The sequence below is a fragment of the Neolamprologus multifasciatus genome, chromosome 5 (assembly GCF_963576455.1).
Source record: "Neolamprologus multifasciatus chromosome 5, fNeoMul1.2, whole genome shotgun sequence".
Taxonomy (NCBI): Eukaryota; Metazoa; Chordata; class Actinopteri; order Cichliformes; family Cichlidae; genus Neolamprologus; species Neolamprologus multifasciatus.
Window position 1 is genome coordinate 36699346 of NC_140443.1, and position 72089 is coordinate 36771434.

Here is a 72089-nt window from a genome sequence, read left to right on the forward strand (position 1 = left end):
CACACACACACAGTCATGTTTTTATAGTTTAGTGAGGACATTTCCCGAGCCACTTCCCTTAACCATAACCATCAAACATGAATGCCTAACTCTAACCCTGAGCCCAAACCTGACCATAACCTCACCGTAACCCTGACACCAAAACCAAAATGCCTTCAAACTCCATTTTATCCCCATGAGGGCTCTTGTTCCTCACAGAGATATGTAAACATGTACACACACACAACCCCGTTCAGCTATCTTGGTGAGGACCCTCATTGACATAATGGTTTCCCTAGCCCCTTACCCTAACACTAACCATGGGTGGGGTCCCTAACACAAAAAGACAAGAAGTCACATAAAGGAAAGAAAGACAAGCACAGAACAAACAGAAAAAGAGTGAGACAAAACAAAGAGAATAACGTACACGAAACAACGGAAAGGATTTAAAGGAAGGGGGTGCCATAAACACAAATAGAGTGAACAAAGGACGGGATGTCAAAAAAGACAGGGGGTGCCATTAAAAGACAAAGACAAACAAAGAGATGAAAGAAAACAACAAGAAAAACAGTAAGAAAAACTAAGAATTTTTCAAATGAAAACACAAATGGGTGGAGCTAACACAAATATAAAAAGCCAAGGGAGGCAAACAGAAAGACAAAGACAAGTCACACTGGGTCGGCCTGAAGAAGGCAAAAACATGCCGAAACGTCGCCCAGTGATGCTAGAGTGCACTAAAATAATAATAATGGATTGGATTTATATAGCGCTTTTCAAGGCACCCAAAGCGCTTTACAATGCCACTATTCATTCACTCTCACATTCACACACTGGTGGAGGCAGCTACAGTTGTAGCCACAGGTGCCCTGGGACAGACTGACAGAAGCGAGGCTGCCATATCGCACCATCGGCCCCTCTGGCCATCACCAGTAGGCGGTAGGTGAAGTGTCTTGCCCAAGGACACAACGACCAGGACAGAGAGCCTGGGGTAAGGGCCTAGATAAGGGCAATTCTTTGAAGCAGGGCAGGGACACCACCACCCAGCCCCATCAATGGCCCGTGCACCTTAATAACAGGTATGATTCAATGCAGAGGTCTATTAACACAATGACAGTGAAGTTGAATTCTATTCTATTCTATTAGACTGCTTGGCGACATGATAAACAGGGTCTTTAGTGCAGACCTTTCAGAGATTGTAATGTTTCTGCTGCTAGATGATAACAACAGGAGACGACCTTCGGGTCATAAAGCCAGACAGGAGTGTGGGTATAGATTATATCTTGTCGGTGAAGCTTTAGATTTGCAGGTTTCGCGCTGTGCACATCTCCTTTCCGGAAGGTTTTTTTGAATAAAGTGATTGAATATATTTTGAACACACTGAGTCAGCGTCTTCTCTGTCCAGCCTGAGGACTAAAAGAATCAGGTTGATAGAAGTATTTTGATTTTTTTAAGCTGTAATGTAAAAACCCTGTAAAACAAAAAACAAAGAAAGGTGATATTGAGATAGATGATATTGATTCTGATGGTGTTGAACCTTGCGATCATCAGCAATGAGAATCAACAATTATGACAGGAATAGCTGTGGTTCTTGAGCTAGTGACAGATTTACCTTCACAGCTGTGAAGGTCAGTATGAGGACTGATAGGAAGCTGAATGTTAAACTATCCCAAATGACACAGTATTTTTATTAAAATGAGAAATTTAGTAGAATCATCTATCATAAAGTGTGACTGGCAGAAAAAGTGAATGACAAATATCTGCTTTGACATTGATTCGGCAGAGATTAGTAAGACTTCAGTGTCCTGTACACAGACTTTATAAACTTCATATCGATTTATTAAATCATTTACAGTATTCCTGCAAACTGATGTTTGATCCTTTGGTGCTACAGCTAAACCACATCCATGTATAAGAAACTATTAGAAAAGTATTTTTTCTTCTTTCAAGAGCTAGACCAAATTCATTTTATGCTCACATTACTGGGATTTTAAATTTACAGACTGGAAAAATCAAAAGTTCTTTGTCCCCATTTATTCATCAGGAATTCTTCTTTTTATAGTCATGGGAATCTAAATGCATAGTGATAAAAAAAATGCATGCAAAGATTTAAAAATCCCATGGTCACAGTGGCACCTGAACAATGTGAACATGTTTGTCTAACTTAAATAAATGATAGTTATGGTATGAAATCAACACATAAAGCAGGGACCAGAACAAACAGCACAGAGAAGTGCGAGGTCAGCGTCTCGAAGTCTTTGAAAGTCTTTCAGCAGGAACAACATTATTCCCAAAGAAATGTCTGTCCAAACTCTTCCGTCATTTGACAACTGGGCTGTGATGTGGTAACTGTGAAGAGTTTATCATTCATGTAATTCTCTTTATCAAACTGACTACACTGACACACGTTTGTACTGGAAGAGCAATAGTGTTTGCAAAATATTCGTATTTGTGGTAGGATTGGTTTGTGCACTTATTTGACTCATTATTATTATTATTATTATTATTATTATTATCTCTATTGGTCAAGCTAGTTGCAACAAATAACTCTGAAATTGAAACAGCTGGAACTGAACCACAGGATGAGAGACTAAGGTTACAGCTAATGATATTTCACAGTTTACCTGTGGGAACCGACTGGGCAATACCAGTATAGTACAGCTCTGTTTTTAACTGTGATACAGGCACATAACCAGCGGAGGATTAGGAATTGTTCATAAAAAGCCTATTCCTAAATTCCTAATGTCAAACTAACTTTACAGTGACTCTTTCCAAATGCTGAACATTGTGTAAGGACAGCACGGATCAATAACTAATAATTCCTGTCTTATGCATAATGACAAAAAAGAGAGACCAACCGAGCTAAATGTAAACTGTTTATATGTTAAAGGTTCTAATGATGGAATACTGCAGTATCCTCAAGTTCATCAAACAAACACGGATCATTGTTTATTGAATCTGATAGTGTGAAAAAATAGATCAGCGCCCTTCAATGCTTGTATATTTAATGTGTCGGTGTTTCTGTGCACTCAAAGTGCTCCATATAGATGCTGCAGCACTGATCCCAGCAAAACGACACACCTTCAAAAAGTGTAGGCACAAACAGGCAGACGTCTGCTCACAGTACATCTGAATCTATGTTTGTTGATAAAAATATTATGATGAAGTCCAAAGAGTCACAGGAAACACAAGGTGAGAGTTATCAGCTCCAGGGCTTAACATAAGGAATGTCCTCAAGGACAAAAATCACAGTGCAGAGACGACATCTTATGTGATGTCCTTCTGTCTCGGAGGCCGGTGAATGTTTCTGACCACACACTTCACCATCCACTCAATGCCTTCGTTCACGCCGTCCCTGTATGGAACAAGCAGATTGTTTCATATTTATTTTAACATCTACAGAGTGTGAAATTATTTAAGACATAAACACATGAAAGGTTAAAACTAAGGCATTTCCTAATATATGCTCATTTTGAATTTAATACTGCTGTAGCTGCTGCCCGGACCAACAGCTTAGCAATGATCTAATAACACGACTGGCTAGAAAAAGGTGAGTCTTTGAAAAATGCAGATGGGCCAGTTCACCAGTCTGCAAGCAGACAACAGTAAACAACGAGGACTGAATTCAAAACGGTGCAAAATATTTCTTCACAGAAAGGACCAGGCTGAAAGCTAAACAGCTGGGATTTTACTTTGAAAACAGACAAAGTGGAAATCACTGCATTTGCTGAGAATTACTTGTGAAATGCACTGCATCCACTAATGTGACTTCAGACTCTACAACTAAAAAAACAAATGCTAATGTCTTCTCTGAGGCTCGAGCTCATTTAAGTTGGGTTGAGGAAAATGAGGGCTGTGCAATCACATTGTGAAACATCCACCCTTGTTAAAAAAGGATGACCATCCATCTCACAGGTCAGAAGAATCTGTGATGGTGCAGTTTTCTGCTATCGATCGTGGCATGGGGAACTTTGACCCCATTAATGCTGCTGGAAGTGCAAACCTGTCAACCAATAAAAACCTTTGGCACACTTTGAAAATGAAATGAAAACATTACAAAAAGGTCTTTTGACTGTTTCCAATTAAATTTAGGATTTGAATATTTGGAAATCACCACATTGTGGTTGTTTTTGCATTTTAAGTGAAGGGACTGTAATTTTGATGCAATGTTATTATTTGAATTGTTGAAGGCAGTCCTTGTCTATTAACAGATGTGATCATAAACTTAAATTGATGCAAATTTGCATTCACTGTAATTGAATCAAATAAAAACACAATTACTTTCATAGCTTAGCTTCTGTTGAACACATGCTGCATCATGTGTGAGAGCAAGCTGTTGCAAACAAAGTCATCAACTGTTGTAGTCTTACCCTGTGAGAGCAGTGCATGGCTGGACTAAACAGTCTCTCTTGCCAATCTTTGGAGCACAGTCACTGAAGGTTGTTTTAATGTCGGGCACCGACAAACAGTTCTGAGAAAAAGAACATACACAAGACTGAAGGCAGTGACCAAGTTCAAGATTTAAGATTCTGGGTCTTTATTGTCAACACACACACAGTGTACAGCGTCCCGAAATGCTGTTTCACCCCAACCACCTCAATGGTGTATTTATGAGAATATAAAAAATACATCTCCAAGAGATATAAAACTGGAAATTACAAATAAATAATAACTCGCTAAATTTGGGTAAAATTAAGAGATAAGAAGGTTCTATACTAACTATATCTATGTCCAATACACAAAGATAGGACAGACAATACGAAGTGGATTGTGCAGTAGGCATTGAATACCAGTGCACGTGCACATTAAAGTGCACGTGTAATGAATGAATGAATGAATGAAAAGTCCAGGTACCGGTACATCTTGCTTATTAGCCAGCACGAGGAGCGGAACGCCTTCCAGTGCCTCGCTGCTGATCATTTTCTCTGGAAGAGAAGAGAGATCAATCACTGACTCAATAATACAGCACTCGGAGAAAGTACCTGCACCTTTTCTGATTCCTTCATTTCTCATATTCGTCACACATTTCAGATCTTCAAACTGATCGTAATATCAGACATATTGTCCCTGCGTCTGTGTGGCTTCCTCCCACAGTCCAGAGACATTCACTTAGTGGGGTTAGGTTAACTGGTGAGTCTAAATGGTCCATAGGTGTAAATACGAGTGTGAACGGTTGTTTGTCTCTGCTGCTGGCACTCTGTCCACGGTGTTTCGCCCTATAGTAGCTTGGACAGGCTTGAAGTTCAGACTGCCCTTCTCTGTGCCAAGCTGGTCTGGACGAATCGAAGGCTCCGTAACATGTTTTGTCTCCAAATAATTAAACAGTTTATCCTTTGCACAGAATGCTCTGGTGGTATTTTGTGACAATGGTGGGGAAATAACCTAAAATGATTTTATGCTTGTTATTCTTCTTTGCCAAAACACATGCAGACTACTGTTGCACTCTGCTTTGTTGTTTACGCCCCTGCAAAGTACAATTAAGGCCTAACAAAGACAACCTGAGTGTGTGTGTGTGTGTGTAATAGTTACGTGAACTATTAAAATCGTTGACGGCTGATTTAATAGTCGACGCATCGTTTGAAGCTTTGTAAGATCACAAAAGACGCAGGAATAAGTAGCAGGATTTAAGAGTGTAATAACGGACTGAGACAGAAGATGGCAGCACTGCATGTACAAGGATGCCAGCTGCTGTTAAACCCCGAAGAAGAAGAAGCTGTGTCCCAGAATTCATAGCGCAGCCCAGCTCAGTTTCCAACAATGGCAGCAGCTAGTTAGTTTTAATATTACTCTTATTATTCTTTCTGGGTCACAAAATAAACGTTTAACATATTTTCAGGCGAGAATGTAGCTGTGTAAACCTCAAATATCTGCTCAGTTTATCAAGACACCACATATTTTCAAAAGCGCTCCGACGTTTTCGGAGACGTCTGTTAGCCACTAGCTCGATAGCTAGCCGGGGGCTAGGCTAACTAGAGCCGTGAGAACACCGGACTCCCGCAAATTGTTTTCAAACCCACCGCCGTCTTTCGCTACTCAGGTTAAACATGATATATAAGTCACTTAGATAACTTAAAAATGTTATTGTTTGGCTTTTTTCAGTATTTTATTTGTTCCTGAGTAAATCGGTTTGGCTGAGATTAAAGTTATAGTTTTTACACAGCTGAATAAACGTCAAGCAGACAGCTGATTATCAGAATTTACTCCGGTGTCCTGTTATATTTTAGATAGCAAGGAGTTTATTAAACTTCACCGAAACAATCTGCAAATTTCATTAAAATTTAACAAACTATCATCTTGTCTTTATTTTTAGTTAGCACATACCTTAAACACTTAAAGCTGTAAGCTAATGATAGTTATATAAGAGCAGATGCTGCTGGTGCAATAAGCTGTATGTTTTATGTCCAATGCATGATGATCTGATTAGTCGACTATCAAAATAATCGTTTGTGGCAGCCCTGGTGTGTAAGGCCATATATTACAGACTTCCATAATAGGGCTTATATATACTGCGATGTTCATAGTAACCGTTATGACTGCTTTTCTAGTTATAAGGTTGAGGTGGAAATGATCTCTTCACACAGGGACAGGTCGATCTGAATACCTTTTTAACCTTAATAAACAAAATCTTTGTTTATGAAGAAGAGTTCTGAGATCCAAAAACCTCAAATATAATAACCTATATGTGGCAATACAAACATCTGTAGCAAGCAGCATAGTTTTGTTTTTGACTTTCAGATTAATCTACTGTTCTTGAAGGCGAGGTCAGAGATCAATATTTTAAATATTTATGCAGGACTTTCTATGTGTTATATTTTCTACTTGTGAGAATCACAGTTTATATGTTCTAAGGCTTTTTGTCACTTTTTGAACAATAAATCATGAAGTTTACCTTAAAAGTTATCGGTGCATGTAAGCCAAACTTTTATGGATCGTTAACATGACCCCACAGTTTTTATCAGAATTCATACAAACATTTTCAAACTATCATGAAGACAGACAGAAGGTCGAAGGCGCGCACAAACACTAGCAAAAACACAACCTCCTTGGCGGAGGGATTAAGGAAGTGGGCAAGTGCTTTGTCACAGCACTACGAATGTCAGAACAAATATCAATGTTTCCATTTGTTCAGTAAATAACACAGAGACAAGAAGGTTACTCACCAAAGGCCTCCTTTGATTCTGACAGACGCTCTTCATCCGTTGAATCTATCACATAGATGACTCCATGGGATTCAGCGTAGTACTAGATACAACCATGAAGAGGAAAACATGTCACAACACACATATATATATATATATATATATATATATATATATATATATTAGGGGTGCAACGATACACAAAATTCACGGTTCGGTTCAATACTTTGGTGTCACGGTTCGATATTCTTTCGATACAAAAAAATGTTCATGCCTTTTTAATTTGTCATTTATTAAAATTATAAATATATATTTTAACTCAAAAGTACAGTTTTTAAATTTAATGTTGCTGAAACAACAAAGGGATAAAATAATAAATCTATCTGATGGAGAAATCACTCATCTTTGTAAAAGAGAGTTTATTACAGAGAAATGTCTCTTTCCAAAATAAAAGCTATACTATACGCTTCTTCTGGGTTATATTCTCAGCAGCATATTAAACATATCAGGTCCCCATAAGGAGAATCATGTGCTAACGGCTGTCTAAATGACTCGGGTAAAGTTTGTAGCATGCGTGCTTGTTGTTTTTGTCTGCTTCCACTTGTCTTTGCACGAGGATGATGTCGGAGTAAATGTGCAGTCATATTCGTTGTGTTCCCACTAGTGCTGTCAGCGTTAATCTGAAATGACGTTAACGCCACAACATGGCAAAGTTAACGAGCTACCGCGGATCGCCCTGTGCGTGGGGCTGGACGGCGTCAACACGTTAACGAGCTAACTGCGCTAACGCAGTAGTTCCCACCCATGTAATTGAGCATTGCTGGCACATCCAACATACTGTTTTACTTTAGTCCATGACACGCTTACCTTCAGGGTCATACTTCACATGAAAACCAAAATAGTTCCAAACGCCAGATCTGAATGAGGGTGGGGGAGGTTCAATTTGCCATGTTGCAACGAGCTTAACTTCTGTCTGCTAGCTTGCCCTGCGCTCAGTGAATCTGCGCTCGACAGTGCAGCCTAGGCGGAGTAGTCGAACGCAGATCCACTGAGCGCTCAACACAGACAGCATCGTCAGAAGGAAAGTTCATAAAATAAATTAAAAATTTTGTATTGTTCGATACATATGCATACCGAACCGAAAGCACTGTATCGAACGGTTCAACATCGATACGAGTATCGCTGCACCCCTAATATATGTTTATTTGGGTTGGTGGTTGTATTCCTGAAAGTACTGCTGTACTGCGGTTAGCAAAACCCCATTTCAGAAGAGCAATTCACTGCAGTAACTGGCAAGTAATTTAAAGACCCACATTTATTTTACACAACAGGACAAAAACAACATGTCAAATTCTGAAATTAAGAATTTCATCAAAATGTAACAAGTTTGTACACTTCCAGCTCTGTGTTGGGGACCTGTGGAGACTCACTGCTATACCTTTGAAAGAAAAGGATTTCCCCTGCTCAACAGAGTGGGCCTTCACATCTGTATATATCCATCAGCATTAATAGGCCTTCACTGATGTGTAGGTTATCCATCCCATGTTCAAGATGCAACACAGTTTACTATGATAACAATGGTTCCTCTCTAGTCTGCAGATCACAACATCCACGACCAAAACAATTTTAAATTCTGACCGTTTCCACTACACCTCAAAGTTTGAAGATGGAGCTGACAATTTAGCTGTTGACCAATATCACCACTCTTCTGTGCTGTGGGTGAAAGATTAAGATCACAGACACAAAGGGAGGAGAACTGCATCCAGAGGACCAGCGTTTACTTTGGTTTTCTGGAAGTAGTTCTTCAATGTATGTTTCGGCTAATTGTCGTGTTGGAAGATAAATCAACAACCAAATGTTGCTGCCGACTGCTTTAACCTCCTAGGACCTGCGTCCACATACGAGTATCCTCATATGTAGCTCTGATTTTTCTTAAAGACAAAAATGAGGTAAAAAAAAAAAGATCTGGTAATTCTTTGTATTTACGTTCATCGGGCCCCAATATACACGACTATCAAAGAGAAATTAAAAATGCATGCCGTGGAAGAGTTTGGGTCTTAGGAGGTTAAGTTGACCCCTTTCACCTTGATGAGATTTCCAGTTCTGGACACTCTGAAGCATCCCCACACCTTAATACTCCCACCACTGTGTTTAAATGTGGTGTTCTGTGGATTGTATACCTCTACCTTCTTCCTCCAAACATAAGCAGCATCTCTAGGGCCAAAGAGCAGTAGTTTCGTCTCACCTGACCACAGGTGATACTTTCAGTATGCATAATGTTTCTCCAAGTTATCCTCAGCAGACTGTCTGGCTTCAAGGTGTCTCTTCTGCAGAAGTGGACTTTTTCTTGGTGTGCAACTTCACACTCAGGGTCTCAGTGATTGTCTTATTTGAGACTGCAATTCGTGACTTTGCTAAGTCATTTAGTGTCTTGACAGTTGTTCAAGGCTCTTTGGCACATCTCTCATTAGTTTTCTAAGTTTGAAATCTTTTGCTTCCTACTTCTGCAAGGCTTGTTCTGCACTGTTAAGCTCTCTTTGAATTTTTCTGTGATACTTCTGGCTCCAGTTCTTGAAACGTGGATATGCTATGGTCATTGTGTATACCATCTCCTGCTTTGTGAGCACAACCTTTTTTCTCAAGTCTAAACTGATTTCTTTTGTTTCTGGCATGATGCTTTCTCAAGTGACAGCTCCATCCCTTGCCTGATATTTTAATACTCAGAATAAATTAGAACATAACCCTCTGTTTTAGCTGGATTTTACAAGCTTTAAGGATAACAAAGTTAAAACACAACATTGGACACTAGTGATTTGTGTTTTGGCTCAATCAAAAAGTCAGATTTTAGGGTGCTAATAATATCGAGCCTGGTAATATTTTTCTAAGAAATCTGTTATTCTGTCATTGTGTGTAAACAGAAAAACAATATGCTTTCAAAAGTATTAGCATGTGTAAAAAGGCTGTGTTGAAAATCCCTTGGACAACTTGGAAAATGTTGACAAAAACGTCTGCCCTCTGCAGGTGGTAAAAGGTGTTGCCAAATATATCTGTGTGGCCTGTCCAGGTGCAGTCTATGTATGCTAAACACAGTGAAAATATTACATCTTCAAAATAGAAATACTATCTATGTTAGTGTAGAGGATGTGAAAAATTCCTCTTTTTTAACTCACTTTGTCCCACAGAGACTGCAGCTCCTCCTGACCTCCCAAATCCCAGAACATTAGACGAGCCTTGCCAACATCAATTGTGCCAACTGTAAAGGAAAGCAAGAGATTCAGCAGTGTTATAGATCAGCAGTTTAAATCAAGAACGTTCTGTGAGCCAGAAAGAAGGAAGCATTAGAACATGAAAGATTACATAATTGCATTGACTTGTCCTTTTCTATACCATAACGGTTAAAATATAAAATTACAATTAATTCCCGCAGTTACTCATCAAAAAAGAACGAATAATCATTTTTCGTTGTTAAGCAGTAATTACACACTCAAAAAGCAAGCGATTCCTGCTACTTTGACAAGGCAGGAGAATACTGTGAGGAGGTCATGCTGATGCAAGCGTAGCACGACACTAACGCTGTTACATTCACTTACTGTTCAGGCCAACTGTAGTGGTGATCTTGGATAAAGCCATCCCCTTGTAATTCTTACTAAACTTTGTTTTGGTCTGTTCCAGGAAAGTCTGCAGACACAGAAAATAAGAGTAACCATTAGACGGGTGAATTACTCAGGTGATGAGCACTGTGTAAGTATCTGTGTAAAACAAAATAAACTTCAGGCAGCTCATTTGCAGGTGGTGGCCACAGACCATCACGCTCTCTCTTTCTCCTGCCTGACTTTTTCACTCTTGCTAGTATCCTTGTCTTTGACAGGATCAAGTGGGAATGCAGTTCATTCAGGCAGTCTAACCCCTTTAGAGAGGCACATTCATAAGTGATTTCTTATTGTTTATGCTCCATTAATGGCCAGATTGATATCCGTCATTTACTTTAATTTTTCACCCACTTATTTAGCTCAATCATCCAGGTAAGTTGATCCGTTCTGTAACTTGGGTTTTGTCCTATTTACTGTTCATGATTTCTTGAGACAAAGAGAGTGATAGACCACAAAGCTAACGTAAACAAGAGAACATAACACCGCTTTCAATGCTATGTGCATAACCCAGTTAACCAATTATATAACACAACATCACTTTGATACCGTTTTTCCGGCGTTATCCAGTCCCAGGATCAAAACGCAGTACTCATCCTTCTGGAACATGTACTTATATAATCCCGATAATAAAGTGTACATCGTGAAAAAAGTAAACATAAACAAAAACGCGTCCGTGTTCGCTAGTCCTAATGTTGGCTAGCTAGCTTAGCTTAGCTATGAGGCTAAACAAGCAACACGCGCCACTGTGGCTTCATTACACTCCCACTAAACATGCCTGTGTGCGAATGGGGGTAAAATGACATGTATGCACTCATAAAACAAGTCAGGAAAGCCGTCGTTTAAAAGCACACTTCTGCTATGACAGTCTGAACACAATCCTGTTTCTACGTGTCTCGTATCCAGGAAGTGCCACTGTATGAATTATGGGAAATGAAGTACATATGGATTCTACCGCATTACGTTAGGTGACAGTGTTTCAGATATAAAACTTCGTTTCCCAGGAGGAAGTTCGAAAGCGTGTTACGTCATTTTAAAGGAAAACGCAACAAAAATAGACTGAATTGATTTGTTCCAGTAGCTGTGGAAAGTTCAGAACCAGTGAGTGCTGACAGTCTCAACAACTGTTTGTTTTTAATGACGTTTCATCTCTCAGCCATTCAGAACGGAGAACCTGCAAAGACAGGTGAGTAATGTTTGTGTTCGATGGAATTCACATTCTCTATTACAGCGTCAATTAACTTATATTAAACCCCTTCATTCCTTCACCAAGCACCAAGTCATGTTTTACTTAGGGCTTAAATACTTATTCATTTAATCTAATGCAAATCATGGACTTCTTTTGTCTTTCGGGGGGTGGGGAATATTCCATCTCTCTGTGTAAGAATAAAATGACCATGTTACCATAAAAATTAGAGACTTGTTTTTTGGGGTTTTTTTTGTAAATAAGCAGGCTTAAAATTCAGCAGTGGAACAAATAATTATATCCCCTACTGTTTATGGATGCTGCTGAGTTGAAAGTGGAATAGGCTGAATGACGATTTGAACATTCCCTTTATTAAAATACATTGTAAATATTTTACAACTTAAAGTTTACAGTGGGTGATACCACATATTCAAATAATACGATATATATATTTAATATAATATCAAGTTAAATATTTTATCCATCTTTCCACTTTCTTCTGCTAATCTGGACCCAGGTCACGAGGGCACCAGGCTAAGCAGAGAAGCCTACATCTCCCTCTCCCTAGCCACCTCCTCCTGCTCCAAGGCGTTCCCAGGCCAGCCAAGAGATATGGGCTGTTTTCCAATTCAGGGGCTGCATCACTCGGAGGACCCGGCCTTTGTGGTCTATGTGGGCCGGGTCTTTGGAAGACCAAGAAGGCCTGAAGTGCGAGGCTTGTGAAATGGGACAGTCTAGCCTCCATCGCACTGCTCAGTTTGCCAGGCAGCCTGAGCAGCTGTTTGACAGAAATGAAGGAGAAATTTATTTTCTTCATTTGTTTGTTTTACATGTGCTTTGTTTGATTAGTTGAGTATCTGAGGCTGAGACCACAGGACTGTAAAACATGATTGTTGGGTTTCATTTCTGTACTGAACAGTCATTTAAGATTAGTTAGTAAATAACAATTAGCTAATGTTGTTCATGAGACTAAAATCATCTCACTGTGGTAATGTAAATATAATATGGTCAACAGTAAAGTTATTATTATATTAATCATTATTAGTTATTACAGCAGTGAATGAACTCTGTGTCAAATACTGAGCTTCAGTAAAGATTCAAGTTGCAGTTATTTATATGTCCTATCACCTTAAATCTTCACTCAAAGACACTCAAGTATCTGTGACAGTGTATATACAGATTTATATATAAGAGACAAACATTGTTCTTTTAATATGTTGTCATTACTAAATTTGGCTCAATGCTTACATATATGTGTAAAAAGGAAAATGTACGAGCTGTGATAACTGTGTCTGATAGAATGAAGAGTAGACTGATATATGAAATATTCCTTTATTGGGTGAGAAAATCAGACCATGTCATAACTGCTTTAAGTCACACAGAATAGATATCAGAGCCTTAAACAGGCTGACTTCTGCTAAATGGGTCAAACTGGGCAGAAAGTCTACAAACACATAACATCCTTATAGAATATGATGTAACACTATAGATCAACTTAGCTCAGAATATATGAAGCATATAAACAATTACAGCAATATGATGCAACAAACACAGCAGTGCTACTAATCCAAAATACTCAAAGCTTCATAGAACTGAAACAAACATTTATTTTTAGGTCCATTCAGCTGCTGATACATACTTTAGGTTTCTGAACATTAAACTTGTTGCTGCCTTTCATAGTGTGTAACTTGAAGGCCCTGAGTACTTTCTCCCACACTGAAAACACTGGATGATAACATTATTTGAACATTACCTAATAAGACTGATTCAGGACAGACAGTTAGTGATTTCTGCCTTTTGCAGAAAGGCTTAATGCAGTTTTTTGATTTTTCACAAAGTGTATTGTAACAAAAATCAGCTGATTTAAAAAGCTTGATCAGTGACATGATTAACTGTCAATATCCACACGAAGAGTTAAAATATGAATAAAATTAAAGTGTTGAAAAAGCAGCTTGTTAAACAATTGTGGTGGGGTGCTGAGCCTGCACCTGTTCAACTAGCCTGTTTTATGGACATGGTCATGCTGTCCCCATCATCATTACAGATTTCCTTGCTAATGTGCTAAAGGAGTTATTAACATCTTTTGTCAGTACAGAATGTTTGTTGCATCTAACAGACTTACCTCAGTTTATGTTAGATTGTGACAGAACAGATAACTCAGTGGAAAGCCAGGGGAATAAAACAAAACCTGTTTAAGTAAATCACAACTCAAGAATGAGTTTTATAAAAACCAAGGAAATACTATCTACCTTTACTGTTTGTCTTTAGCAGTATTTGGCTCTCAAAGGTTGGCCAGCTGCACTCATCTGATGGATAAAAAATAACATGTATTCTTTTCCTCCTTATATCATCTCACTCACTAGATTCATAATAGAAATGAGGAAAAGCGAAGCCCAAATTTAAGCAAAGTTGTGCGAATAGTGTAGTAGTGCTGCATGCTGGTGAGCCAACCAGCGTGTAGCCTGTTACAGCTGCTCCTGCTTTTTCTCTCTTACTCTTTTTTCTTGTACTTTCATTTGTTTTCTTATCTTTCATTCAATCACGTGGCTTGAGAGAGCTTTTGCTCTGCTGCTGGCCGCGGCACAACTCCTACATACTACATGGGCTGTTTACTTCAGAGATCGGCTGATTGCCCTGTTGCCGGCCGGCTCATCGGTCAGACCCACAGATGTACCAGGTGAAATCTGGAGGAAAACACATGCAGGGGTGGAGGTCAGAAGAGGAGAAGGAAGGAGATGGTGAGACAGCGGAGGCTGAAAATGAGGAGGAGGTACAGACCGTGTCTGCCACCTATCGTAACAGGAAATGTTCGGTCATTATCAAAATCGACGAGCTGACAGCGCTGGTATGGAGTCAGAGGGAATACCGGGAGTGTAGCCTGATGTGTTTCACCGAATCATGGATGCACCAGGACATTCCCTACGACAACACATCCGTGGAAGGCTTCCACACTGTTCAGCGGACAGGGACAGCATCGCTAGCAGTAAGCGCAAAGGAGGTGGGCTTGCTGTTCTTGTTAAAAACCGGTGGTGTAACCCTGCCAACATGACAATCAAAGAAAGGATTTGTTGCCCGGACATTGAACTGTGTGCTGTTGGACTCAGGACGTATTATTTACCCATGTAATCTTACGTTCCTCCTTCTGCTAACCCCACAGCTGCATGTGACACTATCCACTCTGCCGTAGCCCGGTTACAGACTCAGCACCCGAGTGCCTTCATTGTGATCTCGGGTGACTTCAACCATGTCACCTTGGACAATACACTACCAACAGTCACATAGTATGTGGCCTGTCCCATCAGGGGGAGAGAATCTTAGATGTACTGCATGCTAATGTCGAGGACGAGGTGGTCAGAGGAGGCCATAGTGGAACTACAGGGCTGTTTCGAGGTGACTGACGGGGAGACACTCTCTGAGCCTCACGCTGAGGACATCAATGGGCTTACTGAGTGTATCACAGACTACATAACTTTCTGCACTGACTCCATTGTTCCAGCTCAGACTGTTCATTGTTACCCAAATAACAAGTGGGTGACTAAGGACATCGAGGCCCTCCTCATAGACAAGAAGAGGCTTTCAGAGGGGCAATAAAAAGGAGATCGATGAGAAGGGTCCAGGTGTTAATAAAGGACAAGATCAGAGAGGCTAAGGACAATTACAGGAGGAAGCTGGAGTGGAAACTCCAGCAGAACAGCGTGAGAGAGGTGTGGAGGGGCATGAAGTCCATCACTCGATTCAGGCCAACCAACAGCAGGGGAGCTGAGGGAGGTGAGAACAGAGCTAACGAGTTGAATCTGTTTTTATTTTTATTTTTTTTCCTGTCCTATTTGGTTTGTTAGCCATCAGAATTGTTGTCTGAAGACAAACAAAGATACCCAATGGATTTATTTTGCCAAATGGATCATCACGGCCTTGCTGTATTGGTCCATTTGATCGACCTTTGTTGTTATTATTTATTTTATTTTATTTTCAGTTGTTACAGACGGACAGACATGACTGAGGGATAGGAAAGGGAGACAGAGAGATGAAGGAAAAGAAAAACAGAGGGGAAGAGGGACAGTGAGAAAGGAAACTTAAAAAGAGAAAGATTCGACACCACAGTGTCTGCTCACCCCCCCACAACCTCACCTGTGGTCAGCCTGAAATCCAGAGCCACACCACTGTGCCAGCCTCTCTCTGCACATGGCGCTGTTGCCTCGCCCATCCAACACTTTCACTCACGACCAGGTTCAGAGGCAAATGAGGAGACTCCACTCAGGCAAATCTGCCGGACCAGACAGAGTGAGTCCCCTCGTCCTCAAGTCCTGTGCCCCCCAGCTGTGTGGAGTCTTCCATAAACTGTTCATGCTGAGTCCGAGTCTGCAGGGCGTCCCTGTACCAAAGACGCCACGCCTCAGTGGCCCCCAGGATTACAGGCCTGTGGCACTGACCTCCCACATCATGAAGACCCTGGAAAGGTTCATCCTAGTTCAGACCCATTGTCAGACCACATCAGGATCCCCTTCAGTTTCCTTACCAGCCCTGTCTTGGAGCTGAGGACGTCATCATCTATCTGCTCTATCTATCTACACCCACCTGGACCAGCCAGCGAGCACTGTGAGGGTCATGTTTTTTGAATTTTCCTGTGCTTTCAGCACCATCAGGCCGACCCTCCTGGGTGATAAGTTGACAGCGATGCAGGTGGATGCTTCTCTGGTAAATGGTAAATGGACTGATTCTTATATAGTGCTTTTCTACTCTCCCGGAGTACTCAAAGCGCTCTATACAACATGCCACATTCACCCAGTCACACCCATTCTCACAAGCCCTTTATCTATACTTAGTGCTTTTTCTAACTACATTCACACACATTCATACTCCGATGGACGCATCGGAGAGCAACTTGGGGTTAGTATCTTGCCCAAGGATACTTGGCATGCAGACTGGAGGAGCCTGGGATCGAACCACCAACCTTCCGATCAGTAGGTGACCTGCTCTACCTCCTGAGCTACAGCCACCCCTGGTGTCCTGGATTGTGGATTACCTGACAGGAAGACCACAATATGTGCGTCTCCCACATTGTGTGCCTGACAAGGTGATCAGCAACACAGGGGCACCACAGGGGACTGTCCTCCCCCCTTCCTCTTCACCCTCTACACCACAGACTTCAACCACTGCACGGAGACCTGTGTGAGTACAAGAATATAATTATTATTAGAATATAATGTGTTCAATTTGCTTAGATAAGAGGGTCCAGCAATAGATCAGAGTTATAGGGAAGGATTTGTTTGTGTGTTTCAGTGTGGCTTATCTGTAGCCCGAGAGTGTGTAATTGTTTAGAGGGAAAGGAAGTTATGGACACTGGGGGTCTGCTGTCCTAAAAGGAGACAGGAAGCTACAGTGGGGGTTTCTGATGCATGTACCTTTAATAAAAACTCAGAATTGTTATAAACTTAGAAGCAGGTTTGCAGGAGACTCTCCACATGCTTATCTGTAAATATAAGGCAACAAGAGGCCACTGGCCCAGTGGATGCAGAGTCGGGGTCTCAGTAATATGTTATCTGTGTTTTGTATGTTGTCTAAAGGAATTTGGTGCAGCTTGGGTGAGGAGATTACTTTTATGACCGGCAGGAAGTTACATACACAGAGACACACACACAGTGCTTTGACTGTTACGACGCACCCACACCTACGTGCACACTCACGTGCACTCACATAGAGGTACGCGCACACACAGGCACTCACGTGCTCGTGCATACACACACAGACACAGAGTTTCCAGCACACCGTGGGGGTTTTATGATGGGGTCACTTCTACAAAAATGTGTTTCACAGACAAAGCAGTGAAGATCTGCAGAGGGACACCGGCCTTGCACATCTCCCCTTCTAGAAGATGAAGATGAATAAAGGTTCTGTGAAAATGACAACTGAGTCCCGTGCCGTCTCTGGACGCCTCGAGGAATAAAAAAGAACCGGGGTGAAGCTGATTTCGTAACACCTGCCGCCTCCAGAAGTTCTCTGATGACTCTTCAGTGGTTGGATGCATCAGCGGGGTGATCAAACAGAGTACCAGACTGTGGTCGACTCCTTTGTCATGTGGTGCAAGCAGAATCATCTGCAGCTCAACGTGGCGAAGACCAGAGAACTGATTGTGGACTTTAGGAAGACCAGGAAAGACTTGGCCCCTGTTTCAATCAAGGACAGTCAACATGGACATTGTGGATGACTATAACTTGGTGTTCGCTCGCTCTGTGGTAGAGTATCACTTCCTGTTCCTGCTCAATCACAGTGGTGTTTCTGAGTAGCTTATTTGCTTAGCAGTTTAATTAACAACTTTTAAATACATTCTTTTTTCACAGTATAATCTTCACGTGCTTCATCCGAAGCACACTTTCTGTGTACTCACTACCTAATTTATAGCCAAAGTATTCACTCACTGTCTCTGTACTGTTTCGCTAGCTTAGCTCGTAGCCGACTCGTTAGCACCATGGCTACTTCACCTGTCCCTTCTGCACTTTCTTGCTCATTGTGTCAGATGTTTAGTTACTCCTCGGCCTCCTTTAGCAGTAATGATATCTGTAACAAATGTAGCATATTTGCAGCTCTGGAGGCCAGGATTACTGAATTGGAGCTGTAGCTCCAATTCAGTAATTCAGTCCTGTAGCTGGTGCAGCCGAAGATAGCGTAGGCCCCGCTAGCTGTTCCCCGGCAGATTCCAAGCAGCTGGGGAAAGAGGGCGGCTGGGTGACGGTGAGGAGGAAGCATAGTCCTAAACAGAAGCCCCAGGTACACCACCAACCCGTTCATGTGTCTAACCGTTTTTCCCCACTCGGTGACACACCCGCCGGGGGTCAAACTCTGGTAATTGGTGATTCTGTTCTCAGACATGTGAAGCTAGAGACACCGGCAACCATAGTCAATTGTCTTCCAGGGGCCAGAGCAGGCGACATTGAAGGAAATTTAAAACTGCTGGCTAAGGGTAAACGTAAATTCAGTAAAATCATAATTCACGTCGGCAGTAATGACACCCGGTTACGCCAATCGGAGGTCACTAAAATCAATATTGAATCGGTGTGTAACTTTGCCAAAACAATGTCGGACTCTGTAGTTTTCTCTGTTCCCCTCCCCAATCAGACCAGGAGTGACATGTTTAGCCACATGTTCTCCTTAAATTGCTGGCTGTCTGAGTGGTGTCCCAGAAACGATGTGGGCTTCATAGATAATTGGCAAACCTTCTGGAGGAAACCTGGTCTTGTTAGGAGAGATGGCATCCATCCCACTTTGGATGGAGCAGCTCTCATTTCTAGAAATATGGACAAATTTATTAAACCCCTCAAAATATGACTATCCAGAGTTGGGACCAGGAAGCAGAGTTGCAGTCTTACACGCCTCTCTGCAGCTTTTCTCCTCCTGCTACCCCCCCCAAAAACCCATCTCCATAGAGACTGTGTCTGCTTCCAAAAAGACAAAAAACAAACTAAAAACCAGCAACAAACAACTTAAACATTTACAAAGAAAGAACAATACAGTATCCACATCTGAACCAAAGAGTAAAACGATGAAATGTGGATTATTAAATATTAGGTCTCTCTCCTCCAAGTCTCTGTTAGTACATGACTTAATAATTGATCAACAAATTGATTTACTCTGCCTTACAGAAACCTGGTTGCAGCAGGATGATTATGGTAGTTTAAATGAATCAACACCCCCGAGTCATTCTAACTACCAGAAGTCTCGAAGCACAGGTCGAGGGGGCGGTGTGGCAGCAATTTTTCACACCAGTCTATTAATTAACGAAAGACCAAGACAGACTTTTAATTCATTTGAAAGCCTGATGCTTAACATTGTCCACCCCAGCTGTGAAACTCAGAAACCAGTCTTACTTGTTATCATCTATCGTCCACCTGGGCCTTACACAGAGTTTCTGTCTGATTTCTCAGACTTTATATCTAATTTAGTTCTGAGCTCAGATAAAATAATTATTGTGGGTGATTTTAACATCCATGTTGATGCTAAAAATGACAGCCTCAACATGGCATTTAATCTGTTGTTAGACTCAATTGGTTTCTCTCAAAATGTAAAAGAACCCACCCACCACTTTAATCACACTCAAGATCTTGTTTTAACATATGGCATAGAAACTGAACATTTAACAGTGTTTCCTGAAAACCCTCTCCTGTCTGATCATTTCTTGATAACATTTACATTTACAATAATTGATTACGCAGCAGTGGAGAGTGGACTTTATCAAAGTAGATGTCTTTCTGAAAGCGCTGTAACTAAGTTTAAGAATATAATCCAGCCACTGTTATCATCGTCAATGCCCTGTACCAACATAGAGCAGAGCAGCTATCTGAACGCTACCCCAACAGAGGTCGATTATCTTGTTAATAATTTCACCTCCTCACTACGTACGACTCTGGATACTGTAGCTCCAGTGAAAACTAAGGTCTCTAATCAGAAGTACCTGACCCCGTGGTATAATTCTCAAACACGTACCCTAAAGCAGATGACTCGTAATCTGGAGAGGAAATGGCGTGTCACAAATTTAGAGGATCATCATTTAGCCTGGAGAAATAGTTTGTTGCTTTATAAGAAAGCCCTCCGCAAAGCCAGAACAGCTTACTACTCATCACTGATTGAAGAAAATAAGAACAACCCCAGGTTTCTCTTCAGCTCTGTAGCCAGGCTGACAAAAAGTCAGAGCTCTTTTGAGCCAACCATCCCTTTAACGTTAACTAGTGATGACTTCATGAACGTCTTCACAAATAAAATTTTTATCATTAGAGAAAAAATTACCAATAATCATCCCACAGATGTAATATTATCAACAGCTACTCTTAGTACCATTGATGTTAAGTTAGACTCTTTTTCTCCAATCGATCTTTCTGAGTTAACTTCAATAATTACTTCCTCCAAACCATCAACGTGTCTTTTAGACCCCATTCCTACAAAACTGCTCAAAGAAGTCCTGCCATTAATTAATTCTTCGATCTTATATATGATCAACCTATCTCGAATAATCAGCTATGTACCACAGGCCTTCAAGGTGGCTGCAGTTAAACCTTTACTCAAAAAGCATCTCTAGACCCAGCAGTCTTAGCTAATTATAGGCCAATCTCCAACCTTCCTTTCATATCAAAAATCCTTGAAAGAGTAGTTGTCAAACAGCTAACAGATCATCTGCAGAGGAATGGTTTATTTGAAGAGTTTCAGTCAGGTTTCAGAGTTCATCACAGCACAGAAACAGCTTTAGTGAAGGTTACAAATGATCTTCTTATGGCCTCTGACAGTGGACTCATCTCTGTGCTTGTCCTGCTAGACCTCAGTGCAGCGTTCGATACTGTTGACCATAATATCCTATTAGAGCGATTAGAACATGCTGTAGGTATTACAGGTACTGCACTGCAGTGGTTTGTATCATATCTATCTAATAGACTCCAGTTTGTGCATGTAAATGGAGAGTCCTCTTCACACACTGAGGTTAATTATGGAGTTCCACAGGGTTCAGTGCTAGGACCAATTCTGTTTACATTATACATGCTTCCCCTAGGCAGCATCATTAGAAGACATAGCATACATTTTCACTGCTATGCAGATGACACCCAGCTCTATCTGTCCATGAAGCCAGATAACACACACCAATTAGTTAAACTGCAGGAATGTCTTAAAGACATAAAGACTTGGATGGCCGCTAACTTTCTGCTTCTTAATTCAGATAAAACTGAGGTCATTGTACTCGGCGCTGAAAAGCTTAGAAATATGGTATCTAACCAGATTCTTACTCTGGATGGCATTACCTTGGCCTCCAGTAACACTGTGAGGAACCTTGGAGTCATTTTTGACCAGGATATGTCCTTCAACGCACATATTAAACAAATATGTAAGACTGCGTTCTTCCATTTGCGCAACATCTCTAAAATTAGAAATATCCTGTCTCAGAGTGACGCTGAAAAACTAGTTCATGCATTTATTACTTCCAGGTAGACTACTGCAATTCATTATTATCAGGATGTCCAAAAAACTCACTGAAAAGCCTTCAGCTAATCCAAAATGCTGCAGCAAGAGTACTGACAGGGACTAGAAAGAGAGAGCATATTTCTCCTGTTTTGGCTTCCCTTCATTGGCTTCCTGTTAAATCCAGAATTGAATTCAAAATCCTGCTCCTCACATACAAGGTCTTAAATAATCAGGCCCCATCTTATCTTAATGACCTTGTAGTACCATATCACCCTATTAGAGCACTTCGCTCCCGCTCTGCAGGCCTACTTGTTGTTCCTAGAGTATTTAAAAGTAGAATGGGAGGGAGAGCCTTCAGTTTTCAGGCCCCTCTTCTGTGGAACCAGCTTCCAGTTTGGATTCAGGAGACAGACACTATCTCTACTTTTAAGATTAGGCTTAAAACGTTCCTTTTTGCTAAAGCATATAGTTAGGGCTGGACCAGGTGACCCTGAATCCTCCCTTAGTTATGCTGCAATAGATGTAGGCTGCCGGGGGATTCCCATGATGCATTGAGTTTTTCCTTTCCAGTCACCTTTTTCACTCACTATGTATTAACAGACCTCTCTGTATTGAATCGTATCTGTTATTAATCTCTGTCTCTCTTCCACAGCATGTCTTTATCCTGTCTTCCTTCTCTCACCCCAACCGGTCGCAGCAGATGGCCGCCCCTCCCTGAGCCTGGTTCTGCCGGAGGTTTCTTCCTGTTAAAAGGGAGTTTTTCCTTCCCACTGTCGCCAAAGTGCTTGCTCATAGGGGGTCATATGATTGTTGGGCTTTTCTCTGTATCTATGAAGCGCCTTGAGGCGACATTTGTTGTGATTTGGCGCTATATAAATAAAATTGAATTGAATTGAATTGAACTGGCACGTTGTATTAGCTTATTAATCTCCAAAAAATACTTCACACTTGACAAACTTAACACCTTGATCCAGAAATTTCCATACAAATTTGGTGACAAAACAAATCAACCTCATGCCATACCACATACTTATTCTTCAAAAAACACAATAGGGGGCAATGCTCATGAAAATTGGTCTTTGCTGAGGTTGCTTCCTTTAATCATAGGGACACTTTTGCCAGTTGATGAGCCAGCATGGCAGGTAATTCTACATCTTAACCCTGGAGAACCCATGGGGTCAGATCCGACCCCATTGGTTTACTAGGGAACCCATGGGGTCAAATTTGACCCCATGGCTTATCCAGGGTTAAAGATATAGTTGAGTTGGTTGTTGCCCATGTCCACACAGATGAAACCATAGCTTATCTTGAGGCCAAGATCTATGATCATAGGCAGCACTATCTTGATCTCTTTCCACATGTAAATCTGTTGCCAAAGCATCATTATTTGGAGCACTATCCACAAATGATTAAATGCTTTGGACCTCTCATTTCTCTATGGACCATGCGATTCGAGGCAAAGCATAGTTTTTTCAAGCAGGTTGCACGACATACAAACTGCTTCAAAAACATACCCTTCTCATTAGCTGTTAAACATCAGTTCATGATTGCCCATCAGACACATTCCTCTAATTACAAGAAGTCATCCTTGGAAGTTAGAAATGCCTCTGTTATGCCCGTTGAGGTTCTTAATGACAGAGTAGTGTCTGCCTTGATGGAAAGATACCCATCTATTTCTGAAGTTGCTCTGTTGAAGAAGGTATCCTGCAATGGTATGCATTACAGTCAAGACATGCTTATTGTTCACGGAACTGTAAATGGGCTGCCAAAATTTAATGAGATCATTCAGCTGTCCATAGTTGAAAAGAAACTGTGTTTCATAGTTAGGGAACTATGTTCTTGGTACAGGGAGCATTATGGTGGATTTGAGCTGTCTACCCCATCCACTAGAGAGCTGGCCATAATTGAACTTGGTGACTTGGAGGACCCATATCCCCTTGCAGACTACATTGTGGAGGGACTATGCTTGGTGATGTTAAAGAGGTTCATCATCGTGAAGGGTAAGTTTTCTTCAATAACATAGCTTTTAAGATTTCTTAAATTTAGATTGTAAAGATTATTAAAAAGAGCAACCCCTCTGCTGGAGGATGCCTGACAATAAGCTCTGGAAAGCAAACTCTTTGAAGGTTTTGCTTATAGTTGTGTCCGGCATGGAACAGCCAGACTCTCCATTGTCGTCCTGCACAGCAAATTCAGCATGTCCAAATTAACACTGTCAGATTTGATTTCAACACTATTAAAGTGTCTATATGGGTCCACACCAGAGAGTGTAAATTTAACTCTTTTTGGAGAGTTGGTACGTTAACTCTGATTTAGTGTTAAACACAAAATCTGTATGGAGTTGATAATTTAACACTTACTAATGCTAACTAGGTGTTAAGAGTTTATATATTAACTCTCAAAGAGTATTTTAGTTTAACTACGTAAGAGTTATCTTCTAATTAATTCTAAAAAGCGGGAATTTTACTGTTCTGAACTTCTAGAAATTTATTTTAGAAATAAACATGTACTTAAAAGACGCAATGGCTTTTGAAAAACATTTATTCTGAACAGTGCACCACAATTTCAAAACATTTTCTGAAAGATCTAACAGTGTACATGTTCTCACTTTCAACTCCAAAGAGCCACAGAAGTAAAAGCTAATAATAATAATTGAAACAATCTTTGAAAAAATGACTTACCAAGCATGGCAAACAACTCAAATATGTAGAGCAAAATGTTCTGAAACGGCTTCACTTCAGCTTCGATTGGAGCCTATGGTGCTGGGGGCGGAGCCTGTGAATTTACTCTATTGGTGTCATAGCCCCTGTAGGAGTTCAGAGTTAAGAGGTCAAGAGTTAATGTTTCCATTGTAACACCTCCAGATTTAACATAGAAAAAATCGAGTGTTAAAAATGAGTGTAACTACTATCATTTTAATTAATTATTTATGTATTTCACATTTTAATTAATTATTGACACATTTAATTAATTATTTAATGATATATTTATTTATTTCATTTTGGCAGTCCTGGCGCCTGGCTCAACTCATCCATCACAGCAAGGAGGCGGGGTTAACGCTCTCCCTGTAGCTTGTCTGACATCTGATTGGTTAAACTGTAAAGCAAGTCCACACAGATCTATCCCTGATAATAGATTGATGTACACCCAGTAAATCTCACTCCGATCCTTTAGGTGGTGATATTCATTTTTAACTTTGCTTGGATGCGCTATGCAGTTGGAAGCAAGACGTTGCCGCCATAAAAATCAAGACACTTGACAATAGTTGTGTACCTCAATTGATACATTGCACGACGTGTACGAGAAATGTCAAAAAGCTGTCCAGAGCTGCTGAGAGAAGCAGCGAATTTAATTGAAGAAGCTCTGAGGACAAATTCCCCAACTCCGTTAGCTCAGACACAGCAGATACCTGCGGCATCATTACATACACCTGTCCAAAGTAAGTAACGTCAGCCACGTGTTATACTAATTGATGACTTAGCACACAGTTAAATCTTAGCAATTCATATGAGCATCTAAATTTCAGTGGGCGGGGGTTGTGCACCTAGGTTTATGTGTGGTAGTTAGCTAATTATGCTTTGTGTGTGACTCACTTTCGTTGTGTGTGTATGGGGCATGAAACTAGATAGTCGGTAGAACGCCCTTATTTTGCAGCACCATGCCTGGTGCTGATGTGTAGCGTTAGTGACGTTTAAAATTATGCTAAGCTGAAAGTTCAGACTGTTGTAGCTGACTGGTGGTCTGTTCCGCTGGGATATTTTCTCTGTGTTGCAGCCGAGCTAGCAAGGCTCTTTGCTCCGTATAACGGTGGGAGTAGAAGAAATATGATACGACGGTCAGCACAGAGCCTAGTACCTAGAAGAAGCTACACACATACGTTCTGTTGCTTGGCTGATCACAAGGCTAACAAAGCATTCAGCTTAAAGCAGACCTCCTTGCTGCAGGACTTGGACAGCAAAAAGTGACATTTTCAGGTCTGATAGTAGAAATTTACCAGAGCCCAGTTTTGATTGTGGTTCACTGTAGTTTTTTTTGTTTGTTTTTTTTAATTTTTACCGTGAATGTGATAAATACTTTGTCATTTTAATTTAAATTGGACTTAAATTTCAACTGTGTGATTGTTATTTTGTGGCTATTAGATAGTACTGGCTTGTTTTCAAATATGTGGGTGTTTGATTGAATGGAGATTATCTGTTCATTCTTTTAAATACAGGGAATGACAATGATCCCGAGACTGTAAGAACTAAACTGATGGAAGTGTTTCCAAAGCTCCAAGAAGGGGGAGGATTTGAACTTCTAAATATTACAGGATCTACTCATAGTCAAAATCTTGCATTGCTTCAATGTCCCAGCACTGGATACACCACTGCGTATCTGAAAGATCCATCTGCAATGATTGGGCAGGCTACAATCTACATCCGTCCACTTCAACAGGACTTGCACTTTGATTGTGTACATAAATCTATATTGTCTTCATTTCACACAAATTTTTTTTGTTTTCTGGCAGGGTCAGGATTCTAGGATTACAACCAAAATAATATTGCTTTCCCTTTTAAAAAAAACAATGTTTTTAATTAAATATGTTGGGCAATAATACTCAGCCATTTTTTTTGTACAGTGTAATCATCTGTATTTTATTTCAGGTGATGCTGCTGTTGGACAAGGGGTGATCGGGTACTTTGTGACAACAATAATATCCAAACTCCAGTTTGGATTCAGAGTAGAGATGGGATTTCCGGCTTTTTTTAGAGAACCGGCTCTTTCGGTTCGACTCACTAAAAAGGGCCGGCTCTTTCGGCTCCGAACCGGCTCTTCAGGTTGTTTTGTTGCTTTAATTAATTTATTATTAACAATAATATAAAATTATGCACAAAAGGAATTACTAATGTAAAAAAAAAGTAGTTTTATTTATATATGTTTATATATAAATATATACGGTGGCCCCTAGAGATAAAACACGTACAAACTCCAAAACACATTTCTAGCATTAACTGAACTTCCAAAACAGAGCTACCTAGACACTTAAATTACACAATTGAAAGCATATGTGTGTATTGTTTGTGTATTTATACACAAGCATTCATATATAGTCAAATAAAATTTAAAAAAAAGTTTATTTACCTGTTATTACCACACACCAAATCCGGTCGTTGGTACTTCCTGCCTTGTGTAGCCTCAGGGTAACAAAAGCTCCACACTGCGCCCAGCATCCTGGAGCACTTCTGTTGTCTTTTGTACGTGTTTTGAGTTTTTATGTGCTTCTGAGCTTTTACCTGTTTTGGAGTTTGTACGTGATTTGAAGTTTGTACGTGTTTTTACATGTTTTTGAGTTTTTACGTGTTTTTGAGTTTGTACGTGTTTTTACGTGATTTGAAGTTTGTACGTGCTTTGCCTGTAGAGGCCACCGTAAATATACTTTTATTTATTCACTCCACATAAAATGTAATAAATAAATCATATAATACAAAAACCAACTATTCACATTTCAACTTTTAACTATTTAAATTTTCAGCTTTTTCCTTTTACAAATTTAAAGCGAAACAACACAAAACACTGCAAACCACAACACAATTAAATATAAATGATAATATGAAAACTAAAAGAAGATGCATATTCTCTGTCATATGGACCTGCATGAATAAACTTTCTGAATCCTTTATCATCTGCAACTGAAAATAGTTGTGGATGATTACTATACCTTTCTAATGTGACGTTGTTGACCCTGCCTCTCTCTCTCTCTCCCTCCTGCTCTGTTCCTGTGCTACTGAGTGTAACTACCGCCCCTCCCCCCTCTGCCGTAAACCACAAGGCTCGCATGTGGAGTGAAGCGGAAAAAAAGTGCGAGAGAGAGGGTGAGGGAAAGGGAGAAAAAAAACCCCACGGCTCGCGATAAGGAGCCGGCTCGCATCGTTCACGTCAGAGAACCGGCTCTAAGAGCCATTTCGTTCGCGACCGACCCATCACTAATTCAGAGTAGATCTTGGTAAGTGTACCACTATTTTCATATGCTTTTGTTGTGGAAGTTTTCCATTAAATAAAGCCTGCAGACGAGCGGTGAGCGGTCGCTAACATTCTTTAATCAAAATACAAACAACAGAAAAACTAAGCTTGATGGAGCCCCTGCATGACCGCGGGACAGACGGTCAGCAGAGTCTCCCTGAGCCTAACATGGCTCTCAGTTAAACACCTTCTCCAGGAACAAAAGGCAGTACACAGCTGTTTCACACCTTAAGGTTCACACTCCCTTGCTACCTCCCAGAGTCCTCAAAGAGACAAAAGACTCTTTCCTGTGGAGTTGTCTGCTTCCCCCAACTTCCTTACTACACCCCCACCATTTGTCTTACTGTATGGGTATCAGACATGTTAAAATCCAGTGGAACTAAGGCATTATACAATAAAATAATGTAATTAATACATAAGTAAAAGAAATTCCTATACACGGTATTTCACCATTTTTAAATGTATTTTACTCTTATGTGGTGTTTGTGTCTGGATAATTTTTTTTAGAAATTAACAAAAGGATGATATTGGTATATTTATCATAATTACCTTACTCTCCTTGCTTTGAAGCTCGTGATAATTTTTAAAATACAGTTTTACATAAAGCACTGGCAAATTAAAAAAATAAAATAAAGAAAACCCTGCTTTCTTGGTACTTCTAGGAGGAATGGGTCAAACACTGCTATTTGAGAGTGAACCGGACCATCTGGTCCCAGCAACATCAGAGGTACTTATCGAGAGCAGCCTCTTCCGGGTTGCAGGAAGGATGTTGGCCCACACCTTTTTGCATGATGGTCCCCGTGTCACAGGATTAAGTCCTGCAATAATTCACGTGCTGTTTAATGGTGACCCGGAATTGGCAACAATTGTTATAGAAGACTGTCCTGATCTGCACATTAGGAGTATCATACAAATGGTATGTAACATGAAAAAATGAATTGAATTAAAATCAGTGTGTGGACTACCATAATAACTTGTTTAATCTTAATTTTAGCTTGAACTCGAAGAACTTACTCAGGAACAGCAAGACGCCGTCTCTGATCTTTCCCTGTCTTGGGATCTCCCAGCAGTAAATAAAACAAATCGGAGATGGCTGCATAACAAACTTCTAGTGCATGCGGTAGGTTCTTGCTGGTTAAGTATCAAAAACATTGTTGTAGTTGTTGAAATTAATAAGCACATGGATTTGTATAGAGTAGCTTTTTCTTCAACACTGGCAGGCAATGGTCATGTTTCCTTCCCCCCCCCATTTTATTAGTCCTGAAATTAGTTTTGTAAATATTTGGTTTTTAAGCACTAACATTTACCATTCTCCCAGTCATGTTAAAATTCTTCTTCTTTTTTTTTTCTTAAATCATGCACATAGTTTTTCATAACCAAAATCGGACCTTTTCCTTCATACCTGGAAGTGTTGGCACTCACACACTAATTCCACCAATGCGCACACAAGAGGAAACTTCACAAACACAGACATCCCTTTACAAAATATCTTCAGGCTATAGTATACTGACAGCAGTTCAAAAAAATTTACTGTATGTTTGTGTTTTTAAAAATTCCTTCTTAAACTTAAACATTCCACTACTTGATTTAGAAAAATTTAGAAAGGGAATCTGCCCACTCACCCATCCGTTATGCCTTCAGCAGAACAGTTAACTCAAGTCTGCATTACCACGTTTTGCACTTCAATAGGCATTAAAGACACATTGTAGTTAATGAAAAAGGTTACCCTAGCAATTTTTAAATTTATTTTTTTACTGCAGAATGTGGTTTGATGTTGGGAAAATAACAAAGCCACCATAAAAGATGTGTGTGTGAATTGAAGAATATATTACTGTAAAATGTGCAAATTTGTCTTTGGTGTATACAGTCTACTACAGTGTAAATAGATATGGCAAAGCACGTCAGTGTGTCTTCATGAAAATTTCCTCTACCGTGCCAACTTGTGTAGAATTCAGGAGGATATTTGTTCTTTTGCTATGGCTTGGGTCTGTCTGCCTGGAAGGTTATTGGGAGAACCATGCGCCAACAGCTGAGAAAGGGAATCAAGGATGTCATGGTATGGCCCCTGCTAACGAGTACGCCAGATGTTGTCCCGCTTCGTTTCCCACGAATGGCAGAAATGCAGTTCACACCACAGGTAAGCCAGTTCTTTCTCATCATTGATAGGAGCGGTCCCCAACCTTTTTTGCACCATGGAACGGTTTATGTCCGACAGTATTTTCAGAGACCAGCCTTAAAGCTGTAGTGGATTAATACAACAAAATAAAACCAGTACCGGTAACAAAAAAAGATGTATTCATAGCACACGGGTAAAGACCCAGGGAAACAGAGTTAACGATAAAAACCCTGAAAACCATAAATTTCACACCTGAGCATCAACTCTCTGTACCTAATGACTCACCGACTGGTCCGTGGCCCAGGGGTTGGGGACTACTGATTTATGAGACCTTATTTATAAATGTATTTGGAGAACTTTCCATGAAATAATAATATACTGAACTTGTTTTCCTATTAATAAAAATGGTAAAATATATATTCTTTTCACCAGTACTGAAGACTAAGTTGTCCTCTTCCATGTTCTATCAGATGGTAATAGACAAAATCACATGGCCAACTCAGGATAGTGATGAAGATGAGGAATTTGATGTTGAGTCCATGTGCCGCATCACTGGATTTCTACGGATCTTCATTGAAACCAGTATAGGCACCTTTTTTTTTTTTTTTAAATAAAGCTATTGCTCATATTGCAAATGCTTGATAATAAGCATTGAAAGTTATAATGTATGAAATTCATAATTTAACTGTATATTCTCTGCAGCATTATGAACAATTAACTAAATGTTTCCTTAACTCCATTTCTGACTAGCTTCATCAAGTAGACTGGCCCAACTGATGAAATTCTGGGTTGGCTGGGAGATGCTTCGCCTGAACTCAATGTGGAGATCTCTGGTGGCACCTTTCCGACAGCCTCTACGTGTTTTGAAACGCTAAAGCTGCCAGCTCGTTTCCAGACATACCAAGACTTCGAGGAAGCACTTATTTCTGCAATAAATAGTGCACACACAGGTTTTGGACTGGTTTAAGATTTTTCAGGCTGAAAATTCGTCATGGTTCAAGCAGAAAGCAAGCAAAGGGGAATGAAACACATGTTTAATGTTTCACATGTTTATAAAAGCAATTTTACATTTTGATATAAAATGGGAGCGACAGTTAGCAGTTCTGCATCCCAAGCTTTCATGTCTTTTTTCCCCCCATAATTACAATAAAACAAAAATTATAATTTTGTTAACCAAAAAGTTATGTGACAAATGTCATGATGGGAAAAACTTGAAAGAAAGGAACTTGAAAAATTATCTGAGGGAAGCAAAGTGTTTTACATTGCATGTCTGTTTTAGCATCCTAAATAAAAAGCTTGGGTTGTATATCAGTCTCCTATGGTTCTTGACAGAATTCGGACTGTCTCCAAGTATGGTCCAATTGCATCTGTTAAAGAAACTCCTGAAACTGGCAAAGTAGCAAGCTCTTCATGTGATAGCTCACGGCCCAGCTGAATGTCAGGTACTGATGTAGTGCCTCCATGGTTAGTGTGAGGCCCGTTCCAGTCGATCCCGTAGTCTTCAGAAACCTGAACATGGAATAATCTTGATTAGTGTTGTAGTTACAACTACTTTAATAATGCTTTAGGTCATTGCACAACCTATTTGGGACTTTTTTTGGTCCGCATGTTGGTAAGTATTTAAATAATATATGTTAACAATCAAATATTATAAAACTGTACAATTCTGCATAGGCTAGAAAAATGTACATGCGACAAAGAAATCTTAGCTCAGAAAATGTTGGAGAGCTTAGGTTTGAATCGCTGAGTATCACCTTTTAGCACATGGTTTTTCTCCCCTAGTCAAAAACTAAGAACAGTATGTAGCAGCTTTTTTTTTTTTGCTTATGGTCAGATAGTTTTAATAACTTTGTTAAAAGGCTGTTGTTCTCTAACCTCTGAAGGATCCTCCACGGGGCCTTGGTCTCTGTATCTTATCCAGAGTTGCTGTGGTGACTGATTCCGTTCAGTTCTAAGACCATGACTGTTCCATGCATCTCTGAAAGAGTCGAGGTTGCTCTGTATGTGTGGAAGGAAAACTCGGTGCATGCAGATGGATTTCACTGTCTGGATTAAGTGTTCCCTGATGTTCCAGTGAAGTGAACATCTGATAGAAAAGGTCTAGGGCATGCTCGTAGACATCTCTCCACATCCTGAACATCACGGGCGATCGTGGCTCAAGAGTTGGGAGTTCGCCTTGTAATCGGAAGGTTGCCGGTTGGAGCCCCGGCTTGGACAGTCTCGGTCGTTGTGTCCTTGGGCAAGACACTTCACCTGTTGCCTACTGGTGGTGGTCAGAGGGCCTGGTAGCGCCAGTGTCCGGCAGCCTCGCCTCTGTCAGTGCGCCCCAGGGTGGCTGTGGCTACAATGTAGCTGCCATCACCAGTGTGTGAATGGGTTGATGACTGGATATGTAAAGCGCTTTGGGGTCCTTAGTGACTAGAAAAGCGCTATATAAATACAGGTCATTTACCATTTACCATCCTCTCTATTCTGTGATTAAAATAAAATGTTTATGTGATGTAATTTTCATAAAGCATTAAACTGGTAGAGTCTATAACACAGCAACAAAACATGTTATTTACCGATGATTGTGGACACTTCGGCCTGTGATGTGAGAGTTCCTGTTGGTACCTCTGCTCCTGATCATGAATTCAGCTACATCGGCATTCTCCCCACCTTTATCAGACCGAACCCTTGATGGCGGTCCGTACTGCTCAACAGCAGCAATAAAGCTCTCCAAGACTGTTCTAGCTCTGTTGTTGCCAGCCACTGTCAAGTAGACAATTAGTCGACTGAATCCATCCGTGCCACCATGGACAACAAATCTCCATCTGTGAGACAATATGTAAAACACAAAAAATCACAACCTTTTTGTAGAACAATTATTAAAATATCTATAATATGGTTAAGTATTCCTATGCCAATACCACTGATACCTTATTAGCTTATGGTTGCCGTCAATGTGCCATAAGGAGTTTGGACCTGGTACAGAATACTGCCGTCGTCTTAATACATGCAGCCGTAGACGTCTGATGTTCACTCCTTCTGCATCACCTCTTGCATTCAGAAATCCATGCATTAGCTTGGATGGCTCCTGTGGACTTCACTTACAATACGCTCCAACTCCTCATCAGTAACAGATGAATAGAGGTCTGTCTTTCTACACAGATGAAAAACACTGAGTAATGTTGGAGTTTACAAAAGATTATTTTAGACTGGTCGACAATCAGGTCTATAAGTGATGACGTGATGAATCCTGCTTCCACGCTCAAACTACTCTGTGTTTTTTAAGGCTGTTGTGCTTTTAACACGTTTTAATGCTTTGCATCTTGGTCTATCTAATCTCAACAAGCCCCTAAAAACAGTCAGTGATCACTGTCGGCCTCTCTAGGGTTTTATTACCACTGTTGATTTTATGATGGTAATTGATGCAGCATGTAATCTTCTATCATTTTTTTTAGTTTGGACACAGTTTGTAAAGACACAACTGGGGCAAAAAGTATTTTAACAATTTCAATTAAATCAAAAATAAACTTGATAAAAGAATGGCAAAATCTTGATCAATATAAGCATTTGTCCAAGGGATTGTTTTAATCTATTGTCACTTGAAGCTAAAGTAGCATTACAATTTTTTTTATGAATTATAGAACATTTTTTGAGACATTTTATTAAATTCGATGAATTTATATTCCAAAATCTCTTTTTCCCCAAAGTCTGTTTTTGTTTCATAATGGGGTTTTTCATAATGGTGTATTTATTTGAGGTCATTTAACAACTGAATTTCTTATTCAGGCAATCAGGGTGGGACCTGAACGCTCATTGGCTGCTGCTTAAACAGGTGCTTAAAATTAAAGTGTCTCAAAATGTTTCTATTATTACAAAAAAGAATCGTAGTGAAATAAATATTTAATAAAATATTATAAAAATACACAATGTAAAATAAAAATTAAATGACACGTTTTAACACTTTGGTGTTCCATAGTCTAGTTCATATTAAAAAGTTAAATAATGTATTAGCACTAGATTAGGTTCCTGTATTCCTCGGTACAACCATCCCACATATCACACAAAAGTTTGGACTACTGCTATGAATTGTATTAATATGGCTCAAAAGAGACTTTACTGTTAAGGCAACAAAAACAAAACAAATCCCACACCTCCAACACGCCATCTTGTTTGGGGAAACAAATTACTGTTACTGAAGGTCCGCGACTCCGAACCGTAGTAAAGGGACCTCTGGCTAATACGGTGGGTTCGTGTTGGGCTCGTAGCTGAAAACTAGCTTTACTTTGTTGTCTGGGTCAACTTTGCTAGCAGAGACAGAGAGAGGCGTTGAAAGGCTGCTCCAACAGAACTTATTGTTTTTGGTGGAAAACACGAACACGGTGTACAGTCGAGTCTTAATAGCTTACTTACAGCTGGGCTCGTCAGGCTCTCTTCTTGGCTGCAGTGGTTATTATTATATTTACATGCTTCCAGCTCCCGTTTCTGCTCGATGACAGCTCGTACTTTTCCTTTTTCTCCCTCCCTCGCTCACAGACGCATAACGGGTATGGCAGTCCATTCTCCCTGCAGCACGGACTACACTGCCCATGATGCTACATTCTTTAGAGCTATACCTGTAGCATTCTGCCTATTAGCTTAGCACAACAACAACAAAAAGGCCTCTCTCACCCAGGAAACACGCAGAGAGAGAGCGTCACCCTGTAACCATGGCAACCGTAACGCTGCCGCCTGGAACAACAGAACGTAGCTGTCAAACAAAACCCAAACAGTCCTGACCCGCCACAATAGAAGTACCGCCGTGTAATCCATTTATTTCAGTAAAGTAACTGTATTCTAAATACCACCTTTTTAAACGGTAATTGTAACGGAATACAGTTACTTATATTTTGTATTTTAAATACGTAACGGCGGTACATGTATTCCGTTACTCCCCAACACTGCACATAGCACATCATTATATACCAGCTAGCCCAACTTCAGTAACCCCACAAAATGTTTACTTTCCTGTCTTCATTTATGTTGGAAGTGATAGCAGAGCTGTACATCTTAATTTGATTTTGAAATCTCTTGGTGTGAACATGCTATATTATATTTAGATGGGAACTAGCGAGCTAACTTCCTGCTAACTTGTAACTCCATTAAATTTCATAAATTCTGTTTTCATGGATGCCTGGATGTTAAACGTAATTGTTGCACCTGGTAAAGGAGCAACGCTGATAATTTTATTACAGAATTTAGACAGTTTTTCAGTTCTCAGTGAGTAAATACCTTAAGCCGTTTTGTTCCATACGCCTCCTGATTGTCCTTTCAGACAATCTGTGAGTTTGCCGCTGTTCCGCGATGCTTTGCTGGAGTACTTAAGTTTGCAGTCGCTCTACCATCAATGTCTTGGTTGGAGAGTGCGGAAATAAGTCCAAGAATTTCAATAAATTCCTCAGTTTTATTTGTCACATGCTCCAGCTGAGCAATTCCTGCTTCAACATTATCTGCTAGGTCTAAAATATCTCTTACCAACTCGAGAGAGATTTCACGAAAACCCCCCATGACGGTAGCCATGTTTTGCAAGGAGCCACTCCAGACCAAAGCAATAGTTTTGACTGGATAGGTGTTAACCCCGCCTCTTTACCTTGATGGGTGAGGCTGACAGATAAAATTAATTCAAGATGAGAGCCAGGCGCCAGGACTGCCAAAATGAAGTAAATAAATATATCATTAAATAATTAATTAAATGTGTCAATAATTAATTAAAATATGAAATACATAAATAATTATTTAAATGTTTCAATAATTAATTGAATGTGTCAATAATTAATAAAAATGTGAAATACATGAATAATTAATTGAATGTGTCAATAAATAATTAAAATGTGAAATACATAAATAATTATTTAAATGTTTCAATAATTAATTGAATGTGTCAATAATTAATAAAAATGTGAAATACATGAATAATTAATTGAATGTGTCAATAAATAATTAATTAAATGTGTCAATAATTAATTAAAATGTGAAATACATAAATAATTAATTAAATGTGTCAATAATTAATTAATTACATGTGTCATAACTATTTATTTAATTAATTAATTCCCATTTTAATTAATTATTGCCACATTTAATTAATTATTTAATGGTGTATTTAATGAATTCATTATGGCAGTCCTGGCGTTCCATACAAAACATTTAACACTTTTGAATTTGCTGTGTGGACGCTTCTTTCAGCCAAGGAGACCCAGCATCACACTTTCTTAGGTGACACTGAAAAGTTAATACAAATAACACTGCTGGGTGAGCATACCTGAAGAATCATACAAAGGTTTTAGAAATGTATGTGGTTTCAGAGCATGATGTTTTTTTTTTTTTTTTGTTTTGTTTTTTTTTTTTTTGCCTGTCCCGTTTGGCTCTTTTGCCATCAGAATTATTGTCTAAAGGCGAAGAAAGATGCCCAACGGATTTTCTTTACCAAATTGACCATCCCAGCTTTGCCGTAATGGTCCATTTGATTCACCTTTTATTCTTTATTTTATTTTCACTTGCTGAATACGGGACAGACTTGACTGGGGGAAAGAAAAGGGAGAAAGAAAGAGGGAAAGAAAAACAGTTGAGAAGAGGGACGGGGGAGAAGGGCAAAAAACAAAAACCAACAGAATAAGCAGAAAAAAAAAAAATACATATATTGATCACCTGGATCACCTGTTGAGAAAGAAAAAAGAAAACAAGCAGAAGAAAACGAGAGCAATACAATAAACAACATCACAATGATCTATGGGAATATGACAGTAAATACTAAATATTAAACATTATTGTGCAGCACGTAAGATCGACAGCACAGTGTGCATTGAGGTAGGAGCCAAAAAGGGTGTAGTTTGTGTGTGTGATCACCCGTGTGTACACCTGTGAGCATGGACGCGCTTGTTTTCTTAAAAGGTTCCCTCATGTAATGATCTGCTAGAGGGTGTGGGGGGCCACTGCCCCGTCCTCCAGGGCATGAAGCAGGTATGGAGGAGATCAAAACTCCAGACATCCAGAGGACCCCAGAACACAAGAGACCAAGGAAGACCAACAGAGGGGCAGCCGTGCCACTGTCCCAGAAAGAGCTGAGGAGAGTCCCAGATGAGGGGTCACCCAGCAGCCACGGAGCAGAAGCCAGGGGGGGTTGCAGTGACGTGCCCGTGAGCTCCGCCGGCAGCCAGCTGTGCCTGTGTTCAGAGCATGATGTTGATAAACCTAACTGGAATAAAAATCCCTCTAGCACTGTATTTATGTTGATTAAATATGCCATCATTTGGCTGTGCTTTTTCTGTTCCAGAGTAAAGGTTGTCCCATAATGGGAAGCCCTGTTCTCAGAATCATCTTTGGGGATGTGTCAGACTCCAGGAAAATGCATCTGGACTCTGGAATTCCAGCAACATTATCAGAACTCCATATGTTGGACATTCTTCGATTTGAAAGAAGACTTCCGTTTGCGGTACATGGATGAAGACTTTAATGCATTTATCTTAACTTCAATGTCTGATGTAAAAGATAAAGGCACACTGAAAGTGATATACAATCTAAGACAGGATTTTGGGGATGGAAGCAATCTCTGAAGTACAAAATGCAAAACTATCAAACAAAGCTTGGGCGCCTGGTGATCCTGAAATCTGTGTGAATTCCTTAAAGCACAAACAAGAAGGCCAAGAAAAAACTGCTGCCAACATCAAAAAACCAAGAAAGGTCGAGGTCTATTATGTCCCTTTACCCCTAAAAGGTGAAAGCACTGAAAGCTTGGAAATTGAAAGAGTGGCTCTACTCTCAGAAATCAAAAAGCGGGACAATGAAGCAATGATAAAAGCAAAAATGGAAATAACCTTCTCCCATAGACAACTAGAGATCGTGGAACAGAGGCCGATGATCAAAGACTTCATAAACAGATGGCCTGCCCTTTTCAAGGAAAGTGAAGTAAGTAAAATGCTTGTGTATAAATATAAATGGTAAATGGCCTGTATTTGTATAGCGCTTTTATTAGTCCCCCCTAGGAACCCCAAAGTGCTTTACACACCCAGTCATCCACCCATTCACACACTGGTGGAGGCAGCTACAGTTGTAGCCACAGCCACCCTGGGGCAGACTGACAGAAGCGAGGCTGCCATATCGCACCATCGGCCCTTCTGGCCACCACCAGTAGGAGTGTCTTGCCCAAGGACACAACGACCGAGACTGTCCAAGCCGGGGCTCCAACCGGCAACCTTCCGATTACAAGGCGAACTCCCAACTCTTGGGCCACGATCGCCCCCATTTGTATCAACAAATTTAAGTATTGTTTGTTTTGTCAGCGCTTTTAACTATATTACTGAATATTTTTCTGTAGATGGACTGAAGATTTGAGCAAAAAACCCTTTTGTCTGTATTTTAGCCAACTTATAATAAATTTAAACTAAACTTTGGTGAATAACGTAGTGGTCCTAGTGGTAAGGGTGGTGACTTGAAGCCCTTTTTTCCAGCAGCACTGCTCAGCCAAAACTGCTCAGTACAGTGTGGGTTAACACAGCTCAAATCAGTGTAGTTGGTTTTCTCTGCCAAATCCGTGAAAAACAAAACAAAACACTAGTTAAATGGTATTAGTTGCAGTCATCATCTTCATTGGAGACAGAAATAGCACAAGGTAAACAGTGTGAAGTATAATTCAGGAGCACTACAGCACAATAATGGGGGTGATTTTCAACATGAACCACAATGAAGCAGGTACTAAAAATTTGGGGGAAAATAGCGAATCGTGCTGTTGGAAAAGGCTGTCTATCCGAACCACAACCATCCGAGTCATGCTGAGTAGTGCTGTTGGGAAAACCCCTATAACGGTATTATAAGAAAAGGCTAAATTAACTTTGAATGCTGTTGTCATGGAAAAGTACACGTCAAACTTAAAACTCAGCTACAAACAGTTTAAGTCTTGACAAACTTCACTGATGGTTCAAATGTTTAGCAACTTTCAGTGTGTTGATTCAGCAGTCTGTATTTAAACTTCTAGTTTTCTATATTTATGTATGTTTTATTTCCAGGTGGATGCATGTTCCTGCGGATCACTACAAAACCCCTGCAGGCGAAGTTCTTGGCTCAGCTGGACAATTTAACAGACAAGCTGATGCAAATTTTTGAGAGGAGCAAAGGGCCAAAAGATCAAGGATATCATGGTGATCAGTAGTTTGGTCAGTACTAATGATAAACCCATCAATTAAATACAATCAACCAATTACATTTTTTTCACCCTTTTTTTTTCAGCCTTGCATTAGTGTGATGACATCGACATAAAGAGGGAGCATACTCCTAAAAGCCTGGTGAAGATCCAGACCTACTGTTCAAGGAGTATCTGGTACACTTATCACACTTTATTTTCTAGCTTAAATTTGAGTTAGGTTCATCGCACGCAAAATGCTCATATATTCAAATAAGACAATATAATTGTGAAATATGTATTATTCTTAATAGTCATTGTTGAAACTTGTACTGGAGAACACTTTTTTAGGGGACAGATTCAGCAAAAATTCAATTGTTCATTCTTTTGGTGATGCCATGTAGATATCTACTGCCTCTATAAACACGGTAAATGTGAAGAAAACATTCATCCATTTTCTGTCAGTGTTTCAATTCAGTTTATTTATATAGTGGTATATCACAGCAACAGTCATCTCAAGGCACTTCATAAAGTAAACACTCCAATGAAGTTCAGTTAATTATGTCAATTAGTAAAAAGTCTTCTATATAAGAAACCCAGCAGATTGCATCGAGACACTGACTAGTGTCACTGGCGTTACAGCAATCTCCTGGTTTCAGGAACAATGTGCCTAAAGCTGTTTCAAAAGGTTCCCAATTGTCATGAATTAAGGGAAATTGACCAAGCCCACACACACACACACACACACACCTATAGAGATTGACAGACCACGTGACTTTCGTGCACTGCATGCCGGGAACTCGTGGCAAAACAATCCAAGTACCGCATCAAATGCAAGCATTTGCAGCACCGCAAAACGTTCATTCTCCGGTTCCAATACCTTCCTGCTTTTTCTTTGCCCCCCAAAAAAGTTATGTACAAAACAAAGGAGAACAATGCCGGTCTGTACAAAGACAGACTTGATGAAAAGGCAAAGAAAAGATACGAGGAAAAAATCAGAGGAGTGAAAGGGTTAGACCCTTACGAGCACACAGAGTGGACAAAATACGTTAGCGTGCTGCCCAACTTTCACCACCACATATTTATAATCATACGCTTCTTGGAGTGAGTGCATACACTCATGAAGTTTAGTAACTTCAGGTCACTGCAACAAGCCCAGGTACAGTTTACCGACGGATGGGTACAGGAGCTTGAAATGCACCGTGTTGAACGAAAGACCATCGTACGTGTCATAAGTTCACCAGTCTCACAAATCATCTTCATAAATACACATTCGTTAACTGTTTATTAATTGGACCTTTGAGCTCAACGGTAATTAATTAGTAGTGGAAATAATTTCTGGTTCATCACAGAAATGTAGCAGTGACAATAATACTGTATGCTGTAATCGTACTGGGCAATTAGTGATACAAAACAACTGTTTTATCCTGTGAATAAAAGTATATGTTTTTGTCAATGTACCATGGTAATAACAGAAACGCAATATTGTGTCAGGACAATTCACTATTTATGTACAATAAACAAAGGAGCATAGCGACAGTTTCTGTTCAGCGCCAGACTTGCTTGTAACCTATATCACCAATTATGTTAAGAAAAATGACGTATTAACTACAACAGCAGACTGACCTTTGTGGAAATGTTTGGAGCAGACTAACCTGTGAGCTGGATGTTCTGGACGTTATATTTGGTCTTTGAATGGCTGCAATCCAGACCATCCGTCGCCTCTTTGTTACTTCGGAAACACGGCTCGAACAATTTCTCTTCAACGACGTAATCCGATAACAACCGATCTCTTTACCCGTCGGCTTCCCGTGGCTGTCATGCGGCTGTTGCAGTTAATAATACAACAGCTTCTTGACATTTTTGTGTTTCTTTTTATGTGCGCTAGTACCTCTTGCCACGGGTTCCCAGAATCCTTTGCGGTTTTACCCCTGAATGACGTCACATTTTCAATAGACACTTGAGGAGCTACTGCTCTATTTCAAGCCCCTCCCAAGGGGAGGTACAAAATACCTGAACCCAAACTAGTGATAGAAAACAGATTGACGGGTTTTATTCATGTTTGGAGTGTTTATAGAGGCAGTAGAGACCCATGTTTCAGCACAAAAGGATACAAAGCTGAGTTTTGCATAATATGTCCCCTACAAGTGAGAGAGCCCTTAAACCTGAAACCACCTGTTTTTCAGACCTCCTTCACTGAGGATGAACGGTTGAGATCCACTGCAGCAACTGTCATGGGTATTTACACCATCAGAAGAGAAGGCGTTCAGGAGCCAGAGGATGTGGGAGTTGTCATTGAAGGTACTACAGTTATGAACAACCTCGGTAGTGTCATCATGGCATTCATCGTCCTCTTTGGACTGATTTATGCTCTTGATCTGAGCTATCCAAATGACCTCAAGTACACTTAAGAGTTTTGTCTGAAGATTTTAATGAATCTGGATGGACAAAGGCTCAGTACAAAGATGCAGCAAATGAAAATGAACATGTTTGCTTAGGCAAACAAGACCCCAGCACAAAATTTGATTTTGGTCTTTTTATCTCTTTTGTTCAAACTGTGACCTTTTTTTTTCGAAAAATGGAAGTTGTCTATTTTTGTCTGCTGTTCTGTTGTGAATGATGTAACCTTTAATCTATACTACTATAGATAGATAAAAGGACTGTGGGAATTTAGCTCAAAAAAAGTTTAATGGTTGTAACCAGCATTTTCTTTTTAATTGCTTTTGGGATTTTCAAAGAGACAAAACAAATGTTGACAAGTTTGGTGTCTTCCAGTGTTTTAAAGTTGGTGTTCCCGTTCTTATAAGCTTGTAAAAGTTTGAATGTAATTGGTTTTAGAGAAGTAAAGTTGAAAGTTGAAACCAAAATACTCAATTTTGCTCTACAAGGGCCTGATATCCACTTACGAGGACATTATGCTGCTACTGTTGTATCGAATTTTTAAACGAATATCCTCATATGTAGCTCTGATTTTTCATAAAAACAAAAATAAGGTTAAAAAAAAAATCTGGTAATTCTTTGTTTTTACATTCATCGGGCCTGTCAGGTGTCGCTGTGTGCAGGCAGGAAAAGGACCCAAAGTGCAGACTCACAGCAGGCAAAAGTGTACTTCAAACTCAGCTTTTATTGCTGGATGGCAAAACGTAACCAAAAATCCAAATAAACTTACATAAACAGGCAGACAGAACACACAGCATAAATGAGGGTAGATCGCAACAAGGACGGAAGAAAACACAGGGCTTAAATACACAGAGGGAGCAATCAGGGATTGAGTAACAGGAGGGAAACACAGCTGGGGCAAATCAGGCCTAATGAAACAGGGGAAGCAAAGCCAGATACATTAACATAAGACATGGAGCTTCAAAATAAAACAGGAAACATAACACAGACTGAACTTACAGACACAGACTCACAGGCAGGCACTACAACAGAGGGAACAGAGACGTGGGACCAGGGCAGTCACAGATACTGACTGGACACGGGGATATAGCCGACAGGGAGACAGCAACTAAGGATTACACAGAGACAAACCATAAGAAAGAACTCTAACAAAAACCCAAAGACTAGAAATGATAAATAATATAAAAAACTCAAAAACCCTGGGTCAACGACCCAGGCATCCTAACAGGGCCCCAATATGCCCAACTATCAAAGAGAAATTGAAAATGCATGCCGTGGAAGAGTTCGGGTCTTAGGAGGTTAAGTTTACTTTCAAACTCTTCCTCCTTTCTTCATGACCCCTTTCACCTTGATGAGATTTCCAGTTCTAGACACTGAAGCATCCCCACACCTTAATACTCCCACCACTGTGTTTAAATGTGGTGTTCTGTGGATTGTATACCTCTACCTTCTTCCTCCAAACATAAGCAGCATCTCTAGGGCCAAAGAGCAGTAGTTTCGTCTCACCTGACCACAGGTGATACTTTTAGTATGCATAATGTTTCTCCAAGTTATCCTCAGCAGACTGTCTGGCTTCAAGGTGTCTCTTCTGCAGAAGTGGACTTTTTCTTGGTGTGCAACTTCACACTCCATTCCTGCGCAGGGTCTCAGTGATTGTCTTATTTGAGACTGCAATTCGTGAATTCGATTCGTTAAGTATTGTTGGGTTGTTTAAAATGTTCAGTGACTGGCATAATATGATGTGAATTGCAGTGTTCAGTAGGTTATCATTGTGAATTTGCTGAAAACCTACCTGCAAGTGTCACTATAAATATATATACACAATGATTCTTACGTGAAATCGGATTTTACAAATTCCAGTTTGTTTTCAGTCTTGCCTAGTAATAGAAAGGTGTGTTCTATTCAGATTTGATATTCATTTCAAATGTAAAGTAAGCACTTTGATTTTGTTAAGGTTAATGAATGAAATGAATAAAACTGAGTTGAAAAAACAAATTCATTTTGTCATTATTTTAATAATTACATTTGTTTTCTGGTAATTAAAATTATGATTTAGTTGAACTTAAAATAATCATTTCAATTCAAAAGAATATCTAGCTCAAATGAATGACATTGTATTCAGTTGAACCAACCAAAACCTTTCACATCTTATTAATGTAATTTTTTTTCCTTTTAAATGTGTTTAAAAAATTGTGTTCTACTGACACAATTTAATTAAATTGTCATGATGTATGTAGATTTGGTTGAACCAAAATAAATGTATTACGTGGAAAACTTGCCATCAATCAAATTGAGTTCATCCAATGACTAATTTTTATGAGTGTATAATGTAAACAGAATTGGTCCTAGCACTGAACCCTGTGGAACTCCATAATTAACCTCAGTGTGTGAAGAGGACTCTCCATTTACATGCACAAATTGGAGTCTATTAGATAGATATGATACAAACCACTGCAGTGCAATACCTGTAATACCTACAGCATGTTCTAATCGCTCTAATAGGATATTATGGTCAACAGTATCGAATGCTGCACTAAGGTCAAGAAGGACAAGCACAGAGATGAGTCCACTGTCAGAGGCCATAAGAAGATCATTTGTAACCTTCACTAAAGCTGTTTCTGTGCTGTGATGAACTCTGAAACCTGACTGAAACTCTTCAAATAAACCATTCCTCTGCAGATGATCTGTTAGCTGTTTGACAACTACTCTTTCAAGGATTTTTGATATGAAAGGAAGGTTGGAGATTGGCCTATAATTAGCTAAGACTGCTGGGTCTAGAGATGCTTTTTGAGTAAAGGTTTAACTGCAGCCACCTTGAAGGCCTGTGGTACATAGCCGATTATTAGAGATAGGTTGATCATATATAAGATCGAAGAATTAATCAATGGCAGGACTTCTTTGAGCAGTTTTGTAGGAATGGGGTCTAAAAGACACGTTGATGGTTTGGAGGAAGTAATTATTGAAGTTAACTCAGAAAGATCGATTGGAGAAAAAGAGTCTAACTTAACATCAATGGTACTAAGAGTAGCTGTAGACATCTGTGGGATGATTATTGGTAATTTTTTCTCTAATGATAAAAATTTTATTTGTGAAGAAGTTCATGAAGTCATCACTAGTTAACATTAAAGGGATGGTTGGCTCAAAAGAGCTCTGACTTTTTGTCAGCCTGGCTACAGAGCTGAAGAGAAACCTGGGGTTGTTCTTATTTTCTTCAATCAGTGATGAGTAGTAAGCTGTTCTGGCTTTGCGGAGGGCTTTCTTATAAAGCAACAAACTATTTCTCCAGGCTAAATGATGATCCTCTAAATTTGTGACACGCCATTTCCTCTCCAGATTACGAGTCATCTGCTTTAGGGTACGTGTTTGAGAATTATACCACGGGGTCAGGTACTTCTGATTAGAGACCTTAGTTTTCACTGGAGCTACAGTATCCAGAGTCATATGTGGTGAAGAGGCATAATCAGTTCACGTATATATATTGTGTTTCCTGGGTGCAGTGTGCCTTAATCAAGTGTCCCCTGGTGTCCACCAGTTGCAGTGTGTGTTACTACCAGTAAGTTTGGTAGTTCATGAAATATAAGAGCTTCTGTTCCTGTAATATTGAATTTTGTTTTAAAAGGTGTCCAAAAACAGAAAATAAAGTATTTCAAAAGACAAGGAGTATATCACAATGAATATATAATTTGAATTTATACAATTTAATTCATTCCGGGGTGAGCATTTAAATGTTATGTATATAGCACCAAATCACAACAGCAGTCGCCTAAAGACACTTTATGTTGCTGGGTAAAAACACAACAATAACAAAAAGGAAACCCCAACAATTTAATGACCCCATATGAGCTAACAGTTAGTGAGAGTGGGAAGAAAAAACTCCATTTGAAGAGGTAGAAACATCTGGCAGAAACATGCTCAAGGAGAAATAGCCATCTACTGTGACTGGCTGAGGTTGATGAAAAGAAGACAGCACAACATATACACTGTGCAAGAGCGCAATAGATACATACTAACTAATGATTAAATGCAGAGAAGTGTATAAACACAGAACGAGCGAAGAAGAAAAAATTCATACATCATGGGAAGCCCGCAAGAGCCTAGGCTTATTACTGTATTATTTGTCAAAACTGAGGGTTTTAATGCTAATCTCAAAAGCTGAGATGGCTGTTTGTCTTCTGAATTAATATTGTGAGCTGCATCCACAGAAGAGAGGCCTGAGAGATGAAGACTCTGATACCCATTCAACCTTGAAATACTATAGGAACCACAAGTACACCTAATATTCCAAAATTAAAATCTGGATTTCAAAGGGAGCCAGTGAAGACAAGCAAGTATGGGTGAAATATAGTGTCTCTTTATAGTCCCTGTCGTGACTCTCTCAGCAGCATTTTTCATCCATTAATATTAAACAATTATTGATGCAGCGGATTGAGATGAAACCGGGCCCAGAGGCACAGTAGGTGTCCCAGATGAGGATTGTGTTGAAAGTTGGACATCAACTATCAAGAATGATTTTTAATGAATTTTTCAATATGCAACCAGACTGTCCCAATGGCTGTATTGGGCTGTCCCAAAGCAATGTATGCGGGAGCGTGTATGTGTGAGTGCGCGCGCGTATATTGGTGCACGGATCTATGCTTTCGATCAGCAGAGTGAAGCTGACCCCCCACCCACTTGAAACGTAAAGGCAAATAGGCGGCGCGGTTAGTGCTACATTTGTGCAGGTAAAATTAGCGTTTGTGCTGCTACAGTTTCTGAGATATAAAACTTTATTTTATAGGTCACTCAAAGGTCACCATCGCCCCAGACTGCTCCAAAGACAGACCAAAATGGTCTACTTTTTTAGTGCTACGTTTGTGCTGATTTGTGCAGGTACCATTGGCGTTTGTGCTGCTACAGTTTCTGAGATATAACATGTCTTTTATCCTGTCTTCCTTCTCTCACCCCAACCAATCACAGCAGATGGCCCCGCCCCTCCCTGAGCCTGGTTCTGCTGGAGGTTTCTTCCTGTTAAAAGGGAGTTTTTCCTTCCCACTGTCGCCAAAGTGCTGCTCATAGGGGGTCATATGATTGTTGGGTTTTTCTCTGTATCTATGAAGCGCCTTGAGGCAACTTTTGTTGTGAGTTGGCGCTATATAAATAAAATTGAATTGAATTGAATTGAATTTTAATTCTTAAATCGGCCTACGCTGTATAACACCAGTGTCTGTGGCAGTGAGTTTCAGCAGCTGTGGAGTTTCGCACTTTGATAGAAGGCTGTCCACTTTGCTTAGGCTTGCTGCATATTAAGGCTTATTAGTTTACACTTTAGTAAAACAATTTAATCAGCGGAAAGGTTGATATTTCTTTTGTTACCAGTGCAGAAACGTACACAAGGTAGGCTAAAGATTTCATTTTTTTCTGTGGCAAAACTGAGTTTCATGTGAAGTGATTCACGTATACCTAAATTATTATTATTTTTTACATACCCAGTTGGCCTCTATGATTTTGTTTGAATTATGTATGTTCATTATTTTTAATGTAGCTGTCTCAGAAAACATAAAGTGTTTTCTTTCATAGGTTGTCATGAACTGGCTGTGTGGAGGCAGATGAGGACCCAAACGCAAAACTCACGGAGACAGGAACTGAACTCAAAATCACTGTTTTATTGCAGGCCTTAACACGAAACAGAACTAAACTGGGAATACTAACAGAAGATGGAGGGAACACAGAAAGCCACACAGGTTCGGGGAGGAGACATTGACGACGCGACACTGAACTGAGGGAGACATGCACATAAATACACAGAGGGTTAACGAGGGAAGTGGGAGCACAGCTGACACAGACAATCGTAACGAGACAGGGCAGGAGTGAACACAACATGACACATACTGACGAGAGACTGTCAAAGTAAAACAGGAAGTACACAGAGGTTCAGACAGGAGGAGAGAGAGCACAGACATAACGGGCTGGGGAAAACATTAAATGAAACACAAGGAGGGGAAACGAGGGCTCACAGATACACAGAGGGGCACACAGGGGCAATCAAATAAGGAACATCTTTAACAGAACCTAGGAACCACGGCATAAGGAACAAAATACAAGAAAACTGAGAATGCTGCGCCAACATGGCCCAGGACCATGACATAGGTTGCTACCTACGTGTAGAAAACTGAATATTCCACAGGACCTAGGCCAGGGATCTTCAACCTGCGGCTCTAAAGCCACATGTGGCTCTCTGGCCTCTCCACTGTGGCTCTTATAAGACCAAGTAAGTTATGTTTTATTATAAAGACAACAAGAAAGGGTTCTGTTAACCCTTTAAGACCTACCATAGAACCAAGTCTGCCATAGCTTATATTATATTTTTACATGTCGTAGTGCCATTTTTGGGAGCATTTCAAGTTGCTATACATCAATACAACCATTATAGCCCAAATTTTAATAATATGTCTGCATTAAGTGCATAGTGATTACATAAATTGCAAAAAAAAAGTGCAATAAACTACAAAATAATTTAAAATCGTTTTTGTTTTTTAACATATATTTCTAGTTAGAGAAATTTAAGACGCTTATCCCTCAAAACTGTAAATACAAAAAAGTTGCACAAAATAGTTTCCCACCACAGGAAATTTATTTTTAGTGTCTTCATAGTTTTATTTTTGAAATACACCAATTTTTATACACTGCAGGAAAAACGAAAATAAATATTATAATGCAAATTTGCAAAAAAGCAGCATATGCATCAAAATAAACTATTTCCAGCAGTGCAATATGAGTCCTAAGCATCCCAGAAACCACACAGAAAGTCATAAAGTCAAACATAACTTTTAAAAACACCAGTATAGGCTCGTGAGGCCCTGATGTTAATAAACTTCATTTCCGCGAAAATGACATCACTTCCGGTTTCGGGCAGGTCATGGCGGACGTGCGAAAGTTCGCGCTGACGTCTATTCCAATGTAGGAAATGTTATGAACAGCTGATTGGATCGGCAAAGCGTGTTTCTGGAATATTATGTTTTTGTTGCTGCAAGTGCTTTTTATGCAGTTTTTGCAAAGCTATATGTGGAAGGAAACTGTGACCGAGGACAAGCTGATGGCATAAGTTGTAAGTACAACTCCTCCGGTTTCATATGCAAAAAAAAATTTTGCGCTAGCTTACGTGGTTGCAGAGCTACCGGGATTTAAAAATAGTTACGCAAAACAGAGCGTGCCCGCTCCGACCGGTTTTAAAGGGTTAACAGTTTGTTTTTTATGAAATATCTGCATTGACTATTCACAGAATGTACAAGGCTTTTAAAAGTGATTTAATGTTTCCTAGCTTCAAATCTGTTTACTGTAATTTTCAAGTTGGTTGCCCATCTTTCCTAATTTTCAATTTTTATGGAAAAGACTCACTTAGCTGACTGCATTTTAACAATCACTTTTTCTGTTATAAAGCTTTGATGATTCATTTTCTTATAAAATCTAAAATAAACATTTTTATTTACATTTCCATAGCTTACACAATACAACAACTCATTTTCTAGATATTTATAGGCTCTTTCTTTTTTTAGGCTCTAGACAGGTTTTGTAGCAGCAGGGGGAAAAGGGGCCCTTTGCGCTGAAAAGGATGCTGACCCCTGACTTAAGCCACCAGGTCAGCACAAAACAAATAAAGAAAAATTATTGACAGAAAAATGGAACGGTTACTTTCAAGGCTACAGGTGAATGTGAATGGGTGTGTAAAAGCAAATATACATCAGACTGACAAAGTGTTAAAAGATTTTTAATTTAGAACTTTAACTTTATTTGCAAAACTGAACTTGCTGATGACACACATTAGCCATATTGAACACATGTAACTGTAAAGAACCAAATAAAACAGAAAATTGCAGGCAGCACTCATTATACTGTGTATAACACAGCATGGGGTTGCATTTTTTTCTTTTCAGATTCTTCTGTCACTCCATTTCCCAGGTCATCATAGCACCCCCACACACATGGAGCTCTCCTGCAGTATGCAGTGTAATGCCCCAAACCATCACTGGTCATCTTTCCATGGAAAGCAATTAATGCCCTCAAAGTGAACAACTTTCCTTGGAGAACCAGGTTGGAGGGAAATTCATTCAATGGAAATTCTGTTTGGTTTGCAAGGTCAGTATCAATCCACGCGATATCTCCAATGTTGTAGCTGTGACTAACTGTCCCTGCACAGACTGTCCCTGCCACGTAAGATGTGAGGTCGGCTGCCGTGCTGGATGCTCTGCCCCAACTTTTCCACTTTTTTTCTTTTTTCGTCACTTTTTGCTATATCTGCCATAATCTTGCATGGGCATCATGCAAAACACACAAATTCGCCACAGTAGAGACACTCTGGTTTCTATTGGTCTACAATACACGAACATTTCATCATGTTTAACTCCGGACCCAACCTGGCCAAAAGAGATCCTCGAGGGAAACGAGCCGGCATCAGGAACAGGCTACGGGCTCGCACACACCGCGCACCCATGCCCAGTATCCTGCTAGCCAATGTTCAATCCATCGAGAACAAGCTTGATGACCTCAGAGCCAGAACTAAGTTCCAGAGAGACATTCGGGACTGCAACCTCCTCTGCTTCACCGAGACTTGGCTGAACCCAGCGATACCAGACCACGCCGTGCAGCCGGCGGGGTTCTTTTTGGTTTACCGCATGGACAGGACAATGGAGTTGGGGAAGAAAAGAGGTGGTGGAGTGTGTTTGATGGTGAACAACAGATGGTGCGACAGCACAAACATCTCCCCACTCACACACTCTTGCTCGCCCAATCTGGATCTTTTGATCGTTAAATGTCGCCCTCTCTATCTCCCTCGGGAATTCACTGCGGTCATTGCCTGCACTGTTTACATTCCGCCACACGCGGACTCGGACACTGCCTTATGTGAGCTACATGAGGCTCTCACACATCAACAAACACTTCACCAAGATGCCGCACTCATCGTTATGGGAGATTTTAACAGAGTGAATCTCAAACAGACATTTCACAACCTTCACCAGCACATCAACTGCCCCACCCGGGGCACTAGGACATTAGACCACTGCTACACTCCGTTCAAGAACTGTTACAAGGGTCATTTGGAAAATCGGACCATGCCGCCATCTTCCTCATGCCTGCTTACAAACAAGGGCTAAAGCAGCAACCACCAATCAGGAGGGAGGTCGCTCGCTGGACAGACCAATCAGTGGCCGAGCTGCAGGACGCACTGGATGAAGTACTGGATGACGCAGACTGGGACATGTTTCGGCGCAGCTCTGATGACATCAACATGTTTACGGAAGCGGTTGTGGGATTTATCGGGAAACTAGCGGACGACACAGCAGAAAGAACTATCATCCCAACGTTTCCCAACCAGAAGTCGTGGGTGGATAAAAACATCCGCGACGCTCTGAGATCACGCACCGCTGCGTACAATGAAGGGCTCGTCTCCGGAAATATGGACCTATACAAGGCTGCGTCCTACAACGTGCGCAGCGCGGTCAGAAAGGCAAAGCGGAGCTACGGGGAAAAACTAGAGTCACAGCTACGACAGTGCGACTCTAGGAGCCTGTGGAAAGGACTGCGAACTATAACGGACTATAAACGACCAGCTTCTTCAATGATGAATGCCGATGCTTCACTGGCTGATGAGCTGAACACGTTTTATGCTCGCTTCGACGCCGCAGCAATTAAAACAACAAACGGCTGCGCGCGCTCGGAGTGCACCAGTGAAGAAAATGCATTCATCATCACAGAGCATGCCGTGAGGAACACCTTCAGGAGGGTGAACACCAGGAAGGCAGCAGGACCAGATGCAATCCCTGGCCAGGTCCTGAGAGCCTGCGCTGACCAGCTAACACCGGTGTTCACGGAGATCTTCAACCTCTCCCTGGCCCAAGCTGTGGTTCCCACGTGCTTCAAACAGTCCATTATAGTTCCTGTTCCAAAGAAACAACAGCCCGCTTGCCACAATGACTACCGTCCAGTAGCACTGACCTCAATTGTGATGAAGTGTTTTGAAAGACTGATGAGAGATCACATCACTTCTTCACTTCCTGCCACCATCGACTCACTTCAGTTTGCTTACCGGACTAATCGTTCCACAGACGATGCCATATCTCACCTGCTCCACACATCCCTGAGTCACCTGGACACTGGCAGAGGGAATTATGTTAGGATGCTGTTCGTGGACTACAGTTCAGCATTCAACACAATAATTCCCTCTAAGCTTTTCACCAAGTTGACGGATCTAGGACTCAGCTCATCACTGTGTCAGTGGATTCTCAACTTCCTCACAGACAGACCCCAATCAGTGAGGGTGGGAAAACAAGTCTCCCCCTCCATCTCACTCAGCACTGGAGTGCCTCAGGGCTGCGTTTTAAGCCCCCTGCTGTACTCACTGTACACTCATGACTGTGTAGCCACATCAGACACCACCTCCATTGTCAAGTTTGCTGATGACACTGTTGTTGTAGGCCTGATCTCCGACAACATCGAGACGGCCTACCTGGAGGAGATTAGGAACCTGGAGACCTGGTGCCAGGAGAATAACCTCCTCCTAAACATCAGCAAGACTAAGGAGCTGATCGTGGACTTCACCACAAAGCAGGCGAGGAATTACAAACCCCTCATCATCAGTGGCACGCCCGTGGAGAGAGTGGAAAGTTTCCGATACCTGGGTGTCCACATCACTCAGGACCTGTCATGGTCCTGCCACATCAACACCCAGGTTAAGAAAGCCCGTCAGCGTCTCTTCTTCCTCAGAAGACTTAGAGACTTCCATCTGCCACTGAAGGTGCTCAAGAACTTCTACTGCTGCACCATCGAGAGCGTCCTGACGGCAAACATCTGCACCTGGTTTGGGAACAGCACCAAGCAGGACAGACGAGATCTGCAAAGAGTGGTGCGCTCAGCCGAACGCATCATTCAATCAGAGCTCCCTGACCTGCTGTCCATCTACACCAAGCGGTGCAAATCCAAAGCTAAGAAGATTATGATGGACCTCTCCCATCCCAACAATGGACTCTTCTCACTGTTGAGGTCTGGGAAGCGCTTCCGCTCCCTTAAAGCCAAAACAGAGAGAATGAGGAGGAGCTTCTTCCCCCAGGCTATTCGGGCCCTGAACCAGGTGTAGGACTGGACTCTCCCACACACATTACATCACTATAAGACTGGACTCTCACAGTCTGGTTTTTCTTCATGCACACTTCCTATAATTTATAATCTCTTTCTGCTATTTGCACAATTTTTTACTGTAAATTTCTAAGTTAAATCTGTAAATTTTGTATAACCTGTAAATTGTAAATACTATAAAACCACTGTCATGTAATGGTCGGGCATTGCATTGCACAGCTACAACCATTTCACCTCATGTTATACTGTGTATGGTTGTGTGTGTGTGACAAATAAAATTTGAATTTGAATTTGAATTTGAGCTCATTTCCTGTGGTGCTGTCTTCTGTTTGGACTTCTGATGGACACAGAGATGGATTGGAGAGTGGCCTGAGGCAGGTAGACTCAGGTAGGCCACGTCCTGCTTCCACAGCAGTGCCAAGATGAGCCATACCAGACTCTTTGAGGACAGAGATGGCAGGAGAAATGCATCAAATGCACAGGTATTGAGCACAGAGATTATTGATTCCCCTAATCCAATAGGCTGATGAAGGTTTCCATTTTTAGGTTTTAATAATAACCTTCACTCTTTTGGCCCCAAAAGATTCATCTGCATGGAGCCATTCGGTACATGAAGAGAGGTAGGAAGTCCTCTTCCTTTTTTTGGGTGGAACAGCTAGGCCCCTCCAGTCCTCAACTGCATCTTCATCAGCCTGGGGAATGTTTGTGGCAGCATCAGATCCCACAATCGGGTGAGCATCCATTTTTATTTTGTCTTCTGCACTGTGAGTCGTCATGGATCCAGAATTGGCATCTGTGACTTTCAGTGATCCCACTGTTGCCTCATCTTTGACCTTTTCTTTTACAGAACAAATCTGCATATTTCCCTCAATGAAAGAAAGATTCAATTCAATTCAATTTTATTTATATAGCGCCAAATCACAACAAATGTCGCCTCAAGGCGCTTCATAGATACAGAGAAAAGCCCAACAATCATATGACCCCCTATGAGCAAGCACTTTGGCGACAGTGGGAAGGAAAAACTCCCTTTTAACAGGAAGAAACCTCCGGCAGAACCAGGCTCAGGGAGGGGCGGCCATCTGCTGCGACCGGTTGGGGTGAGAGAAGGAAGACAGGATAAAGACATGCTGTGGAAGAGAGACAGAGATTAATAACAGATACGATTCAATACAGAGAGGTCTGTTAATACATAGTGAGTGAGAAAGGTGACTGGAAAGGAAAAACTCAATGCATCATGGGAATCCCCCGGCAGCCTACATCTATTGCAGCATAACTAAGGGAGGATTCAGGGTCACCTGGTCCAGCCCTAACTATATGCTTTAGCAAAAAGGAAGGTTTTAAGCCTAATCTTAAAAGTAGAGATAGTGTCTGTCTCCTGAATCCAAACTGGAAGCTGGTTCCACAGAAGAGGGGCCTGAAAACTGAAGGCTCTCCCTCCCATTCTACTTTTAAATACTCTAGGAACAACAAGTAGGCCTGCAGAGCGGGAGCGAAGTGCTCTAATAGGGTGATATGGTACTACAAGGTCATTAAGATAAGATGGGGCCTGATTATTTAAGACCTTGTATGTGAGGAGCAGGATTTTGAATTCAATTCTGGATTTAACAGGAAGCCAATGAAGGGAAGCCAAAACAGGAGAAATATGCTCTCTCCTTCTAGTCCCTGTCAGTACTCTTGCTGCAGCATTTTGGATTAACTGAAGGCTTTTCAGTGAGTTTTTTGGACATCCTGATAATAATGAATTGCAGTAGTCTAGCCTGGAAGTAATAAATGCATGAACTAGTTTTTCAGCGTCACTCTGAGACAGGATATTTCTAATTTTAGAGATGTTGCGCAAATGGAAGAACGCAGTCTTACATATTTGTTTAATATGTGCGTTGAAGGACATATCCTGGTCAAAAATGACTCCAAGGTTCCTCACAGTGTTACTGGAGGCCAAGGTAATGCCATCCAGAGTAAGAATCTGGTTAGATACCATATTTCTAAGCTTTTCAGCGCCGAGTACAATGACCTCAGTTTTATCTGAGTTAAGAAGCAGAAAGTTAGTGGCCATCCAAGTCTTTATGTCTTTAAGACATTCCTGCAGTTTAACTAATTGGTGTGTGTTATCTGGCTTCATGGACAGATAGAGCTGGGTGTCATCTGCATAGCAGTGAAAATGTATGCTATGTCTTCTAATGATGCTGCCTAGGGGAAGCATGTATAATGTAAACAGAATTGGTCCTAGCACCGAACCCTGTGGAACTCCATAATTAACCTCAGTGTGTGAAGAGGACTCTCCATTTACATGCACAAATTGGAGTCTATTAGATAGATATGATACAAACCACTGCAGTGCAATACCTGTAATACCTACAGCATGTTCTAATCGCTCTAATAGAATATTATGGTCAACAGTATCGAATGCTGCACTAAGGTCAAGAAGGACAAGCACAGAGATGAGTCCACTGTCAGAGGCCATAAGAAGATCATTTGTAACCTTCAATAAAGCTGTTTCTGTGCTGTGATGAACTCTGAAACCTGACTGAAACTCTTCAAATAAACCATTCCTCTGCAGATGATCTGTTAGCTGTTTGACAACTACTCTTTCAAGGATTTTTGATATGAAAGGAAGGTTGGAGATTGGCCTATAATTAGCTAAGACTGCTGGGTCTAGAGATGGCTTTTTGAGTAAAGGTTTAACTGCAGCCACCTTGAAGGCCTGTGGTACATAGCCGATTATTAGAGATAGGTTGATCATATATAAGATCGAAGAATTAATCAATGGCAGGACTTCTTTGAGCAGTTTTGTAGGAATGGGGTCTAAAAGACACGTTGATGGTTTGGAGGAAGTAATTATTGAAGTTAACTCAGAAAGATCGATTGGAAAAAAAGAGTCTAACTTAACATCAATGGAACTAAGAGTAGCTGTAGATAATATTACATCTGTGGGATGATTATTGGTAATTTTTTCTCTAATGATAAAAATTTTATTTGTGAAGAAGTTCATGAAGTCATCACTAGTTAACGTTAAAGGGATGGTTGGCTCAACAGAGCTCTGACTTTTTGTCAGCCTGGCTACAGTGGTGAAGAGAAACCTGGGGTTGTTCTTATTTTCTTCAATCAGTGATGAGTAGTAAGCTGTTCTGGCTTTGCGGAGGGCTTTCTTATAAAGCAACAAACTATTTCTCCAGGCTAAATGATGATCCTCTAAATTTGTGACACGCCATTTCCTCTCCAGATTACGAGTCATCTGCTTTAGGGTACGTGTTTGAGAATTATACCACGGGGTCAGGTACTTCTGATTAGAGACCTTAGTTTTCACTGGAGCTACAGTATCCAGAGTCGTACGTAGTGAGGAGGTGAAATTATTAACAAGATAATCGACCTCTGTTGGGGTAGCGTTCAGATAGCTGCTCTGCTCTGTGTTGGTACAGGGCATTGACGATGATAACAGTGGCTGGATTATATTCTTAAACTTAGTTACAGCGCTTTCAGAAAGACATCTACTTTGATAAAGTCCACTCTCCACTGCTGCGTAATCAATTATTGTAAATGTAAATGTTATCAAGAAATGATCAGACAGGAGAGGGTTTTCAGGAAACACTGTTAAATGTTCAGTTTCTATGCCATATGTTAAAACAAGATCTAGAGTGTGATTAAAGTGGTGGGTGGGTTCTTTTACATTTTGAGAGAAACCAATTGAGTCTAACAACAGATTAAATGCCATGTTGAGGCTGTCATTTTTAGCATCTACATGGATGTTAAAATCACCCACAATAATTATTTTATCTGAGCTCAGAACTAAATTAGATATAAAGTCTGAGAAATCAGACAGAAACTCTGTGTAAGGCCCAGGTGGACGATAGATGATAACAAGTAAGACTGGTTTCTGAGTTTCACAGCTGGGGTGGACAATGCTAAGCATCAGGCTTTCAAATGAATTAAAAGTCTGTCTTGGTCTTTCATTAATTAATAGACTGGTGTGAAAAATTGCTGCCACACCACCCCCTCGACCTGTGCTTCGAGATTTCTGGTAGTTAGAATGACTCGGGGGTGTTGATTCATTTAAACTAACATAATCATCCTGCTGCAACCAGGTTTCTGTAAGGCAGAGTAAATCAATTTGTTGATCAATTATTAAGTCATGTACTAACAGAGACTTGGAGGAGAGAGACCTAATATTTAATAATCCACATTTCACTGTTTTATTCTTTGGTTCAGATGTGGATACTGTATTGTTCTTTCTTTGTGATTGTTTAAGTTGTTTGTTGCTGGTTTTTAGTTTGTTTTTTGTCTTTTTGGAAGCAGACACAGTCTCTATGGAGATGGGTTTTTGGGGGGGTAGCAGGAGGAGAGAAGCTGCAGAGAGGCGTGTAAGACTGCAACTCTGCTTCCTGGTCCCAACTCTGGATAGTCATGTTTTGAGGGGTTTAATAAATTTGTCGATATTTCTAGAAATGAGAGCTGCTCCATCCAAAGTGGGATGGATGCCATCTCTCCTAACAAGACCAGGTTTCCTCCAGAAGGTTTGCCAATTATCTATGAAGCCCACATCGTTTCTGGGACACCACTCAGACAGCCAGCAATTTAAGGAGAACATGCGGCTAAACATGTCACTCCTGGTCTGATTGGGGAGGGGACCAGAGAAAACTACAGAGAAAACTACTAAGATGACGAGCAATGAAGCGATCGACTCAAACAGGCAAGTTTTCATGTTTGAAAAGGCCGTGTTTTATGTTTTTGAACTCAGCTTCAACAGTGGCTGAACTTGCTGTGATGCTGGTGCTTTGGAAGAGAGGGACCATTATTCCTGTCCAGAGTGGCAAGTAACTTGCCAGTCTTATTATATGAGGAATAATCTCAGGGAGAAAGTGAATGTTATCTCTATCCCCGTTTGCTGCAGCAAGTGACCTGCTCTCCTCACATATTTCTGTTACCCACTGTCGTAGGTCAGTCTGGATCTCATCCACTGAATCCACTCTCTCACTTTCCTCTGTCTGTTCATCTGGAATGATGGAGTCTTGAGCAATTTGGGCTTTCAGGTATTTCTTGCACCTTTCTGAAGGAAGAGGGGCTCCAGAACTGTCATCACCTTCTGCCTCACTGAGGGCCACAACAGTGATAGCATGTAGAAGCTGTTTTGCATGGTCCAAACATTGAGACTGAAGAAGTTTTGCTAATGACCTGACAAAGAAATCTTTAACACGATGTGTTTTCTTCTTCAGGCAGTCCCACTGGCATATCATCTTGATGCAGTGCGCAACATCAACCCTGATAAACAAGGGGGGAGTTTGGCAGACTGGGTTCCAAGAAGGACATGAAACTATTCATTAAGATAGGACTTCAGATCAGGATGAGGAGTGAAAGCCTTGACCAGAGCTCCCAGAATTGCCAGAGAAAAGTCACTCACAGCTTCCTTTGGCACAGGTGCACCTGCACGAATCCATTCTGTCAACCAGTTTGCGATGGCATTAACATCATGTTTCTCTGATAGCAATTGCACCACTGGGACACTGGGGCAATTGTTTTCTGTCAGAAAACCTTGATAAAGGAAGATACGGCTAGATTTGCCATTTGGTCTCAGCAGTTTTTTCACAACTGAACCGGTTGCATCAAAACACACAGTTGGGGGAGATTTTTTTGACAATGTCTTGTAAACATGCATCTGTGTTTGACTCCAGTAGTGACAGAAAAACCTGTCCAGTCCAATATCTCGGATGCTACCACTGTGAGGAACACTATATTTTAACAATTGCAGAGATGCAATGGGGTCCTTATCTCCTAATTCCAAGTCTTTTCTCTCGTTTGGCTTTTCGCAGAGTGGCCAAATTTGGAAGGTGGCTTGGCTCAGGATCTCCAACATCTCCAGTGTTTCATGAGAAATACAGATCTGCTGCCTTTGCTGACCTCCATACAGCTGGTTCCATTCTGCCCTCACACAGCTCTTTAGCGATCTGTTCACGCAGGTTTCCAGACATGAACTGCTTGGAGTGGCCAGCAGGGAGAGATCTGTATTTCTCATGAAACACTGGAGCACCATTGGACTATTAATTGCTGGCTGTCTGTCACATGACATTTCTAACTGGCCATGACACTCCTTACAGTCGCCTCTAATGTCCAGCTAATTATTGGTGACAGCTGGATGGACCTTTGCTCTTTGGAACACAAGTGTAAATGTGTGTTTGATCTTCTTCCATATAAGATCGTTGATGATATGAGTCCAAGTGCCAGGCTTCAAAATTGTGTATTCCCGTTTTTTAGAAGGAGAAAACTTGTCATTGTATTCAACCTTTTCAGGAATAAATTTAACCCAGTCCTCAGTCCTATTACTTTCCTGATCACTGATTTCCAAAGCTGATCAGATGTTGTGTCTATTTAGCTTCACAAAAGTGTATAGGGCCTTTGCTGACATCATGTCTTCTAGCTGCTGACTCAGCTCTTTCTAGACTGGTGCAGCTGGAGGGGCTATTTTGCCATTTTGGACTACGGCCTCTTTTGAATTGCAAAGAATTGCAAAAATGGAAACCTTGTCTACAGATGGCTTTCGAGGCATCTAAATTAAAAAAAAAAACACACTATGATTATGATGGGGCAAAACATGATTTCTGACCTATATATACAGCCAGGAGCAACCCCTCCCCCAAGTTCTCCACCAATCTACACTTTCATATTTTGTGGAATTATTGTTTTTAAGATGGAGCTATTGAATTTGTGAGTTTTACTGACATGAGTCTGAGTGTTTGCTACTAAATGTACTAAATGTTTTTAAAGTGCTTTAGAAACCTTTATCTTGGATTTGCAAATTTGCAATTGCTGTATTTTTGAAAATGTTTAACATTGAAAGAAAACTCCCTTTGATCCAGACAGTTAGCTATATCATGTATTAACCCAGTAACTAAAACCTCAGTATTTTAAATGTAAGCTTACCTTTTTTTTAAAAAAAAAATTATATCTTTATTTGGATTGGACAAGAAAAAAACATCTGCATAGCAGTATATGAATAACATGGGAACAAAGTCCTTCTAGGTTTTAGATTAAGTCCAGGAGAGCAAATGATAAACAAATTAATCAGCGGGTGCATATTAACCTCCACCAGCTATTACTAGGAAAGTTGCTCGCATGCTCTCCCGAAGGAGATATATAGAACACATTACATGAAACTATAAACACAAACTGGGGGGGTGCCCATGCTGCAATCATGGTGAAAAAATAAGTAAATAAGCAAGCAATAGTAATAGAAGTAAATGTAAAAAAACAAAACAAAAAAACAACAACAACCAAGTAATAGTAAGAGCAATTGAAGTCAGCCCTCGTGGGGGTAATGAATTGGATCCAATTGTTCCAAATTTGGTAGAATTTGGCTGTTTGATTTCTTAACAGATATGTAAGTTTTTCCATCCTAAATATCTCTAAAATTATCCCAAACCAGTCATCTACGGTAGGCTGGGCTGGGCTTAATTATCTTCTAGTAATTTTTTTTTTACTTGCCACCAAGAGTAATTGCACCAACTTAATCTCACTCCTACGTTCCAGAAAGGGGACCAAACCCATTTATAAAAGCTTAAAATCTAAAGGTATTTGAACGTTAAAGACTGCACTTAAGGAGACCTGAACACCTATCCAAAAGTTTTTTAACTTGGGACAGTCCGAAAAGACATGAAAATGGTTAGCAACAGTCGAGCCGCATTGTCTCCAGCATTGCATATAAGCCCCTTTGTATCTCTCCTGATATGGAGTCTTGAAGTACCTAATAATATTCTTCCAGCCATGTTCCTTCCAGCTCATAGAACTGGACGTGGACCACTGGCAGTACCAAACATTTTCCCACTCCCCCACAGAAATAGCAATCCCTGATTCCCTTTCCCATTTATCCTTAGTGTATAAAGTATTATCCTTGCTGGCACTAGAGAGAGCTTTGTATAGTTTAGAAATAGATTTAGTAGGGGTCATGGTTGTGGCATTTTTTAGGATGAGGAAAAATGCGACTCAACATCACTGAAGTTGGACAGTTTGCATTCATGATCAATATATGATCTCAGCTGTAAGTATCTATGAAAGTCGTCAAACGAGCTTGCAAAGAAAAGCGTCTGGACTTCTTTAAGTTGCTTGAAGACGTTTCACCTCTCATCCAAGAAGCTTCTTCAGTTCTTCTTCAGTTCTAACTGACTACGATGACCTTGATGACTGAGAACCTTCACAGACATCTATGAAAGTTGTATTTTGTCAGGTTGTGATTGTCCCATAAGGCCTCAAATCTAAGCACAATATTTCACTGAGTAAGAGAGAGGAATGTCGTAAGGCCATAGGATATCCATGCTTTAAAGTTAGAGTTGTGTTTGTTTGGAATAAAATCTGAGTCGAAAGCAACCCACCTGAAAATTTTTAGCATTTTGTGTATCCCACAGATGTTGATTACCTTCTGCAGGGAGGGTGTGGGTTAACCAAGGGTTTCCCAGCTTTTCCAGCCGGCACATTAGACCCTTATCTGCCATTACAGTTTGTAAGGGGAATCGGTCCAACAGGTTGGACTCCAGTTCCTTCCACCTAGCCGTGTATGTTTCGTTGCACCAATATAAGAGGGGGGTTATTTGAGCAGCATAATAGTAATTCCTGAGGCAGGGGAGACCCAATCCTTCCTTTTCCTTGGGGAGCTTGAGGGTAGCATATTTAATCCTTGGCTTTCGGCCCTGCCAGATAAATCTGTAGATCCATTTGTCCCACTCAATAAATTGGTAATCGCTCACTTCTATTGGCAAGTTTATAAAAAGGTAAAGCAGTCTGGGGAAGATGTTCATCTTGATTGCGGTTACCCGGTAGCTGAGACTCAGAAAGGGGACCAGATTCCATCTGTGCAAATCAGCTTTTATACTTGCAGATATCGGCTCGTAGTTTGCCTGAAAGAGCCCTGAGAGGTCCGCAGTCAAATATATTCCCAGGTACTTAATTTTCTCATTAACCCAATTTTTAAATTTAAACTTTAAATTTCCTACGTAAAGCTGCAGAAGCTGTATAATTTAAAGTCATCACCTGTGTTTTTGAAATATTGACCTTATAACCAGATAGCTTCCCAAAATCACTTAAAGTAGACGTCAACTCACTAAAAGACCTCTCCGGCTCCCCCAGTTAGACCAGTACATCATCAGCAAACATTACCACTTTATGTTCAACTCCTGACAATGCAATACCCCTACTGTTATGATTTTGTCTAATCGCTTGGCCTAATGTTTCTATGAATAAATCAAAGAGAAGTGGCGAGATTGCGCAACCCTGCCTACAGCCACGTTCCAGAGCAAAGGGCTTGGAGAGATCACCATTCACCTTAATACGGGCTGAGGGTCAAGCATACAGACCTTGGATTACTCTAAACTTGTCTTGAAAGCCAAACTTCCCCAGAACCTTATACAGAAATACCCATCTGACAGAGTCGAAGGCTTTCTCAGCATACAAGCTTCCTATTATTGATTGAGTTTTGTTCTTTTGTATTTGAGTAGAGATGTGTAATATTCTCCTAATGTTGTCAGTTGTTTGTCTATAGTGAATGAAACCAGTCTGATCTAAATTGATGAAGTCAGGTAAAAACTTCTCCAGTCTACGAGCAAGAATAGAAGTAAATAGTTTGTAATCCAAGTTAAGGACACTGATTGGTCGATAGTTTCCACATTCTCGTTTATCTTTCCCCTCTTTTGGGATAATTGAAATAGTTGCCTCCCTCCAGGAGGGTGGGATTTCTCCCATGTAGGATGTAGTTAAATGACTTCAGCAATGTGGGGACTAGATCAGCCCTCAGGGTGCGATACCACTGAGAACTGAACCCGTCCGGCCGGTTTTAATCTGGAAAGAGCTGCATTAATTTCTTCCACTAAAATGGGATGTATTAGAAACTCATTTTGGAGACGGGGAGTGAAGGTAAGTCTAGAGAGCTAAGAAAGGCATCAATACAATTCTCCTCTGTAGCATTGGGCTGTAAGTACAGCTCCCTAAAGAAGGTCTCAAAACATCTGAATGTCTTCTAATTTTGTTTCCAGAATATTAGTCTTGGAGTCCTTGATTTGGTATATCGTACTTTCCTCTAGTTGTTTGCGTAATTTATGTGCCAGATATTTTGCAGATTTCCCTCCTGTCTCATAGTATTTCTGCCTCAAAAAAATTAAGTTATTTTGGGCCTCCTGGGTGTAAATATCATTAATTTCACCCTGTATTTTCCTGATATCCTGCTTTGCAGTAGGATTTGCGGTGTTTATGTCTTCCTGTTCTTTCGAATTTTTGCCCTTTAATTCTCTTTAACCCTCTGGGGTCCAGCGTATAATTGGCCGTTTTTGACTACTTTTGATTTTACCTCTATATTTCACCTTTAAAATATGTTTTTCTTGCCTTGTTTGGTATCATTATTTTCAGCACAAATATCTGAAATTTGAGTATTACTATATTAGCACAGTTGATCTAAATTCAGACAAAAAATTCAAAATCCGAGTAGAAAAAAGACATATTTTTACTGTAAAACCCACAAACATGTTTAACGAATAATTTCCATAACTTGAAATGCAAATAGAAATTGTACATTTCTAAAAAATTATGCACAAGTTTTGCAAACAACAAAGTTATATGGTACTATTTACCTAAAAATGCAGCCAAGGCCTCAGGCGTTTTTTATATAACCATTTAAATCTATTTACAGAACAATCAGGAGTTCTGCATCAAATAAGAAAGCACACAAATTATTTGTGCTAGTCCAAAAAATGTAGTTTGTGTTCAGTATAAGACAGAGGCGAACAGCACAGGCCTAAACCTGCAGGTCTGACAGCAGGAGGTGCATCAGTCCAGTTTTCCATGTGGGAACAGCGTTTACACTGGAATCTGCCTTTGACGGCTTTTTTAGAGCAAATGTGAAATTCAGCAGTATAACTGACACACAATACAAAACAATAACTACACAACAAACTAACTACAGCCTCCAAACACGCTAAACGTCACTAATGTCTCACATATGAAAACTCGCTCTCTCTCTTTCTTTCGCTCGCTCGCTTTCCGTCGCGAGTGTCACTCCTAAATACTTCCCCTTCTCCCTTAACAACCAAATATCACATGTTGCCTTATCATTTTTTTTGATTGGCTGACATGGTAAACTGTAACACCAATAGGGAAGGGGTGTTTTTTCTTTTTTCACTTGCAAGCTGAGAGTGTTTGCTAGCGCTGTCTGTTTGCCGTTCTTCCCGTTCTTCCTGCTGTAAACACCACTGTTTTGTTCAGAAAAAGACATCGTGTGTATTTTTTTTATCATAACTCTGATTTTATGTGGCCCATCAACACAATTCAAAAACTGGTATATAGTTTGAAGTCCGCACTTTCGACCCAAGTTGAAATGGAGACTCTGAATTGCTGCATCTTGTAGCTGTGTCCTTTTAAATTGGTCATGTGATTTTGACGCGCCGGCGCGTCCGGCGACCCCAGAGGGTTAAGTGGGAGGTGATAGAAATTAATTTACCTCTCATTACCGCTTTGAGCCTATCCCAAAGAATAGTTGGAGATACCTCCCCTGTGTCATTAACATCTAGAAATTCTTTAATGTCTACCTTTAATTTGGAAACTATGGCAGGATCATTAAGGTGCGAGTTAAATTTCCACGGTGTGGTACGTTTTTTCCTAGCCACCTGCAAAGATAGTGTCACGGGAGTGGAACGGACTCAGGCGCAGACTGAGGTAGCATGGTTCAACGACACTTTATTAATCACACTGGTGCGCTATATACACATGAAGGGGTGGGGGGGGAAACACCAGGGTCCCGGGGATCAACAGGCTGGGGAGACACACTTCTTCGCACTCGCTCTGCTCCTCGTCCAAACAGTCTCCACACAAGCAGCTCACTCTCACTCACGGGGTCCAGGGGTCACAGAAGGGCTGATCTAGGTAAACCTATTTACACAGACGAGGGTAAGTCGAAGGCAAACACGGGAACAGTAGAATCGCAAAGAAGCCAGGCAATACTAACAAGAGTTACTCAATATTCCAGCGACGAATAGCTCAGAGCCCCAGCCTTAAGAAGAGCCAGAGAACTGCAAATCACTCGAGATCAGCTGCAGGTGCGTGGGCCAAGGGCAGGAGCCCAATCAGAGCTCCGCCCAGGCAGGTAGGAGAGAGAGAGCGAGAGAAAAACAACAAACACTTGTGGCCACACTGGGCTGGCCGGGGAGGCACAGGGACCATGACAGATAGAGAGATAAGACTGTGGTCAGATAGATCTCTTGTTAATATGTCACAGTCCCTGACCCTAAACCTTTCAACTTTAAACATGAAAAAGTAGTCCAGCCTTGCATACACTTTAAATGAACCAGAGTAATGAGTGAAATCTCTGGTAGATGCGTAGCGGTCCCTCCATACATCTATTATCCCCATCTCTACCATATAGGAATTGACTTTTCTAGTAAGTGCTGTTACGTGGTTGGTTGGGGAGGAGGTGTCATGGCTGGCGGGTTGAGCCGTGTGGTGTGGAGGAAAAGGAGGACCCAAAATGCATACAGCCGACTGATGATATGAGTGAGAGTTTATTTACAAGGTGGCAGTGGCAGAAACAGGCAACGAAGCGTGAGAAATACTAACGGAACCCTAAACTGGGAGAAACTAAAGAGCAAACCTGAAATCTTAACGAAACAGAGAGCAGAGCAGAGAGCCGCAGACTAAGGAGCAGGATACCAAGAAACACAGACGAGCCGACGAGGAGCACAGGCAGACACGCACTATAAATACACACACCAGGTAAGTAAGTAATGGCAGACAGGCGGGGACACAGCTGGAACTAATGGACATAACGAGACACATACCTACAAAGTAAAACAGGAAACACACAGGCTGTTTTACACAACCAACTGGGGACACGATCAGAACGCAGAGGAGAGACACAGGTAGGGATGATAGAAACACACAACTCAAACCCTAAGAACAAATACAAAATCAGAATAAACTAGAAAAGTGATAATAATCAACTTAAAGCGCTGGGTCACCGACCCAGGACCATGACAGGAGGAGTCTAGTTTAGGGTCAAGTCTAAAGTTAAAATCCCCCCCACAGACAACTATCCCCTGAGAATCCACCATTAAATCAAACATATTCCTATAGAATAACCAATCGCTCCCGGGGGGAGCATAAACATTTAAAATTGTGATTTCAGACCCCTCTATCCTTTCTGTTATTCTAAACCAGTGGTTCCCAAACTTTTTTTGCTGGGCCACCCTTTGTTTTACAAGAAGATCTTCGCGCCCCATCTTGTTGTCTTCAATGAATGATTTCAAATTCTCAAATGAGTCCACGTTTCCATCTTTCACTCGCTGCTTCCACATTTCAAGTTTTCTGACAAATGATGTGACTTTATCTGTCAGATGTGGGAGGTGAGTGTTTGTGCCCTGCATCTGCAGATTTAGTTCATTGAGTTTCAGGAACATGTCACTGAGGTATGCCAGTTTCATGAGAAAGTTGTTACAGTTAAATTTGTTGGTAAGATCACTGCCCTCTTCCTTCAAAAAGATGCGGATCTTATCTCGCAGTTCAAAGACCCTAGATAGCACCTTCCCACGTGACAGCCATCGGGACTCGCTGTGATACAAAACGGCTGTGTGATCGGAGCCCATTTCTTCACACAGTGCCGAAAAAATCCGGGCTTTCACAGGTCGTGTTTTGATGTAGTTGACTGTGGTGATGACATCAGTCATTATGTTACTCAGCTCAGGACTGAGCTGTTTAGACGCCAGTGCTTCCAGGTCGTCCACTGCACATTGGGGGAGATGCGCTTGATGAGCGCTTGCAGCCCTCCTCGTTTCCCAGCCATAGCCTGCGCCCCGTCTGTGCAAATCCCCACACAGTCCTCCCATTTCAGCTCGACCTCTTTTAAGTAAGAGTCTATGATTTTAAACAGTTCTTCTGCAGTGGCTCTGGTAGGAACTTCTTTGCAGAAAAGTAATTCCTCCCTCATCTCATCTCCATCAATGAATCTGACATACGTTATCAGTAAGCAGTCTTTGTTACTATCAGTGGCTTCATCCATCTGCAGAGAAAAGCGGCTGTCACGCACCTTATCATTAAGTTGCTCCTCTATGTCCTTTGACATATCATAAATGCGCCTGCAGATGGTATTATTGGACAGAGGAATATCCCGTAGTTTGCTGGCTGCTGCGTCGTCAATCATAGTTGAAACCATATCCATAGCACAGGGAAGTATTAATTCCTCTGCAATTGTGTGCGGCTTTTTACACTGAGCCACTCGGTAGGCAACTTTATAGTAGCTGAGGAGAGCATTTGCCGAAACAGATGCAGCTTTAGTAAAGTGACACTGTTGACCAAGTTTTTGTCTGAAAGTCTACTGATTTGTCTTTGTGCTCTGGATGTTTTGTCTCCAAGTGGCATCTTAGCTTGTTAGGCTTTAAACTGTCACTAGCTAGCACTTTAAGACAGACAACACACTGCGGCCTCTCCTCATTACCCACCGTTGCGCAAGTGAAGCCAAGCGCAAGGTATGCTTCGTCATATTTTCTGCTTTTTGGTTTGGAAGGAAGTGGGTCTGTATGCATATTTGGTGATACTTCATCTTCTGCTTTTCATTTGTGTGCGAGCCCCGTCAAAAACCTGTCCATTATGCTAGCTAACAGAGTTCTTTTTTTTCTTTTTTTTTGTGGTACTTCATACCGCGCCCCCCCTGCAATTGCTCTGCGCCCCCCCTAAGGGGGCGGGCCCCACACTTTGGGAACGTCTGCCTTAGATGTTTTTGTTACATGTCTTGTTTTTTGGAGTTGGTTATATTTTCTGCTTTAAAGATTGAACCAAATTTCCTCCACCGTGATTGCCAGTTATCGCAAATCTTTGATTGCAGTTTTTGCCACTAAGATTGCTAGAATACTGCAAAATATTACAGAGGCTATCTCATTTATCTAGTCATCAATTCAAGGGGGAGTTCTTCCTTCACCTTAATTAAGGGTTTTTGTTAGTTTTTTCTGTTAGAAGGAAGTTCTTCCTTGCCACGATTGCTTACTCATGGAGGGTGATCTGATTGTTGGGGTTTTCTGTTTTCTCTGTATTATTCCAGGTTATTACCTTACAATATGGTGATATTGTGCTATATAAATAAAACTGAATTAAATTGAACTGGATAGTGAAGTACTGGTTTAAGATTTGTCTTCAAAATGCTCACAATAATTTATCCTTTATAGCTTTTTCTCTCTGTAGCACTAAAAGAACCATAGTTTTCCACAGCTGCATACCAAACAGACAAATAGCGCACTTAAGTAACACAATGTAGTATTTCATTCAGTGACATATTATTATTATTATTAAACTAATAAAGTTTGACAATAAAAGTTTGATAATACCAACCATTGAATAAAATATCTTAAACCTTAAACTTGAAAGAAATGCCAAAAAACTAAAATTGCTTCCTCATACCCTTTTTTCTTTTGTGTTTTCTTTTTTATATTTATTATTTTATGTGATATGTTCTCTGTTTTGAAGTTGTTTCATCCCTGCAGGATCACTTAACATATTGTTAAATTTTTTCGTAGTTAGATCACTAACAAAAACAGGCATTCACCTGTTATTCAGAGGAGATGTGATTCCTGTCATGACTCATAAATGAGTCATAAATGACTAAATCACTATCAGACTCATAAAGTCTGGATTGAGACTTGCCCCTTTGATGTTGTGACTATACAGCACAGTTGTTCCAGGCTTACTGAAAACAATTACCATTCACTGCTCACGAGGTTATTGATAATAGTTTTTATATAACAGAGTGAACTACTTACAATACAATACAATACAATTTTATTTATATAGCACATTTAAAAACCCGAAGGCACACCAAAGTGCTTCACAGTAATATGGAGAGTCAACATAAGTCAATAACAGGGTACAAATCGGGCACAAGCACAGACAGGATAGAGGCACTAACAGACCAGGAGAGTTAGATAAATACAAAATTTGCTAAGAAGACAAAAACAGCAGTAAAATTAATAAAAATAATAAATTTAATAAAATCTAATAAGAGATTTAAAAGTTTAAAAATTAAAAGATTTAAAAGGGTATTAACTGGTCGGGAAAGCCAAGTCAAATAGATAAGCTTTTAATCTTGATTTAAAGGACTGGATAGTGTCCAAGGCTCGAATAGAAGCTGGGAGGCTTCCAAAGGTCGGGTGCAGCTGAAGCAAAGGGTCGCCTCTGGTCTTCAGTCTAAACTTAGGTTGGGCCAGGAGTAATTGACCTGATGATCTTAATGCACGACAAGGAGTGTACAAATTGAGGAGGTCAGTGAGGTAGCTGGGTGCAATGTTATTCAGGATTTTAAAAGTGAGTAGCAAGATTTTAAACTCAATGCGATATTTGATTGGTAACCAGTCTAGATCAACAAGAGCCAGAGTAATAGGGTCAAATTTTCTAGTTCCAGTAAGAAGGCGAGCCGCAGCATCCTGAACGAGCTGCAGCCTTTGAAGAGAGAAGGCTTGGAGACCACAGTAGAGAGAATTATAGTAATCTAACCTGGAGATCACAAAAGCATGGATAAGTTTTTCCAGGTCCCTGTGTGGTATATAATGCTTAGCTTTAGAAATCTGGCACCGTTGAAAAACCCCCAGATTTAACTACAGATGATACTTGCTTATCGAGCTTAAAGGAGCTATCCAAATAGACACCCAGGCTACACATAGAATCAGAGAGAGCGTTAGCTTGGGGCCCCAGCAGTGCAACAAGCTGGTCTCAAGGAATATGGCTGTCGATCACCATAACTTCAGCTTTTTTCTCATTTAAAACGAGAGAATTTTCTGACAGCCAATCTTTAACCTCTCTCAGGCAATCGTACAGGGAGTTCAGTGATGCTGCCAAATCATCAGTCAGTTGACAATAGATTTCGGGGTGGCTGTAGCTCAGGTGGTAGAGCAGGTCATCTACTGATCGGAAGGTTGGTGGTTCGATCCCTGGCTTCCCCAGTTTGCATGTCAAATATCCTTGGGCAAGATACTAACCCCAAATTGCCCTCCGATGCATCCATCGGAGTATGAATGTGTGTGTGAATGTTAGTTAGAAAAGCACTTAGAAAAATGTGCTTGTGCGAATGGGTGTGAATGGGTGAATGTACAAGTTGTGTACAGCGCTTTGAGTGCTCAGAAAGAGTAGAAAAGCGCTATATAAGAACCAGTCCATTTACCATTTACCATTTGAATGTCATCAGTGTAAAAGTGATAAGAAATATTGTATTTTTCAAATATGGAGCCCAAGGGTAGCATATACAAAGAGAATAATAAAGGGCCCAATACAGACCCCTGGGGCACACCACAACAGAGAGGGGCAACAGAGGAAGAGTTTCCTCCCATCAGAACAGAGAAGGATCTATCTGTGAGGTAAGAATTAAACCAGTTAAGGGCAGAACCCTTGATGCCTACAACATGCTGTAGCCTCCTCAAGAGTATATTATGATCAACCATGTCAAAGGCTGAAGACAGATCCAATAAAACTAAAACGGCAGGACGGCCAGAGTCAGCAAATACAAGAAGATCATTATAGACTCTTAGCAGTGCCGTTTCAGTGCTATGGTGTGGCTTAAAACCAGACTGGTACTTGTCAGTGATATTATTTGCAATTAAGTAAGCCTGTATTTGGAGAAAGACAGCTTTCTCTAAAATTTTTGATAAAAACGGAAGCTTCGAGATTGGCCTATAATTGGCAGGGTCTTTCTGATCAAAATTACTTTTTTTAAGAACGGGGTGCACTACCGCATGTGTAAAGGCAGTCGGGACACAGCCCACTAACAATGATAAATTCATTAAGAATAAGATGCAAGGCCCAATTTCTTCAAAACCTTCCTTGATAATTTGGGATGGAAGGATATCGTGCACAGAATTTGAGTTTCTCAGTTGTTCAATTATTCCCTTAAGAGTGGGGAGTGATAACAGCTCAAAGTGAGAAAAGGTGGACATGCATCCTAAAACCGGAACAGGATTCAGCACGAGAGAGAGAGTGTGAAGCCTTCAGTAATAAAACCTTTCCACTAAAATGATTAAGAAATTGCTCACAGAGACCCTGAGCTGAGCTCGAAGAGTCCGGACAGGGACTGAATTAAAATTTTTTGAATAACATTCGGGGGTTGTGGCTATTAGTCTCAATGATGTCTGATAGGAAAGCTGCTTTAGCTGCCTTTACGGAGTTCTGGTAGAGAAAGCGGCTCATAGGATGTCTGAAGCCTGTCTTTTTTCCACCTCCTTTCAGATTGACGGCAGGCACGACGTAAGGCTCGTATAGTGTCATTTAGCCATGGTTGATGAGAAGTTCTGGGACGTTTCATCTTTATAGGGGCCACAGTATCTAAGATGTAACAACAGGTGGATAGCATAGCATTGGCAAAATCATCAACCAATGGAGGTGTGTAACAGTTTGTATCAGTGAAGTCTGGATCAAAAAAGGCAAAGTTTAGAAAGGTCGTAATAAAGTTAGCCACTGTCTCAGAGTTAATGATACGTACAGGGCGATGACAGCCTTTAGAATTTAAATCAATTGCACATAGCTCAACATCAAACATAACCAAAAAATGGTCAGAAATACCAGCATTATCAATGTCCATAGTACAAATATCCAAAGCATATGAGAGGACCAAATCCAAGGTATGACCTTTAAGATAAGTTGGTTCCCTGACCCACTGTGTAAGGTTAAAAGAGTCAATTAGGGCAAGAAAATCCTTGGCTCCCTAGTCATCAGCACAACAAATATGTATGTTAAAATCTCCAGTGATAAGAGCTTGGTCATAGCTTAATAAAAATGAACCTAAGAAGTCAGCAAATTCACAAATGAAATACCTATTATATTTAGGTGGTCGATAAATCACAGCACATAGAATCGTTGGGGGGCAAGCTCCAAAAGTTGAACCTCAAAACTAGAATAAATAGGAGAGGGTAGTTGCCGAACTTTAAGGTTTTTTTTAAAAACAAAGGCCACGCCTCCACCTCTTCCCGAAGGCCTCAGTGAACTGAAGAATACACAGTCCGGAGGTAGTAACTCTGAAAAAGGAGAGGACTCACCAGGACGAGTCCAAGTTTCAGTCAATAACAGAGCATCAAGCCGAGAGGTGAGGAAGAGATCATTTAAGATGAAGGTTTTATTCACCAGCGATCTTGCGTTTAATAAAGCCATCTGAGAGATCGGCATCTTATCTCTGCTGGAAGCACGTCTTAGCTGGCTTAAATGCCTGAGCCGTACACCATCACTGGGGGACCCAATCCAAACACGAACAGGCAGAGAGACTACCGGAGAAACCGGACAGGCTTGTTTACCGACCGGACAGATCCAGCGATGGTTGAGCAGCCTGAAGGATGATGGATCCTGAGCGGATGGAAGTCGTATAATCCCCGCGGTGGTGAGGGAATAAGCTGCAGCTGATGCTTTAAGGTAAGCCTTTAAGCGAACCTGAAACCCACTCCGTTTGCCCCGCTTCCTATAG

The 72089-nt window shown here is 40.7% G+C and overlaps 2 protein-coding genes, 1 long non-coding RNA gene and 1 pseudogene across 4 annotated transcripts; 2 read left to right on the forward strand and 2 right to left on the reverse strand.

Moving 5' to 3' along the window:
- Positions 1-2461: 2461 nt before the first annotated feature.
- On the reverse strand, positions 2462-11694 carry arfrp1 (ADP-ribosylation factor related protein 1). Its single transcript, XM_085160227.1, has 7 exons — positions 11312-11694; positions 10706-10793; positions 10286-10368; positions 7137-7218; positions 4831-4901; positions 4347-4447; positions 2462-3331 (listed from the first exon to the last, which is right to left on the reverse strand). The coding sequence occupies exons 1-7, from the start codon at positions 11420-11422 to the stop codon at positions 3244-3246; spliced, it is 624 nt and encodes a 207-aa protein (XP_085016353.1). The 5' UTR covers positions 11423-11694; the 3' UTR covers positions 2462-3243.
- A 16860-nt stretch (positions 11695-28554) lies between these two features.
- LOC146519249 (uncharacterized) lies at positions 28555-30878 on the forward strand. The gene is made up of 5 exons (XM_085160308.1): positions 28555-28803; positions 28882-29007; positions 29890-30024; positions 30474-30585; positions 30754-30878. The coding sequence occupies exons 1-5, from the start codon at positions 28555-28557 to the stop codon at positions 30876-30878; spliced, it is 747 nt and encodes a 248-aa protein (XP_085016434.1).
- LOC146519250 (uncharacterized) lies at positions 29130-35535 on the reverse strand (annotated as a pseudogene). Its single transcript, XR_014874058.1, has 7 exons — positions 35523-35535; positions 35260-35347; positions 32922-33145; positions 32568-32816; positions 32463-32475; positions 31879-32260; positions 29130-31512 (listed from the first exon to the last, which is right to left on the reverse strand). The product of XR_014874058.1 is annotated as an uncharacterized LOC146519250 (transcript).
- Positions 35536-57303: 21768 nt separating this feature from the next.
- On the forward strand, positions 57304-58489 carry LOC146519251 (uncharacterized). Its single transcript, XR_014874086.1, has 3 exons — positions 57304-57758; positions 57856-58358; positions 58450-58489. It is a non-coding gene; the product is annotated as an uncharacterized LOC146519251 (long non-coding RNA).
- The last annotated feature ends 13600 nt before the right edge of the window (positions 58490-72089 follow it).

Excerpts from the sequence above, each read along its gene's own strand:
- arfrp1 (XM_085160227.1), bottom strand. The coding sequence starts at position 11,422 with ATGTTTACTTTTTTCACGATGTACACTTTATTATCGGGATTATATAAG. Across the intron at positions 7,219-10,285 it reads TGCAGTCTCTGTGGGACAAA|TACTACGCTGAATCCCATGG; the intron begins GTGAGTTAAAAA and ends GGTTGTATCTAG. Across the intron at positions 4,448-4,830 it reads CTAATAAGCAAGATGTACCG|AACTGTTTGTCGGTGCCCGA; the intron begins GTACCTGGACTT and ends TCTTTTTCTCAG.
- LOC146519249 (XM_085160308.1), top strand. The coding sequence starts at position 28,555 with ATGGGTCAAACACTGCTATTTGAGAGTGAACCGGACCATCTGGTCCCA. Across the intron at positions 29,008-29,889 it reads ACAAACTTCTAGTGCATGCG|GTTATTGGGAGAACCATGCG; the intron begins GTAGGTTCTTGC and ends TCTGCCTGGAAG. Across the intron at positions 30,025-30,473 it reads AAATGCAGTTCACACCACAG|ATGGTAATAGACAAAATCAC; the intron begins GTAAGCCAGTTC and ends ATGTTCTATCAG.